The following is a 72,089-nucleotide window of genomic DNA, read 5'->3' on the forward strand; positions in this document are numbered from 1 at the left end:
CCATTATTCTAGGAATGCAGGGATGAAGTGTTGCTATATTTCCTCTATGTTTAGTATTGTGCTAAATTGGTCACCCAAACTTTATTGCTTATTCCACAAGCTATTATATTTCCCTCTTCTTCTTTGGTAGATCTTTAATTAGTTCATTTATTTTCTATTTTAGAATAAGTTTTGGTTCTCTATATATAGTAATTGGATTGATAGTTTAAAAAGGTTGGAAAAGGTTTATGGAAAAACATTGTTGTATCTTGTAGTGAGTTATCTATAGTTTTATGTGTTGTTCTTATGTAAGGATTTTTTGAAATATAATGAAGTAATTCTTGGTTTAAATTATGTGTTACTAGATTATAAGAAGCCAACCAAGGGGGGCCACTTGGGAGGTGGATTAGATTAGAGTAGTGTATATTTATTTCCAACATTTATAGTATTTCAAATAGAAGTTACAATTTCTTCCTACAGCATCTACAAAAGCAGATATAGTGGATGGTATAGATTGAAATATAGGTTAGCATAGAGTTATATTTCCAACATTCATTTTAGTAAGGAGTTAAGTGTGTTACTTTCCTCTAGCACTAGTGTGGGTTCTTTATATGCATTTTACTTTCCTATAGCATAGGCATAATGACTCTTCAAGGAACCTAGTGAACATACTGTGTCGACCATTTCAAGTATACGTCCTTGGGTTGACAAATTAGATGCACCTCATGATGGGAGAAGTAATCCTTAGATTGAATAAACTATTCCTAAGTAAGGCTTTGGGCATGATTATCACACACCTATTGTGAGGCAAACCATTTTTGGTGTCATTATCAGGGATGGTGTCAAGCTAGGAACATCTTTTTGAGTCATAGATTTTTTTTATAGCTAGATTTTTTAAATAGAGATTTTCAGTCCTAAAAATTGCCTCACAAGCCATGAATATGAAGAAGACCCAATAACACACCATCTAGCTTGTTTAGTAATACACTAGAAGAAATCCTTAGGGATTGGTTCAGGTTGACCCATGGAAATGTTCACAAGGAAATAAGAAAACAAATCTTCAAGGTTGAGAATAAAAGTGTATGCAGAGTATGATAGCATGCCTTAGTTTTTCTTTCAAAGAGCCATGGCTAGTGCCAGAAGCAGAAGGAGTAGACTACCTAAGGGATTCAAAAGGTCAGAACCACATAGCCCTATCAACCTTGGGGCATCCCTTCACCATGCACCAAAATACATGTAGTTGGGAAGGAAAATTAGACAAGAACTCTGGTGTCCATTAATGATGCAACCACCCATGCTCCTTTGGCCCTTGTATGACATCAAATCTAAATGATTTGATAGGTTTTAGGAGGATCGTAGGAGGGAAGTCTAGGAAAGAACAAGAGGATTCTACTACACTTTGAGGATTCACAGGTGAGGGAGGACTAAGGTTGGATAATTTCAATCAATTTCCAAAAGATGCAATTCTTGAGGACAAACATTGAACTTACTAGTGGGCAGATGATGAGGCCAATTATTGCCTATATTTTATATTAATTTTAATACTTCCATCACATTTGTCAACTCATAACTAGTTGAACGTATGATAAAGTCCCAATAGAACTATTAAACCATGGGTAGATAGTTATGTCATTTTTTCCAATATTATACATATAGTGAAGTATTTCATATAACCATCAAAATTTGTGTTCTAATATCTAGATTTAATTTGATTATGCTTATTAGTGTAAATATTTCTATATCACAACTAACCTACTAGGAAAGGAAGAAGTTGGAGAGTGGTCAACGAAATTCAAGAAGGAGCATCAAGGCCGAGCTATGGCAGAGGAATCATCATGGCTCTAGAAGACATGATTGCTACAAAAAAGGAGTCATTATTCTAAAAATGTAGGGATGAAGTGTTGCTATATTACCACTATATTTACTATTGTGCTTAATTGGTCGCCCAAACTTTATTGCTTATTCCATGAGATGTTATATTTCCCTCTTCTTCTCTGGAAAATATTTAGTTAGTTTGTTTTCTTTTCTATTTTAGAATAACTGTCAATCCTCTATTTATAGGTATTGGATTGATATTTTAAAAATGTTGGAAAAAGTTTATGGAAAAACATTGTTGTATCTTGCAACAAGTTATCTACAATTTTATGTATTGTTCTTATGTAAGGAGTTTTTGAAATATAATGTAGTAATTCTTGGTTTACATTCTATGTTAGTAGTGTAGACACCTAAAAACCTTTAGAAAATAAAGTATTTTTATTTTTTGAAAAATTTTTGATGACATCATCATTTATTAATTAATTATTTATTTAATTAATTTATTTATTTTTATGCCATTAAATCCCTTTATCTTAGTTAAAAATATTTAATTAAAGAATCCCTCCCAAAAATGTTTAAATCTTATTTAAACATTATTTCCTTATTTATTAATTATTTAATTAATAAATTGACCAAAAAACCCAAAATAAATAAAATTTTTTTTTTTTTTTGCCCAAAACTTGGCCAATTTCCTTAAGACCACTAACCTCTTCCAAAATCTTCTAATCCTTCTTTAATTTTGATTAAAGGCTAATCCCATCATTTCCTACCCCTAATCCCAACTCAAAATATTTAATTAAGATTAAATATTAATCCTCATGTTTATTAAAAAAGTTTTAATAAATATCTCCTCAACCCAAACCCTTGAAATAAATAAAACTTTATTTATTTCCTAAAATCTAATTTATCCTCATCCTAAGAAGTTCTAGACTCTTCTAGAAAGTCTTCATCCTCATCCTAGGAAGTTCTAGACTATTCTAGAAAGTCTTTATCCTCATCCAAAGTCTAGACTCTTCTAGAAGATGTCTTTAAACCTAGTCCTAATCCCTTCCTAACCTTGTCACATTCCCTAAACATGGGTTAAGACTTACTAACCCAAGCCAAAGTTAACAAATATCTCCTCCTTCACCCATCCTCATTAAATGCCATCCATTTGCCTATCCCTAAGCTAATCCTAAACCATCCTAATCCATCCTCTAATCATTTGCACAAGCTTAAGCAAGCTTAAAACCCTCCTAATCAAGCCCAAGTCGAAATTTCTCTCATCTCCCTCAAAATATCTCAACCATAAAACTTTATGAAGCCCACTAGGCCATAAATGACTCTTCCAAGCCCTTTTATTGCTCTTACAAGCCATTATGAGGGTCTTTATGAAGATTTTATCCCTTGAGCCTCCTTTTTTGACTCATCCTTCCCCTTTCCTCCATCCTCTCACCCTGTGACACGTATCACTCTCTGATTGGCTGTAAGGAAGCACAATCCATGTGCTCTCCTCTCATGCAATCTGAGCCCTCCATGAGCTTTTTTCCATCCTTGCATCTTAGCCCTCAATCCCTCAAGCCTCTTGCCTATAAATTGGATCCTTCCCCTTTGCAAAACAACACAATCTATGAAGTAAAGTCATAATGCCATTTTAAGAAGCCATTTTACATCAAAACCATATACTCACACCCAAATTCCAACTCCATTTGAAGCCCTTTTTGAAGCATAAGCTTGAGCATACATCCTATCTATTTAGACAAAGCTACTCAGCAAGAGAGCTTCTCATTGAGAGAGACCATTAATGGCTCATATTTTCAATTGAGAGCTCATCTTATTCTATCTTGAAGTTTATGAATTTTGTTTAGTTTGTAGAAGCTTTATTTAAATTTGGTTTCTATTAGCATACTAACATTGCTCATATACATTTTGGCACGCCCGGTGGGACCCTGCATGGGTCATCTTTATTAGCTTTTTTAGTCAAATTTTGTATGTCATTTGCTAATTTTGGCTAATTTTGCTTGTTTTTGTGATTGGTAGGATTGTATAAATTGGTTTTGTAGGTCCACATGAGCATGAAGAAGACAAAGGAACTCATAGTCAATCTCATAGTGTTTGCAGATTTTTCAAGCTTATAGGTGGACAAAGCACTTGGAATTCTTCTTCCTCTTCTTGTATATATTCTTCTTATTCCATCTACTTCTTCTTCTTCTTCTTGTGGGAGATCTTGGCCATTTTTTTTTAAGGAAGCAAAATCATACACACTTCTTTTTAGTGCTTAAAATGAACCCCTAAATCATACTTAAATCCATTAAAAACTGAAAATTTGCAAAAAAAAAAAAAAAAAAGCATTTTAACAAGTGAAACTAAACCAATCCAATCATTTGCATCCTTGCAACATCAAGGTTTTAGATGCATTCATGCAAAGTTAGTAACACTTCATTTTTGGGAATTTAAAAAGAACTTCAAGTTTCCATTTCAAAAGGTTCAAAATCAACACTAAGTGCACACTAAAATCTAAGTCAAACTCAAAGCATCAATCAAGGATAAAATGAACTTCATTTGCAAATATTTTAAAGTTTTTTTAAAAATCTCATGAAAACTAAGGATCCTAAATGGTTGCCAAAAATTGTCCTTAAAGCTTTGTTATTTGTTCCAAACAAATGTCTTGTTGCAAAATCTTGAATGTTTCTTAGGTTTTTCATGCATCAAAACAATCTAGGAATATCATTTTTGGGCTTAAAGTATGCAAAATAGAACACAAAATCTTGAATGAAAACCAATGTCCAAAGAGTCATTTTCACTTTTGAGTCCAAAACAATCTTGAATTGTCTAAGGTTAAAACAAAGTACTTCAAAGTTCTTAAAACAACACACAAAATCTCAATCTTGAATGCTCAAAGGTAAAAAACTTGAATGTTTAATCACTTGTCTTTGAATGCATGTTGCTAAACACACTCTTGAATGCCATGGATTAAAATCAAATTTTCCTTGAATGCATGATTAAAACAACAAATTCAATCTTGAATGCCAAGGATCAATTAACCATTGCAATATCAAACACTTCATTTGGAGCTTCTAAAATTGAACAAAACAAATCTCTTTTCCACATGCAATCTAGGTAAAGTTTGATTTTTGGACATTTAAGAAACTTTTTTAAGTTAAATAAAAATTTGCAAAAATCAATTTGAGTAGTTCCTTGGACTCACCTCTTTTCTAATCACCCATCAATTCAACCATTGGTTGCAATCTCAGTGCCATTTATGGGGATGGGTCTACTTGAAAAAGGTGTTAAATGTTCCACAATCTAACTCACTCACTTGGTCTTTGAACATTTGCTTTAACTTTATCAAAATTCTTAAATGATCAAAACTCTAGATTAAATCAATCAGACTTCAAGTTTGGGCAATAAAATTGAACAACTATTGATGTGGAGGGCCTCCAGGCATGTGCTTGACAAATCGAGTCTCACACATCTTTGCTTTGGGCTTTAAAACAAAATCACACCAACTCTTGAATGCTTTAAAAGGAAATTAATCAATACTTGATGTGGAGGGCCTCTGGGTGCACGGATTTACTTTTTTGTTGACCCTAACTCTTCTTCTTGTATTCATTCTTCGCTCGATTTTATTTTGTTGGCACTTCAAGTTGGAATTGAACATTGTCTCTTAAACATGAGTGCTTGCAAAGTCTAGATCAGCACACATAAGAGTCAGTTGGTAAAAAAACAAGCATGTTTTTTAGCCCAAGGTCATCCAAGTCTTCTCTCCTCTTGTCATCTTTCGAGGCCATCTTGGGTGCATAAGATTAGGATCCAAAACCTTGTTTCTTTTTAGGAGGCCTGCTTGGGGATTTCATCACCCCTTGGGATGACCTCAACTCTAGCGTTTCGGTGGAGTATAAAGATTGGGAGGTGAATCCAAAGACACCTCTCTTGGAATCAAGATTTTTGTCACTCAGGCTAAGCCTCAAGGAACTTTATACCCTTGAGAAGTGAAAGAGGAGAAGTGGGTTACCGCTCCTCTCGGCTGTGTGACATATTTTTGGTTTCATCTATGGATTTGGGCCTCACGTACCTTTGGGTATATCGAGGACTCCCTAGCGAAACCAACTGTCAGCCTTGTAGAAAACCATCTAGGATGTTAATGTGTTTGAAGTGACTGATTGAAACATTTGTAGAACACACACACTCCTTGGCGCCAGTATCACATTCTGGGAATCAAAACTTCTATCTGGTTGTTTCTATCTATTGCTTGGTCTTTTACTTATTGAATGCATGTTTGCCAAATTTGGTCAATCCTAGCTTAGGGCACACTTAGCATAGTCACTACCTATCTCAGAAGTTGAACAAGTTGAAGCAAAATAATCAAGGTATCTCAAAGCCAAGTAGATTCAAGAATTGATGTCAGAGCAACCCAAACCCAAATAGAAGTTCCACAAAGTTAAACTCAAACCATCTCAGGCATACCAAGAACTTTCAGCCAAGAGAAGGGGACTAACACCAAGTCCTCGAATTGCTAAACTCCACAAAGTAGAGGACAAAGCTGCCAAAAAAGCACTTCAAGAGGCCTGGTTAGAGTGCACCATCAAATTTAGCCAAAATCCAAGAGTTAATCCTACTTATGCCTTACGAACTAGGCATGATTTCTATGATTAGACCCCCTTGTTTCTCCACATCTTCTTGGATAAGCTTCACTTTAGAGTCATCTTTGTAGAAAAGCCAGCCATTTTAGGTTATCCCCTTAAGCATTATTAGCTCATTCATCTCATTTAGAACCAAACCATCTAGCCAGCAATCAAAACTTCACATCCAAGCCTTCAAAATTGTTGTCACTTTTGCCAAAAGTTTGCCACTCCTAAAATCTTCCAAATCCATCAATCTCACCAAGGTTATGCCTTTGACAGAGCTTTGTCTAGGGTAATCCAGCTTTGTCACTTGTTATCACTCATCACCTTGAGCTAAAGGTTGGGATCCATAAGTGGTCAATCTCGTGTTCTTCCTAAAGGATCATCAGTCTATCCTTAAGTTGACACAATCACCACCAAGCTTGCACATAGGAAAGTAGACCTTTCGTGCTTTGGCAACATATCTTTGAAGTTAGAATCTCCAACCCAATCCTCCTTAGGTTTTTTCATATAGCTTTTCCTTAACCTAGGAAATCATTTCCATAGAGAAGCCTTCCCCCTTTTGCATCCATCAGCATTATTGCATCTCATCCCTAGGAGCATTTTTCATGCCACCCATCACTCGCTTAGCCAAGAAGAAAGAAACAATGGAGCCTTATCATTTGGATCGAACAACCTCACCCCCCTTGAGCACTCAGCCATCCTTCAGCCTAGAGAAAGCTATGCCATCATCTACTGACATTGAAGCTTTCATGAACTAACCAGGAAATGCAGTATTGGTAAATGCCATTATAGACAAGAACAAAGAGATAATCATGGCTAATTTTTGAAGGGACAATGTAGGAACCTTTGACTTTGGAAGACCCCCTCCATTATCAGATCCATCTCACCCATTGTTTGGGCAGCTACCACCACCCATAGGCTCTTATGATCCAAATTATCTTCAATATATGCCAAAAGAAGAGCCTCCAGCCAATCCATATGATCCAACAGACCCAAACATACCATCATCCACCCAAGTTGAAATCTCCATGCTGCAAGCCAACCCAGCCACCACCACTCCATCCTTGGTTCATACCTCTCCACTCCAAACCCCCTTTACCCAAAACACGTCACCGTTCACCCCCTTCACTATTGTTGCTGCTGCTCCCCAACCCAGCCTTCCAAATCCACCCATCTCCCAAATTAGTGCTAGCATCTTTAGCCAACCTTAGAAATATACAATAGGGATGCCACCCATGGGGCCAAGTAATCAACCTTTCATCACCCCCAGCTTGTTCACTATAGCCCAAAGCACAATCCCATCATTTCCATTAGGTCTTGGGAGCTTAGTGCCATCAGCCACAAATCCACAAGCTACTACCCTCACTCCACAAATCTATTAAACCCCACAAGCTACTACCAATTTTCTACCAAGCTACCAAGTAACTCCAGCTCCTGCCACCACTCTACCAAGCTTTCAAATCCAGCCACCAAGCTATCAAAACCCATCAGTTCCATTCCCAAGCTTTTAATTCCCACCACCTCCACCACCAACTAATCCATTACCTCCTATTACCAACTACTTTTCAATGCCACTTCTAGGAGGTAATCCACCAATCCAGGCAACCACCAATTATTTGCAAGTACCATCCCAAATGGGGGCACAGCCCACATACCTTGGTCAAACCCCACAAGCCCCCCGATCCTTTCCCCAAGCTTCACAGCCATCTTATACCTTACCTCCACAAAGCCATTCATTTATCCCACAGCCAGCTTATGTTCCTCAATCCCAACCTCAAATCCCATATCAACAGCAAGCCTCACAGCACATGCAGCAATATGCACCACCTCCCCCTCAACAATCTGTCATCCACCATGTAGCTGCCCAAATAATGTACAATCCCTATCAGCAAATCCCTCACAGCCATCCGTATTCAATGGCCCCATCTAGCGTATACCTACCTCAAGGCACTCCTACATTGGGGGCACCCCAGCCATCACCTATCAATTCAGAATGGGAGCAAATGAAGATAGCTCTGAAAGCCATCCAAGAAGGGAATGATTCGAAGACATTCAAGTTTGAGAATGTGTGTCCTTACCCATTTGACAGAGCCATTACCATGACACCATTTCCCAAACACTTTGAGGTACCCAAATTTGACAAATTCAGAGGAAAAGGAGACCCTATCACACATATCAAAGAATTTTACATGCACTGCCAGGACGTAGCATACAATGATGTCTTCCTCTTGCACCTTTTTCCCAAAAGCTTGGTTGGACCAGCTCTTGAATGGTTTTATAGAATCCCCTATGGCACAATTAAAAACTTGGCTGAATTATCTGAGGCATTCGTAGCCCAATATGCCCATCTTGTTGAAACAGAGCTATCAATAGTTGACCTTGTCCACACTAAGCAAAAAGGTGGAGAAAGCCTTACTGAATACTTGCAAAGATGGCAAACCCTTACCACCTGCATATCCTGCACTTTGCCAAAGCGCCATGTGGTGAAAATGTTTATTCATAATGCCCATCCTAGCTTGGCTCACCACATGACCATGAACTGTTTGTAGACCTATAAAGATATCAAAGAGAAAGGAATGATCCTTGAGCAAGGGCTCATTAAAGATGGTGTGGTCAAGATTTACAAGGAAGCCAACCAAAATCAATCACATTCCAATGACAAGTCTAGGTATTGGAACAAAAACAAGCACATTGCAATAGATGGCGTCACTAACACCAGACATGTGAATATTGTTGGTCCTTCTCAAAACTTGTCCAACCCACCATATCAACCAAACAATCAACAAGCTATCAATTACCAATAGCATAATCACCAAAGTTATCAAAACCACAATCCAAGACCCAACTTTCAAGGGTCTAGCAATCAAGCTAATGCCATCAATGTAGTTGTAGGATAAAAGCCTAGATTCCAACCTGCACCTAGAAATTATACACCCCTTGGTGAACCTTTGGATGTCATTTTTGAGAAATTAGTCAAGGAAAACCTCATCAAATTTCCTCCTACCCAAAAAATCAACCCAAGCCAATCTAAAGCTGCATGGTACAAAGATAATGAGTACTGCAAATTTCATAGGGTAAAAGGCCACGCTACCCTCAGATGCATGAAACTGAAAGACTATGTGCAGGACCTCATTTATCGGAAGGAAATCACTGTTGGTGCCCAAACCTCTCCCAATGCAGGCTTACAGATCTATCAAAATGCTTTTCCTCCACACCACAACCAAAATGTTGGAAATGCACCTATCCAAACCAACAACAACAACACCAACAACCATTAGCCAAACCAACAGCATGGGAAGAACAATGACCACACTTCATCCTATATAGACTATGTTAGCCTTATAGGTTGTATATCTGAGAAAGAGCCTTTTGTCAATGTTATCAATATCCAAGGACCAAACAATGAGTGTGCAGTCACCACTCGAAGAGCGCGATTTAACATTGCAGGCCCACCCATTCCACCAGCACCATTAGCTCCATCAAAAAGCCAGTACAATATCTTGGAACACCTTGGGAACATGACAGCCCAAATCTCCATTTTAGACCTTCTTCACACTACTCCTGTGTACAAGAACATCCTTGACAGTGCTCTCATAGAATCTCGTGTCCCTTCAAATACCAATGCTACTAATTTTCATAATCTTGTTGGACACCTATCCTCCTCATGTGCCCTATCTTTCAAACCCACCAACATACCCATGGTCGAGCCAGATCACACCCTTCCACTTCGCATAGCCATCATGGTATCCAATTTTTTTGTGGAAAGAGTAATGATAGATAATGGATCAACCTTGAATATTTGCACCCTAAAATTCATAAAACAAGCTGGGTATACTGAGGTAGATATCATCAGTGAGGTTATCACCATCAAATATTATGACAACTTGGAAAGAACCACAGAAGGAACTATTTTGCTACCAATCAAGGTTGGGCCAGTCATCCAAGAAACACTCTGCCATGTTATTGATCTAAACCTACCATTCAAAATCCTCCTCGGTTGCCCATGGATTCAAGCCATGAAAGCTGTTCCATCCACTTACCATTAGTGCATCAAATTTCTGCATCAAGGCACTGAGGTAACCATCCATGCCAATCCAGAACCCTTTGCTTACTGCAATGCAGTTGAAGCCTCATATATAAACCATTGCCCTAGAATTGATATCAACACATCCATTGTCAGCTCATCCCACACTTGTAATGACCCAGAAACCATCCTTGCCTCTACCTTGTCTATCGTGAAGATCAATAACAAGGGCTGTGGAGAGTATAGTCTGTCGGATGCATTTGTTGTCAGGGCACTCCCACTTGATCCACATGCCCATGGACGACCGACATATCACAAAGCTAAGGAGATTCCACCTCCTCGATACAAACAGTTTGGCCCAACAACCTTTGTATCTTCAAAAATCCCTCTTCATGAGGAGCTCACTCCAGATATCAACAATTGGTTACATAAGGATGCACCTCAAAGGAATCAGGCATGCCTTGATCACTTTAGCCAAAAGTATCCCCAAGAACATAAGCTCATCACTAACAAATGGAACTATCAAGGTGGTGGTCTAGGACCAGAAGAAAGAGGCATGTAGTGCCCCATTGACGCACACAAGTGGGAATCGAATTCAGGTCTTCGCTTTGGCATACCCACAACTGAGGGCACCAATATGAATGGTCACGCTTTTTTGAACATTCACCGCGACCTTGTCAAAATTGAAGACATTCTTGAGGAAGTTGAAAAGAGAGCCTACGACAATATCCTAGACCAAATCTCCCTCAGAGACACTGTTCTCCAAGAACTATCCATCCACCTCATTGACCTACCACTCGCCCATCCATAACTCATAGATTGGGACCAACCAAGCATCATACACATTGATGAGTTCACATCAAAGGAAGCACTTCTGAGATTCATGGGAGACAAAACACCTCACAAGAAAACAAAGCCAGATTTTGCCTATATCTACAAGCTAGATCCCAAGGGGTATTTTGGAGAAAATCCCCAACCTAGTTCCGATACACCCAAAACTGGAACTAAGGTGAATCCAGGACTAGCTAAGGCAGCGAAGAGAACCCCTCAGCAAGAAAATCTAGAGCCACAAGAAGAACATGAGGATTTAGCATTGCCTCCTCAAGATAATCGACCAGTGGTGTCTTCTATTCTAATTGAGGATACTCGAGAAGTCAACATTGGTTCTTCAGAAATCCCCAGACTTGTTCACATTGCTGCATCCCTATCACAAGACCAAGCTGATCTCCTCTTTGAAGTCTTAAGAGAAAACATTGGTCGATTTGCATGGTCATATCAGGACATGCCAGGGCTTGATCCAAAGCTTTTAGTTCATCATCTTGTAGTTGATCCAAAGATCAAGCCCATCAGACAAAAGCTTAGAAAAATGCACCCCAAGGTGGCATTATTGGTCAAAGCTAAATTAGAAAGAGTGTTAGCTGCTAAGGTTATCTGACCTATCACCTATTCAGAGTGGATCTCCAACATGGTCTCCATCACTAAGCCTTCTGGTGACATCAGAATCTGCACTAATTTCAGAGTGTTAGGATAAACCACGGACATAAATAAAAACTACATGCAAATATAACCAATAATAGAAAAAATAATAGAACACACACAAATGAACACAAGGCACCAAGATTTAACATGGTTCACCCAATCCCTGAGCTACATCCACCAAACAGCAAGTCCGATCTTATTACAATCCAGTGATTACAACCTAATTACAATCCGTAATCCCTTACAGCTCAATACCGCCGCAAGAACCAATTTCGTATCACAACATTATGAAAAATACCCAACCCTAAGCCCTTTTATACAAGTATTAAACTGCTTTAGTATTATGAAGTATGTACAGTACTTTCCTAATCAGTCACCACATTCTAACAATCTCCCACTTGGGGACTGATCAAGATCCACACTAAACAACAATCTCCCACTTGGAGACTGATCCTGTAGCAATACCACTACCACATGGGGCTCCCACTGGATCAAACCATCCTGGACTCTACTGTTCTTTTATTCATGTTCAGTCTAAAAGACTAACCGAAGCTGAAGAGGACTTCAGCTTCTCCCTTGTTACAACCTTTGTCAACATATCTACTGGATTGTCATTGGTATGTATCTTCTCCAGCTTTAACTATCCATCATCCAAAACTGACCGAATGAAATGGTACCGCAACTGTATGTGTTTGGTCTTAGAATACAGAGCTGAATTCATAGCAAGATGAATGGCACTCTGACTATCTGTGAACAAATGATTATCCTTCTGAGGATGTCCCAATTCTTCCAAGAAGAACTGCAGCCATATCATCTCCTTGGTTGCCTCTATAGCAGCAACATACTCTGCCTCTATAGTGGAGAGAGCATTAATCTTCTGTAACCTAGAAACCCAGCTCACGGCTGCCCCACCAATAGTAAAGACATAACCTGTAGTACTCCGCCTGGTATCAATATCCCCAACCAAATCTGAGTCAACATAGCCTTGTAAATTAGTAGTAGAGCCCCTAAAGTGTAAACACTTATTGGATGTTCCTCTCAAATATCTGAGAATCCACTTGATAGCATTCCAATGCTCAAATCCTAGATGACTCATAAACCTGCTAAAGACTCCCACTGTATGTGCAATATCTGGCCTAGTGCATACCATGGCATACATCAAACTTCCTACAGCTAAAGCATAGGGTACCTTGGACATCTTATCCTCCTCTTCCTGTGTCTCAGGACACATCTCTTTAGTCAATTTCAAATGACCAGGTAAAGGTGTGCTGACAGCTTTAGCATTCTCCATAGAGAAACGTTGCAACACCTTCTCAACATAATCAGCTTGAGATAGCATCAATGTTTTGTTCTTCCTATCTCTGCAAATCTTCATACCAAAGATTTTTTTTGCTGCCCCCAAATCCTTGATAGCAAATGCATGTGCTAATTGGCATTTCAGCCCCTTAATATGATCCATGTTAGACCCAGCTACAAGCATATCATCAACATATAAACATAAAATAATGTAGCTATCATCATCCAACCTCTTAAAATAAACACAGTAATCTGAATGACACCTATTATATCCATGCTCATGCATAAAACTATCAAATTTCAGATACCATTGCCGAGGTGCTTGCTTCAAGCCATATAAACTTTTCTTCAATTTGCACACTAAGTTCTCCTTACCTTTGACCTCAAAACCCTGTGGCTGAGCCATATATATTTCTTCATCCAAATCACCATGAAGAAAGGCTGTTTTAACATCCATTTTCTCTAAATACAAATCTTCAGTAGCCACAAGACTTAAAACAGTACAAATAGAAGTCATTTTAACAACAGGAGAAAATATCTCATCAAAATCAATTCCCTTTTTCTGTGCAAATCCTTTTACAACTAACCTGGCCTTAAATATTTTCTTACCTCTTTCCTCTTCTTTCAACCTATAAACGCATTTATTCTGTAAAGCCTTTTTACCTACAGGCAACTTGCACAAATCCCATGTCTTATTTTTCAGCAAAGAGTCCATTTCATCTTTCATTGAAGACTCCCACTGAATCTTAGTATCCACCTGCACAGCTTCATCATAACTTTCAGGTTCACCAGCATCGGTAAGTAAAATAGAATACAAAGAGGGAGAAAACCTTTGTGGAGGTCTAATTTGCCTTGTTGATCGTCTAACATTCACTGGTTTCTGTGGTATTTGTTGTTGCAGTTGTTGCACATCATGAGGAATGGCTGGAACATCAAATTTTGGAGTATCATCCAGCACTACATAATCATCTTCTTTCTTCTCATGTTGCTGCAACAGATCTTTGTACAACACTTTTTCATTGAATATGACATCCTGACTTGTTATAATTTTATGATTTTCAAAATCCCAAAGCCTATAACCAAATTCATTAATGCCATATCCAACAAAGACACATTTCTTTGATTTAGCTTCGAGCTTGGTTCTATGTTCAGAGTCTATATGAGCAAAAGCTTCACAACCGAAGGTCTTGAGAAAAGAATAACTCACCTTCTTACCAGTGCATGCTTCCTCTAGAATACCACAACCCAAAGGAGTAGAGGGACCTCTATTAATCAAATATACTACAATATTGATAGCCTCCACCCACGTGTAAGGGCAACCTAGCATGCAACCACATGCTCCTTGCGCGCTCCATTATAGTCCTGTTCATGCGTTCAGCCACTCCATTTTCCTGTGGAGTCCTTGGAATAGTTTTTTGTCTATGAATACCATTAGTGGAGAAATAATCTTCAAATTCATGACTGTAATACTCACCACCATTATCAAATCTAAGACATTTTAATTTCTTACTAGTCTCATTTTCAACCAAGCATTTCCATTTCTTAAAAGTTTGAAATACATTAGATTTTTGTCTAAGGAAATAAACTCATACTTTTCTAGTTGCATCATCAATAAATGTAACATAATAATGAGAGCCACCAAGGGAAGATACCTAGGCTGGTCCCCATACATCTGTATGCACAAGCTCTAATTTCTCCTTTTTGTTTTCCTTCCCTGTCTTTACAAAACTCACTCTCTTTTATTTTCCATACACACAAATTTCATAGAAATCCATATTCACACATTTTAGACCTGGTAAAAATTTCCTTGAATGAAGTACTTTCATACCTTTCTCACTCATGTGCCCAAGTCTATTGTGCCACAACGCTGTATCAGAATCTACAGCAGCTATTTGTTCTCCCTGCTCAACTGCAGTAATTGTTCCTGAATATTCATTTTTCTCTGAAACAATCAAAGTAGAAGGAACAATATGACCTATACAAAGATATAAGGTGCCTACTTTCACACCTTTTGCTACTACAAGGGAACCTTTTGAAACCTTCCAATTTTTATCATTAAAAGTAACTACACAACCCTCATCACCGAGTTGCCCTGCTGAAATTAAATTTCTACTTAGTTTTGGAACATGTCTTACCTCATGTAGTAGCCAATGATTCCCATTCTGCAACTTAATCTTAATTTTTCCCTTTCCAACAATCTAACAGGGTTCATTATCCCCCAAATAAACAAGCCCAAAATCCCCTTGGACATAATCAATGAAATAACCTCTATGAGGTGTAGCATGAAATGAAGCACCAGAATCTAAAACCCATGAATCATCAATACTCTCTAAAGATAGAAGCAAAGCATCCTCTTTGAATTTGTTACTTACCACATTTTCCTCCTTGTCTCCATCTGATTTATCTCCTTCATTTTTCTTTCAATTCCAGAAATCTTTCTTTTTGTGCCCTAGTTTCCCACAGTACCAGCAATCATTTGGTCCTCTCAATTGAGACCTCCTCCCCTTTGACTTTCCTCTTGATCTCCCATGATTTCCAGAGTTACTTCCTCTTTCAGTCGTTCTACCCCTGCTTTGTGCATTTAAAGCACTTCCTGATGTAGATCCACCTGAGGATTTTCTACGAGTTTCCTCACTTAAAATAACACCAATCACATCATCATATTTTAGGGTACTAGATCCAGGAACAGAATTGCTCACCGCCATTACCAAGCCATTCCAGCTTTCAGACAAAGAACACAAAATCAAGAGAGCCCTAATTTCTTCATCAAAATTGATACCCACAGAAGATAATTGACTAGTAATAATATTAAACTCATTTAAATGATCTGCAACAGATCCACCTTCTACCATTTTCATATTAAATAAACGCTTCATGAGAAATACCTTATTTGAAGCGGAGGGCTTTTCATACAATGTCACTAGGGTTTTCATCAAATCTTCTGTCGTCTTTGCTTTTGTAATATTAAATGCCATCGATGGTGCCAAGCATAACCAAATTCTTTTGAGTGCCTTTCTTTCCAAAAGATCCCATTCAGCCTCTGACATAGTTCCCTGATTCTTGGCTTTTCCTTCCAACAGCTTCCATAAATCCTTCTGATATAAATAGTCTTCCATTTGCATCTTCCATAACTGGAAGTTCTGCCCATTAAACCTATCAACCCTCATCTGCCATCGCTCCCACTCAACTGTGAGACTCCCACTTAACCGTGAGACTTTCTTGCAGAGGATAACTAAAAGACAACCTTGCTCTGATACCACTTGTTAGGATAAACCATGGACAGAAATAAAAACTACATGCAAATATAACCAATAATAGAAAAAATAATAGAACACACACAAATGAACACAAGGCACCAAGATTTAACGTGGTTCACCCAATCCCTGGGCTATGTCCACCAAACAACAAGTTCGATCTTATTACAATCCAGTGATTACAACCTGATTACAATCCGTAATCCCTTACAGCTCAATACCGCCACAAGAACCAATTTTGTATCACAACATTATGAAAAATACCCAACCCTAAGCCCTTTTATACAAGTATTAAACCACTTTAGGGTTACTATTTATGAAGTATGTACAGCACTTTCCTGATCAGTCACCACATTCTAACACAAAGATCTTAACAAAGCTTGTCCAAAAGATGATTTTCCCTTGCCCAACATAGATATGATTGTAGATCTTACAGCTGGACATGAAATTTTGTCCCTCATGGATGGATTTTCTGGGTATAATCAAATCAAGATTGCAGAAGAGGATCAACATAAGATAGCATTCACTACCCCTTGGGGAACCTTTTGCTACAACATGATGCCTTTTGGCCTAAAGAATGCTGGGGCTACCTATCAAAGAGCTATGACAACCATTTTTCATGATCTCATCCATAGCATTTTGGAGGATAATGTGGATGATATCTTGGTCAAGTCTCATACCTTCATGGATCATCTTGCTGACCTGGAGAAAGTCTTTGATAGGTTAGCCAAATATCATCACATGCTGAATCCCAAGAAATGTGTCTTTGGGGTCACATCTGGCAAGCTTCTAGGCTTCATAGTTTCTAAACGAGGTATAGAGATCGACCCCAATAAGGTCAAGGCTATCTTAGACATTCCTCCTCCCCAGACACTGCGACAACTTTGCTCTCTTCAAGGAAAGCTCCAATCTGTTCGGCACTTCATCTCCCAACTTGGAGATAAGTGTACACCATTTTCACATTTACTGAAGAAGGATGAGAACTTCAAGTTGGATCTTTTATGTCAGCGCAACTTCGACCATCTCAAGCAGTATCTCATCAATCCCCCTATCTTGGTTCCACCAGTTCCTGGTCCTCCCCTGATTTTGTACATATCAGCAACACCTATGGCTCTAGGGGCACTTCTAACACAGCTTGATGACTACAACAGAGAAAGAGCCATCTACTACATTAGTAGAACCCTAGTTGGTTATGAACTCAATTACACTCCTATGGAAAAAGCTTGTTTAGTAGTTGTTTTCTCAACTCCAAAGCTTCGCCACTACATGCTAAGTCATACCATCCAACTAGTCTCCAAGATTGACCCTCTCAAGTATATGCTCTCCAGAATAGCACTTACAGGCCATTTGGCCAAATGGGTTATGCTCTTTAGTGAATTTGACATCCACTATGTGGACAGAAAGGCAATCAAAGGGCAAGCTATAGTAGATCACCTAGCTGATGCACCTCTAGTAGATGCATATCCTTTGCTCATCGAATTTCCAGATGAGCATATCTGTCTAATTGAAGAACAACCCCCATGGAAACTTTATTTTGATGGCTCATATTTTCAATTGAGAGCTCATCTTAGTCTATCTTGAATTTTATGAATTTTTTTTAGTTTGTAGAAGCTTTATTTAAATTTGGTTTCTATTAGCATACTAACATTGCTCATATACATTTTGGCACACCCATAATCCAAAAGAGCTTCAATCCTATCACATCCATCTCCTCTGCTTCATGATCATACATCTCCCATAATCCATGATGATAGATCCATCAAAGAAGAACTAATTATCATATCCGAAGCTCCAACTCCTTCAGCTAGTAATGGACTCACATCTTGTGTTCCAAATAATGAACATCATATTGAAAAAAGAAATGAAAATGTATTTCTAGATGTTGGTATCCCTGCTATTCCTGCATGGTCCCAAGTCCTTCCATCTCCACCCCAAAGTTCCCATCCATCTTATTTCGCATCTATTTTGGGCCCTCATCCTACTTCTTATCTCCAACCCTCCATTTTGGGTCCATATATCCCTTATCTAAATCCCACACCCTTTCCATCCATTTTGGGTCCTTACATACCTAATATGAATCCTTTATCCCCTCCATCTATTTTGGGACCTACACCTTCCCCATTTCCATCTATTTTGGGCCCATATCCTTCCTTCCCTCCATCCATTTTGGGCAATTATATCCATCCATATCCTATGTTCCAATCTATCCTTCCATCCCCTCAAATCCACCAGCTAGATCATCAAAGGCACTCACCCTTGAATCCCTTACAACCTTTAAACCCTATCACTCCATCAATTATCCCTCCATCTCCTCCATGCTCTTTTTCCCATCCCATGGCTAATAGAAGCATATTGGATGCCAAAATACAAAAGCATAAATCCAAAAATCCACAAAAATCCAAGTCTCAACATGTCCCTTCTAAAATAGATGTTCAAAACAAGAAACATTTAATCCCAATCAAAGAAAAAGTCAAGAGGCCACAAAAGCCCAAGCTAAAAAAGTCAAAGATCATGTGGATACCCAAGATGCTCATAAAAGAAATGCATATCAAAGAAAAATCTCAATTGGCATCCATTCATGCTACTCAAAAAGCCTCATCCATCCATCCATCCTTCATCCAAATCCCCATATAAGCATCCTTCATCCCCCCAATCCACTTTTAGTCCATATGCTTCTTATCCTAAATTTCCCATCCTCCATCTTCCAACTCTACTTTTAGTCCTTATCTTTCTGTTCCTCCATTTTCTCCTCAACCTCACTCAAAACCATCTTTCCCACTACTTTATCACCTCTCAAGGTGTTTGCCAATGATGATCTTTCCATTTTCCTCATCCATTTACCCACAAGCCTTATGTCTTTGTATCCATTATCTGTCAAACTCCCACCCACCATTCCACTTGTTCAATCCAATCCTTTTTCATCCATCCTACCAACATCTATGAGCCAACAATAGCTGAAGAAAGCCAAAATCATTCCAGCTAAGTCAAAAAGTCAAAAAGTCAAAAAAATAAGTAAAGAAAAATAAAGCGTCCATTGGTAAAAACTTGGCAATTCAAGCACCTTGGACAAGTACCATGATGAAAACTTGGCAAACAAGCGTCATGCATAATCTTGCCATCCCCAACTTAGCCTATTACCCTCATGCTTTTGGTCATCTCTTGACATCCAACTCCATCTTCCAATCTATCCACCTATCCTCCACCCTCCATCTTCCATCTCACACCATCCATTTATCTCCTGCAGCTTCAGCCAACCATCTCGGCTATCATCCATCTCGCTAGCCCCTTCAGATTTTTCCATCCTAGCTTCAATCCTATCACATCCATCATAAGACCTCCTTCCACATGTTATCTTCTGATTGGGGGCACTATATTCCTTAGAGATCTTGTCTTGTCCATCCTCCCTTGTCATTGGTATCTAGCTCTAGGCTATCCTCATGCAAACCCAATGTCATCTCTTTATATCCATCATAATCCTAGCTATCTACCATCCTATCCAGCCATCTCATCTTGCTCCTCTAGCTATCCTTGGTCACAAAATCTCTCATCATCATTGGATGCATCCTGCCAAATCCATATCTTTCGCTATCACCCCACCCTTAGCTTTCGCATCTTGCACAACATCGAACCATCCTGATATCCTATCATCCTGAGCTTTTTCCTACTTGTAACTATCTTGGTCAACTTTAGCTTGTAAATATCTTGGTCCGTCAGCTTGTACATCCTCTTTAGCTTAGTACCATTGTATCTATCTAGTGTTCATGTCAGTTCGTCCTTGATCAGCATCTTGCACCCATCACAACCCTTGGTTAGCTATTCCAATACATCCTTTAGCTAGATCTCCTGTCACCAAAGTGTTATCCTTCTTAGTTCAGCTTGCCAGACGCATCATCTGGATCCATCAGCTTAGGTGCTCTCCGATAGATCCTTGTAGGATATAGCTTTCCTCATGTCTGATCTTGGTCCGTTAGTACCTCATCCTACCCATCTCGTTGGCAAATAGTTCTCTTTTGGATTTTCACTTTCTTTTGATTTGGAATCTTCCCTTTTGGGTCTTGAAATATCTTTTCCAAGAAATCTCCTTGTTCCCTCCTCAAGGTTGCCATGATCTTCCATATCATGGTATACTGCAAATGGGGCAATTAGAGCGCAAGGTCTTGATCAGGTCTTTCGTTTGTTTTTCTTTTTTGCTTGTGGGTTCTCCAGTGTCATTTCCACGCTGCTTCCTCTAGGATTCATGTGTGATGTTGGGGCAATCCTTGCATGTTTGTTTTGAGTCAGTTCGTCAATCCTCTGGAAGGTTGGTGAAAAGGCCTTGATGTTCTTGGTAACCTTGGCAATTAACCAACAGTCCTATAGCAAATCTAGTGCTCAACTACATGGTGGTACTTCTCTTTGAAGTATCCCCCCCGCTCAAAAAGCTTCAATGGTTTTCCTTCATCTCCATTATCCCCCATCCATATCCAGCATTCATCTCTCCTACCCCAGCTTATGCATCAGTATCTCTTTGAATCACTCCTCACCTTTAGCTTTAGGGATCCACAATCCTAGTCTTAGGGATACACCAATCCAAATCAATCCACCAAGCCTCATCTTTTGAGATCCACAATCCTAGTCCTAGGGATCTCTGAAACCCATATTTCGCCAATTTGACTCTTTGAAATCCTATTGCATCAGCTTTATAATCCCCTCATCCATCTCCCTATCCTAGATTCTTTTTTATAGCGCTCCGCTCCTTCATCCTCCACCTTCCCTAAATTCTTAAGCTTGCTTCCTCTTGTGCATCTGATTCTCCCTTATCATTCTCCCATAGTGAGAGTTTGAGCTAATTCAGCCCCTTCTCTTTGCCAATCTGAGTCTTCTTGCTCATCTCAGATTCTTTTACTTTTCAAGAAGTCGTCAAGCCTCACTTTCTCTCCCCGCCGCCTTCTTGAGGGGGCATCTTGCAGTCCATTCTCTCCTCTTCTGCTCTAGCCTTGGGCATCTTATTTTCATATCTTTGATGCCATGCCACTTGTGGCATCACATCAAAGAGGGGCAAAATGTAGACACCTAAAAACCTTTAGAAAATAAAGTATTTTTATTTTCTAAAAAATTCCTGATGACATCATCATTTATTAATTATTTATTTATTTAATTAATTAATTTATTTTTATGCCATTAAATCCCTTTATCTTAGTTAAAAATATTTAATTAAGGAATCCCTCCCAAAAATGTTTAAATCTTATTTAAACATTATTTCCTTATTTATTAATTATTTAATTAATAAATTGACCAAAAAACCCAAAATAAATAAATAAATTTTTTTTTTTGCCCAAAACTTGGCCAATTTCCTTAAGACCACTAACCTCTTCCAAAATCTTCTAATCCTTCTTTAATTTTGATTAAAGGCTAATCCCATCATTTCCTACCCCTAATCCCAACTCAAAATATTTAATTAAGATTAAATATTAATCCTCATGTTTATTAATTTTTTTTTAATAAATATCTCCTCAACCCAAACCCTTGAAATAAATAAAACTTTATTTATTTCCTAAAATCTAATTTATCCTCATCCTAAGAAGTTCTAGACTCTTCTAGAAAGTCTTCATCCTCATCCTAGGAAGTTCTAGACTATTCTAGAAAGTCTTTATCCTCATCCAAAGTCTAGACTCTTCTAGAAGATGTCTTTAAACCTAATCCTAATCCCCTCCTAACCTTGTCACATTCCCTAAACATGGGTTAAGACTTACTAACCCAAGCCAAAGTTAACAAATATCTCCTCCTTCACCCACCCTCATTAAATGCCATCCATTTGCCTATCCCTAAGCTAATCCTAAACCATCCTAATCCATACTCTAATCAGTTGCCAAAGCTTAAGCAAGATTAAAATCCTCCTAATCAATCCCAAGTCAAAATTGCTCTCATCTCCCTCAAAATATCTCAACCATAAAACTTTATGAAGCCCACTAGGCCATAAATGACTCTTCCAAGCCCTTTTATTGCTCTTACAAGCCATTATGAGGGACTTTATGAAGATTTTATCCCTTGAGCCTCCTTTGTTGACTCATCTTTCCCCTTTCCTTCATCCTCTCACCCTGTGACATGTATCACTCCCTGATTGGCTGTAAGGAAGCACAATCCATGTGCTCTCCTCTCATGCAATCTGAGCCCTCCATGAGCTTTTTTCCATCCTTTCATATTAGCCCTCAATCCCTCAATTCTCTTGCCTATAAATTGGATCCTTCCCCTCTACAAAAAAACACAATCCATGAAGTAAAGTCATAATGCCATTTTAAGAAGCCATTTTACATCAAAACCATACACTCACACCCAAATTCCAACTCCATTTGAAGCCCTTTTTGAAGCATAAGCTTGAGCATACATCCTATCTATTTAGACAAAGCTACTCAACAAGAGAGCTTCTCATTGAGAGAGCCCATTAATGGCTCATATTTTCAATTGAGAGCTCATCTTAGTCTATCTTGAAGTTTATGAATTTTGTTTAGTTTGTAGAAGCTTTATTTAAATTTGGTTTCTATTAGCATACTAACATTTCTCATATACAAGTAGATTAGTAGAAGCCAACAAGTGGGGGGCCACTTGGGAGGTGGATTAGATAAGATTAGTGTAGATTTATTTCCAGCATTTCCAGTATTCTAGATAGAAGTTATAATTTCTTCTTGTAGCATCTACAAGAGAAATTATAGTGGATGGTCTAGGTTGAAATATAGGTTAGCATAGAGTTGCATTTCCAACATTCATTTCAGTAAGGAGTTAAGTGTGTTACTTTCCTACATCACTAGTGTAGGTTCTTTATATGCATTTTACTTTTCTACAACATAAGCATAATGACTTTTCAAGGAACTTAATGCACATACCGTGCTGATAATTTCAAGCATACATCCCTAGGTTGACAAATTAAATGCATCTCATGGTGGGAGAAGTAATCCTTAGATTGAATAAACTATTCCTAACTAAGGCTTTGGGCATAATTATCACACACCTATTATGAGATGGATCACTTGCCTTGTTTATTACAATTTTTCCTTGTTCATTCATCTTCTTCCTAAATACCCATTTAGTTCCTATGACATTCTTATCTATTGGTCTGGGGACCAATTCCCATGTTTCATTCTTTAGTATCTAATCCAATTCCTCTTTCATAGCTTGTTTCCAATAGTCATCTTTACATGCTTCATCTACATTCTTAGGTTCAACTTGAGATATGAAACATAGTTCTTCATTGATTTTGCTTCTTGTCATCACACTTTTATCTATGCTTTTAGTGATCTACCTGGGTGGATGATTCTTTGTCATATTATTACCTGAAGTAGGAGTTGGTATCTTAGCTCTTAGATTCGTGAAGGTTCCAAGCTTTGTTCTTGTCTTAGCTCTCCTTCATTCTATAAATCATTCTTAGTCTCAAAGAATACTTCATCATTCCTTGGTTTAGTAACAACATCATTGTCTGAATTGTAATCAACTACTCTTTCTTGTATCTTGAATTTCTTATCAACTCTTACCTTTTCACTTTCCATAATAATCTTAGTTCTTAGATTATAACATTTATAAGCCTTCCTTTTCAATAGATAACCAAGAAACATACCTTCATCACTTCTAGCATCAAACTTACCAATAAGATCATCTCTTTTGATATAACACTTACTAACAAAAACTCTAAAATACTTAATTGTAGGTGAGTGACCAAACCACTGTAGGGCCCATTTGCCATTGCACCAAAAGCCATGACTGTTAGTGAACATGGAACACCACATAATTAACCACATGTGGGTAGGGGAGCGCGTATTGTAGGGCCCACTTGTCGTTGCACCAAAAGCCATGACTATTAGTGAACATGGAACACCACATAATTAACCACCTGTGGGCAGGGGAGCGCATCGCATCACCCAACAATCTCCCCCTCGATGCACATACCAGGTGCTTACGCGGGTCGAAAAGGCACCGGGGAGATTTGAACCCATGACCAGGCCAAAACCAAGCTCTGATACCAATTGTAGGGTGCATTTACCGTTGCACCAAAAGCCATGACTGTTAGTGAACATGGAACACTACATAATTAACCACCTGTGGGCAGGGGAGCACATCGCATCACCCAACAATCTCCCCCTCGACGTGCATACCAGGTGCTTACGCGGGTCGGAAAGGCACCGGGGAGATTTGAACCTATGACCAAGCCAAAAACCAAGCTCTGATACCAATTATAGGGCCCATTTGCCATTGCACCAAAAGCCATGACTAAGCCAAAACTAGGCTCTGATACCAATTGTAGGGCCCATTTGCCGTTGCACCAAAAGCCATGACTGTTAGTGAACATGGCACACCACATAATTAACCACCTATGGGTAGGGGAGCGCGTCGCATCACCCAACAACCACAATTCATAAAAAGTCTTATTTGTGTCTTTCTTGACTTGCACTTTGTTCATAGTGTATATTGTTTTATTCACATTTTCTCTCCAAAACATCTTGGATGCATCCTTCTTATCTAACATAGCTCTTGTTGCTTTTGTTACTAACTTGTTTCTTCTCTCTATTATAGCATTCTATTTAGGGTTCTTAAAGCTAATAACTATTTTTTTATTCCATTAGCTTCACAAAAGATGTTAAACTCATTTAAAGTAAACTCTCCTACTCTATCTAATCTTAATGCCTAATTCATTCTCAAATCTATTCTTGAATATCTAGAACTTATCAAATGCCTCATATTTTTTCTTTAAGAAATGCAACCCATATCATTCTAAAAAGGTCATCAACTAAAATCATGAAATACCTTTCACCATAGAATCCTTTAGTCTTCATAGCACCATTGAAATTTGTATGTATAATCTCCAATTTTGTTGTAGTAGTAAAGTTCTTGCTAGGAAAAGAATTTTTCTTATGCTTTTCCAAAACACACTCCTTACAAATTGTATTAGTAGGATTTACAATCTTAGGCAAATCTCTAACTGCAAACATACTACTATTCTTCACAATACTGTCAAAGTTTATATGAAAAAATCTCTTATGCCACAACCAACTAACATTTATTTTTGCAACCAAACATGTCATTTCAATAGGATTCAACTTAAATACATTACCTCTAGATCTAGTTCCTATTCTAATTACCTTTTCATCTTTGTCTCTGATCATGCATATCTTTTTTGTGAACTATAACTCATAATCTTTATCCACTAGTTGTCCAACACTCAGAAGATTGTGCTTCAAATAATCAACAAAATATACATCCTCAATGTTAGTTTTACCATCAAGAGTTATATATCCAATATGTTTAACATGGTAGGCTGCATTGTTTCCAACTCTGAAAATGCCTCTATCGTGACTTTTGAAGTCAACAAACTTGTTCATATCACCAGTCATATGATGTAAACAACCACTATCAACTATCCAATTAGATTTTTTTTCAACCTATGATACCAAAGCTATTTTCTCTAGAATTTCTTCTTTAATTGCTACAAATCTTATTTCATCATCACTAGTACTTACTGCTTGTTCATCAGAACCATCTTCTTCATTTGCATATAGACACTCACTATCTATTCTAGGTTTGAAATTTCATTTCTACTTTTTATCTCTTTTAGGACACTTAGATGCATAATGACCAAATCCATTTCAAATCCAAAATTTAAAGATTTTCTTACCATCATTTTCTCTTCTTACTAGAAGGGCTACTCCTTCTTCAATCTTTCTATCCTCGTCAAATCTATTGTTGGAATATTCAAATGTGGAAAGAGTACTTATGAGAGGGGGGGGGTGAATCAGAAGTACTAAAATTTTTCCTATAAAACTTTTATGTGGAAATAAATTGCATGCATGTAAATACATTAAGTAAACATGAAACTAACACATGCATCAATAACACATAACACCTGAAATTGGTAACCCAGAAACCCTCCAAGAATAAGAAGGTAAAACTGGGGTGGGGATGATACCCACAAAAATTACTGCAGCAATATTGTTTAACCACTTCTGATGGTTTTCCCTGTTAAAGGCCTGCCCTGTTAAAGGCTTTACACTGTGTCAATAGTGACCTGGTTAGAGGATTTACAAACACTTAACATGAAGTGTCACCCTGTTAAAGGATTTAATCACCGATCTCTAGGATCAATGAAATAGCTGTTAAGCTAACCTATCACCATAGGATTTCCATGCTAATACAATGGCTAGAAAGTATTAGGTAAAATGAACCTGATAATTTACAATCTTTGATTGTTGAATGCTGGCTCTATTCTGCTTTGTCTGATCTTGATCCTTTGTGATCTGATATCTTTCGCTTCTGAAAATAGTATATCAACCACTCTATATCTTCTCCCTTATATCATCATCTTCATCATCTCCTTCTCTATCATATATTCTCTATGAGATATCGTCTTCCTTATAAAGACATTCGAGGATTTAGGGTTAGGTCTGGATCTATGATCCATATTCAATCTTCATTTTCGCTTAATACTTATCTTTTGCTGATTGGTTGCATGCCTTTATCATTTTTCTTATTGGTTGCATGCAAATTACATAGGAAATATAAAAGATTCGATCTGATCATTAAATCCTTCAAGATTTCCTTATGTCGGCTATAAAGACTATTTTCATCATAGTTTGTGCGATTCCAAACCCTTATGCTGATATCCTGGATTAGTCAGCTCCTGAAATATTTCTGTTGCTCGGCACATGTTGTTCTACTGAGTTACTCGGCACTTACACAAAACTGTGTTACTCGACATCTAAACTTTTACTCGGCACCTAATCTTCACTCGACATTTACACTTTACTCGGCACCTGAAGGTTACTCGGCATCTATTGCACTCGGCACCTATTCTTGATCTTGGTTAAGTGTATTGACACTCAGTTGTCAAATTTATTCTTTAAGCTAACAATCTCCCCCTTTGACATGAGTGGCAAAAACACTTAACCCATGTGACTCATTAATTAATCCTTCATTCAAACTTTGCTTCCCAAAATTTTCTTTCTCCCCCAAAATTCCAAAATTTGCTTATCTCTGCTATCTCCCTGTCAAAATTTCAAAATTGGCTATCTTTGCTATCTCCCCCTTTTATTATACTTACTCCCCCTTTTTTGACACTTATGTTGAGGGTCTTTACAATGAAATGCCATATTTGGCCAAAAATGTGATATTTACTTCAAGGAGTATCTTCAGAGCTACATCCCAATTTGCTAATGCGACATCTAATGTCTTATGCTAGATGGAAATCTCTGCTGCTAGATGTACAAGTCCATCAAATGAAGAAAGATTGGGGTCTTTCCTAAGGACTGTCTCTGAATTTATTTTCTCCTTATGAAGTAATCCCAAATGAGGAGTAATTGATGATTGCATTGGTATCAATTTGGCTTTTGTAGTCGCCTCCTCTGCTACCAAAATGGCTAGCTCTCTTTGTGTGTGAAGTGATTGGACAAAATGCTTCTCACTCTGAGCTGGATCTATAGGGAGTTGCATACTAGAAGTTTTCAGATTGCTTTCCAAACTCAGTATTTTCTAGCTAGTGTCTTGTGTGAATTTTGAAAAATCACACAACTTGTTGTACAGGGAAAAGATGTTTCCTAGTACAATTTTAACTATTGTAACTTTCTTTGCCAGTTCTTCTTGTGCTAGTGCTATATCACTGGATATTTTACTGTTTACTTTTCCTTGGAACTTCTTTTCTGACCATTCAAGTAATTTTAAATTTGTTTCCTGGTCTTCATTAGTCACCTGGTCAACTATATCAGAAATTTGTTCCATGATTGGTCTTGACTCATCTGGAGATTGTAAGCAAAAAGCTTTCGTGAATATGTCCTTAATTTCATTCAATGTACGCTTATGCTTGTATTCCTTTCTTAGTGCTTCTTGTCTCCTTCTTTTGTCTAGTGCACTCTGAATTTCATTAATCTTTTCTTCTGTAAGAGTGCTAGATTCATAATATGGGATTTTAATTTCTTCATCAAGCTCAGGAACTCCATAGTGAAGTCTCCTGACTGCTTTTGATGAACTCGAGCCTGGTGTTCTGATTTTTAGCTGTAATCCATCTATGCTCGGCTGCTGAAGAGTTTGTGTTGGAGTCCCAGAGTTGGGTAATGCAACCAGTGTTTGTATTGCAGTCTCCTCCTTTTTCTGTGTCTCTTTTTCTTCAGCTTGAGTATCCCCTTTTTGAATGCTAGATGGGGTTGAACTTGGTGGTTGTTCAGATTTTTCTTTTGTTTCCCCTGCTACTGTACTTGGCACTTGGAGTGTATCAGTACTTATACTTGGTGAAGGTGGTGGTGAAAGGAATATAATACTAGTAGTTTTTGTGATCAAAGGTGGCATTTGTGCTTTTACCCTTGCTTTTGCTTTGACTTCTGGATTTTGTAATTCATCAACACTGACCAATATAGGATTTGAACTTAATTTTGCTACTAAAAATGATTGGTCAAGGATTTCCAAATCCTCTGTAGTTAATGGATTGATGTTTTGAACTGAAATTTCTGTAACATCCTTTATTTTTATGAAATCTGCAGGTGTGATGGTGGCATGAGGAGGACTAGGAGGAGACACCTATATGTCTTGCATACTTTGATCTTGTGGCTCAGCTGTATCTTTCTCTTCCTCTTTCTCCTCATTGAGTGACTCTCCTTCCTTTTCTCCTTTACTCTCCTTCTCCACTAGTTTCTTCTCTTTTATTTCTGATGCTCCTTTTTCTTTTATCTTGGCAATTGCTTCTGCCTTATATTCCTCATTATATACATCTTCAATCTTCTTCTAAACTATTTTCCACAATCTTATGGATTTGGAAATTACCTCTTCAATTTTATTCTGTAGAATACTGAATGCTCTATACTTGGGAGTGAATCTGTTATTATGCCTTTTTATGGCATTTATTATTTTATCTCTAGTCAAATCAGGCAAAAATCTTGCCAATGTTGACTCCCTTATTTCTTTTTCCATTTGTAAAAAAAAATGCCATTTATCCTCTATGATTGTATATAGTTCTCTCAGCATAGAGTCATCTAATTCTAGAGGTGTGTGCTTATATTCAGCCATCATAGCATACACAGACTCCTCTAATTTATTTTGCTCTCCTTTGATGAGCTTAGAAAAATTCAGATTCTTTAATCCTTTCAAATCATTATTTCTAATTTCTGTACATAATTTATCAACATCAATCTGGGGTATTTGTCTTACCTCTTGAGATTGACTGTTGTCTTCTGACTTTGTTTACTCCTCATCTATTTTAGGCTGGGGAATGAACTTCCTCTTCTTTGACTTAGCAACAGTCTTCTTTGAGTCTTTCTTCTTCCCTTTAGCCTCTTCTTTTTCTTTTTGAGTTGTGGCCCTTGTGGTTGGTCTTTTTGGTGCTGGGGCAGCTACTTTCCTCCCCTTGGATTTAGGAGCAGATGGAGTTGTGGTCTTTTTCTTGACTGGTGCTTCCTTCGCTACTTCAACCTCAACACTTTCCTCTTTGTCTCCTTCTGACCCTTGAGTCGAATCCTGAAGTTTGTCATCTTCTTCTTCAATGACTTCTTCTTTTTTAATGTCATCTCCTTCTTCTTCTGCTGTCCCTTCTTCTTCTACACCAAACTTTCTTTTGATTTGTCTTACCATTTTCTCTTTCTTCTTTACTGCTGAAGCAGTCTTCAACTCTGTTATTATCTTTGATTTGACAACATCATAAGTTCCAAAGATTTTTGCATTTTTGTCTACTTCTTCTGCAAATAAGGCTGTTATTGCTGCAGAGGCTTGATCACCATCAAGTTCATATCTTAGTGGCCTAAGCCATCTTATTCTAGGTATAACTGCTTGCACATAAGTATAATCTATATCTACAAGAAAGCAAATATCTTTTTCATATTTCTCAGTCATTGAAACTGGAATTCTCATTCTTTGTTTCATGGACTTTTTGAAGACCTCAAAATAACCAGTCATTTGGGCATCAAAATTTTCACCCATCTGTTCAATGTATCCATTAATTTGTTCAACAATTGTTTTGTCTGGATTTCATTTGAATTTCCCTATAGAAGGAAATTCTTTCATCAGATAGAAAAGCATACATATCAAAACTGATCTAAATTTACATTGAGCTCCTTTGCTCTTCCTTATAGCTCCCAAATTTTCATTAATCTGTTGAAACATGAGCTCTGCCAGATCATAAGTGTGATCCCTTTTTATTATCTTGTATGCAACATCAACTACTATACAAGGTACACTATTTAATCTGCTTGATTGATAGAATTTGTGTGAAATAATTCTTATAGCAAAGTCTAGTAGAGGATCAGTGACTGTGTCGATAGTCATCCCTCTATTGTTCCATTTTGCACCTGTATTTCTCTCAATTACTTCCCTTTTGTCACTTCGCAAGGTCTTTGGCCAATCTAGGGTTGGAATACCAGTAACCCTATGAACGATTTTCTTGGTGAATTTTACTAGCCCTGACTCTAACCAAAAAGCTCTATTATGTATTCGGCTCAAAACTATCCGTACCCATTCTATTTTGAAGACAGTCAAAAATGCTAGGGTTTTGGTTAATCCTTTTCTTTCTACAATGGAAAACTCATTTTTCAGTACTTTGTTTTCACATAATTTATCATATGCATTATGAATTTCTAAGTCTCCTATGGCACCAATTTTACAATTGTAGCATCTGCGAACATCTTGTACCATAACAACTTTATCCGGAATAACTGATAATGCACCTGCAGGATCATTCTTGTATGCTACTTCAGGTATGGGCTTAAATTCAGGTTGTTTTACTTTGTTGCTGACCAACTAAACTTCATGGCTTTCTAAACCCTTGGTGGTTCCTGACCCGGATGCCATTGTTTTCCAAACTAGGGTTTTATAATTCAAACAAGTTTGTGAGACCTACGTAGCTCGACACTTAAGAGAAATACCTTGAATCGACGAGATCATTGTTGGAATCTTTCACGATTTCCTTCTAAACTTTTCTTGATCTTCTCCGCTCCTTTTTTGGCTTTGCTTCTTGATCGCGATGCAAAAAACTAATTGAAATCGCGATAATATACCCTGATTTAATCGCATTAAATGCTCAACTGCCAACTCGGCTTCTGAAGAAATTTCAACCTAACTCGGCGTCTACTAAATTTCCTTTCTACTCAGCTTCCATTGGAGTTTTTCAACTTGGCATCGGTTATCAGCTCGGTCGCTGTTGGGAGCTCGACATTTGTTTTGAGTTTTGACTTGATATCCAAAGGTAGCTCGGCATCAACATTTAGTTTTCATCTTGACATCTTATTTCATGTAGATTTATACTTTGAATTGCTTCTTTGTCTTGGGACTGATGTCTGATATAACTTTGTATATCAGTCCCATACACTTCTCATGCTTAGTTTGATGAAGTGTGATCACTTGACCCATTGGGTGAAGTGATCCCTTCACTTGATGTATTGCACTCATCTCTCTTTTTCCAAGTCTTGTTCATTTGCCCCCTTATCTTTTCAATATCAATATTTTCTTTGCCTTTATTTTCTTCAGACTTGGGTGCCTTTGATCTTGTAGGACAGTTTTTGCTGATATGACCAGTTTTCAGACAATTAAAACATGTGGTTTGGTTCAACCATCTTTTGTAGTTCCCTCTGAAATGTGTTCTTATGTAGTTCTGTGGTGTATGTCCATATTCTTGACAATAATGACAACTGTACCTAGTATTGTAATCCCAATGATGATGACTTTCTTTTCCTTCTGTTTTTGCTAGTTGATTTGATGTCCACATAGGTTTTGATCTGCATTCAAATGCCCTATGTCCATACTTATTGCAATTATAACAATGTCCATCAAATCTCTAAGTCCTTGTGAAATTGGATCTGCAATCTTGTGTCATATGTCCTTGCATGTTGCACTTGCGACAGAAACTCTTACTCTTGGGTGTGTTTGGTTGATTGAATCTTCTGCTCCTGCACACATTAGCAGTATGTCCCTTCTTATTACAATAATGACAAGTGGGTTTAGTATTCTTACCTTTGTCACTTCTTTGTTTAGCACTTTTTGATGATTCTCCAACTTTAGTGCTATTGTAACCAAGTCTTGATGTATCATGGGCAGATCTTGGAGTTTTCAGCAACTGTTCAAAATACTAGATGGCTTCACTTGACTTATTGAGATTTTCTGCTACCTCTTTTTCTCTGTTCAATTCATTCTACATTTGTTCATTCTGCATCTTCAGAGTAGAGATCTCAATGTCCTTCACATTGAGTTCATGATGAAGGTTCATCATTTGAGCAAGTGTATCCATCTGCATGTTTGAGATCCTTGTCAGTTCAGTACATTTTTCTTCAAATCTATTTGCAAGATTCCTTTTTTCATTTTCCATCATGACCTTATCATCAACTGCTCTTTTCTTTTGTTCTATAATTTCACATATCATTATGGCCTGTGATTCATGTTCCATCTTGAGATATCTAATCTCTTCTGCTTGATTTTGTTTTTCTCCATCAGTTCTGCTATTGCTGCATCAAACTCTTTGGTATCTCCATTGGAAAATATGTTGGTGGTATCAATTTCCTTGTAGTGTATATCATTCTCAGCTATGGCTAGATCTTTCCTTTTTTTTAATGAGTTTCTCAAATTGATTCTAAATTCCTCCAAGCTATGCAGAGCAAGTTGCACATCTATCACCTGATTTTCAATGATCTTTCCAAGTTTGAAAGCTTCCATCTCTAGATCTTTTCCTCCAAGCTGTTAAACTTTTCCTTATGAGAACCTGGTAATGCTCTGATACCAATCGTTGGAATATTCAAATGTGGAAAGAGTACTTATGAGAGGGGGGGGTGAATCAAAAGTACTAAAATTTTTCCTATAAAACTTTTATGTGGAAATAAATTGCATGCATGTAAATACATTAAGTAAACATGAAACTAACACATGCATCAATAACACATAACACCTGAAATTGGTAACCCAGAAACCTTCCAGGAATAAGAAGGTAAAACTGGGGTGGGGATGATACTCACAAAAATTACTGCAGCAATATTGTTTAACCACTTCTGATGGTTTGCCCTGTTAAAGGCCTGCCCTATTAAAGGCTTTACACTGTGTCAATAGTGACCTGGTTAGAGGATTTACAAACACTTAACATGAAGTGTCACCCTGTTAAAGGATTTAATCACCTATCTCTAGGATCAATGAAATAGCTGTTAAGCTAACCTATCACCATAGGATTTCCATGCTAATACAATGGCTAGAAAGTATTAGGTAAAATGAACCTGATAATTTACAATCTTTGATTGCTGAATGCTGGCTCTGTTCTGCTTCGTTTGATCTTGATCCTTTGTGATCTGATATCTTTCGCTTCTAAAAATAGTATATCAACCACTCTATATCTTCTCCTCTATATCATCATCTTCATCATCTCCTTCTCTATCATATATTCTCTATGAGATATCGTCTTCCTTATAAAGACATTCGAGGATTTAGGGTTAGGTCTGGATCTACGATCCATATTCAATCTTCATTTCCACTTAATACTTATCTTTTGCTGATTGGTTGCATGCCTTTATCATTTTTCTTATTGGTTGCATGCAAATTACATAGGAAATATAAAAGATTCGATCTGATCATTAAATCCTTCGAGATTTCCTTATGTCGGCTGTAAAGACTGTTTTCATCATAGTTTGTGCAATTCCAAACTCTTATGATGATATCCTAGATTAGTCGGCTCCTAAAATATTTCTGTTGCTCGAAACATGCTGTTCTACTGAGTTACTCGGCACTTACACAAAACTGTGTTACTCGGCATCTAAACTTTTACTCGATACCTGATCTTCACTTGGCATTTACACTTTACTCGGCACCTGAAAATTACTCGGCATCTATTGCACTCGGAACCTATTCTTGATCTTGGTTAAGTGTATTGACACTCAGTTGTCAAATTTATTCTTTAAGCTAACACTATTGCTACTAGCAAAGTCTTCTCTAGCACTTGTGCTCCTTGATAAACTAGGTCAAAAATTCAAGGTGCCAAAAGTTGTTTCTATTCTGGTTAATTCTTTGGACTCTCTAAGTTCATTATAAACTACTTCAAGTCTTCTAAGCAATGTCTCCTTTGTGAAATCTTTGGTACAAGATATTAACAACTATATCATTTGAATTGCTAACTTAAACAATGGTGTTAAGCTCTTCAAAATCTTCCATATAACCTCATCATATTCTTTTTTTCCTCCTTGATATCTAATACCTATAGTAATTTATTATATTTTTCCTACATATGTCATTATAGATTCATCTTCCATTATTTTAGCATCTTGAAATGCACAAATCCAACTTTGTAGCCTGAATTTCTTAAAATGTTCATCTCCTTCAAAACTATTATCCAAAGCTTTCCAAATTAAATGAGAAGTATTAATGGATTTTACCTAGTTGTATAAACTTCAAGAAGTGTAGACAATAGTGCTTCTCTAGTTCTCATGTTGCACATGAAAAGATCTCTCTCTTCCTCGATACAAGTTTCCAAGTTACTTTCAGCAATGATTGTCTTTGATGATTTTGTTAAGATCCAATATCTTGGACCCATAAACAATAGATGTGTCTTCATATTTTACTTCCAGATATCATAATTTGTTCCATTTAACTTTGGACTATCTTTCCTAAACATGTTTTCCATGGATCTCTTAAAGTTTTTAAACTTTATCTTCAAGGATATGATGCTCTAATACTAGTTATTAGAAACAATAGATCACTAAGATAACTAAGAGGGGGGGAGGGTGGGGGTTAATTAGTTATCTAATAATTACAACATTTATCAAATTTTAAAAAAATTATATATTCAACCAAAGTAAATAGAAAACATAACAAGATGCACATAGACAATTACACTAGATATGTTAACTAGGGAAACCCTTGATCAAAGAAAAACTCATGGTGGGAATGATGCCCACAATATGATGTACTAATATAAATATTCCTTGTTAGAGGATGGACCCTATTAGGAGTCTATTACAACATTTAGTTCATATGAGTCCCTGTTAGGAGACTTTGAATCCTTGTTAGAAGATTCCAACCCTGTTAGGAGTTGTAGAAGACAGAAGGACCCATTGTCCAAATAGCTTCTGAAGCAAGATCATCAAACTCACTATCCAACTAATATTTCAACTATTCCTTGTAGAATAATTGTATGTACTAAAATTTAACTTCTTTCATCTATCCTACCAACTAGACCAATCATTGTCAGACCTTGTAGACTAGGTCATGAACCTAGGATCCAAGAATCAAACTTTGGATCACACAATAAAACCGCAACAATGAAGCTTCCTTCACTTTTTCTCTACTCTGCTTATCTTTGCATTATGCTCTTTTTGTTTCTTACAATCATTTTCATTACTCCATTAATCTATCATACATGATAAAATAAAATTTCTTTCCTTTATATTGAATCCATAAAACAATTCCTTGAGTTAGTTGTTACACCTTCTCAACTAATTATTATAAGACCACATTAAGAACACATTACATTTAGTGATAACATTAATCTTTTTTCCTTGCAACTTGAGTAACTTTTCGTACACATAACATTATGATGAGAAAGCTTTTCCATGTCATTTCCAACATGTCTTCTTCACATTTTTGACTTCAGCTTCTCATAATAACAACTCTACTAAGAGATATAACAAGTTTACCGGAACATGCCTCTGTAACCTCCATCTCAAAATAGTCTTCACCGAAACTTTCATAACTTCTTCTATGTAATGCCCCGCCAAAGGATCCAAAAGAATTAACCTAAAGTTTTACTAATTTTTCCAAACATTCTTTATTTTAAACAAGAAAGATAACATATGCCTCAAACACATAGTAGCAGAAGCAATACCATACAATCAATTGTAAGCATACATAACAGGTTACATTCCTTATGGATCCCGAGACATTGAGTCACATTTATATTTAATTAATTCCAAGTCTAACAACTACCACATCCACATGAAAGAATAATTAGAAACTCCAATGTCCATGTTATACATTTATTCTGAATGCCTCTTGGAAAATTAATTTGGAATTCTCAATCATCCACTATATATGTCAAAGGGTATGAAAGGCTAAAATAATATACATATGTAAAAATAGAAATACATCATCCTCCTCGAATCCATTATACAAAGTACACTAAAAATAAATGAAACCATCTACCATACATGATACATCCATCCATCATAAAAGATATAAACATCCAACATAAAACAAAACTAACTAAATGTGCGATTCCTCCCAATCATCAATAGCATCATTAGATCATCATGGGCCCTAGCCATGCCCCACACGTAACATCCCAAGTCACCAATAATATCGTTGGTACAATAGTAATAGGGACATCACTACTAAACATACTACAACATAATCATAAGAAAATCTAACATACAAGAAAATAACATAAGATGATCCTACAAGTAGATAACATCACCTATCACATACTAATCATCAATATAAGGAAATGCATTAGTAAATAACATCAACTAAACATGAAAAAAAAACATCCCAAGAAGCTCCAGCCATGGTGACTACGGACATATCTCAATGGTAAGAGTAAAAAGCACTACCACTTGACCATGTGGAACCTAAATGGCCCACTCCCACCACACTGAGGAGATAGTCTCAAATCCCAAATAAGATATAAAATCACATAACACAAATACTCTCTAAGTCTAGGAAATCCTGAAAGTATACTAACTCAAAGTTTCCAACACATAGATTGACATCTAGACCCAAAGGCAAACAAGACATGTAGGAAACCTACTATGTAACTAGGCAAGTGTCATCACACAAATCATGTAGGAGTTACCCTGGTAGTTAGCTTAGAACTCCAGGGTCCCTAGTGATCCCTATGAGGCCACTAGTATCCTCTTGTACTAACAAGGAATACTATAGAATGCAAGGTCATAACCAAGTGTTCTCTCTACTCCCATCCTAGTCTGCACTAGCACTCGAGGCATGAGAGAGAACATAAAATTAATCTTATTAGGTTCATTTAAATTATTATTTAGTGTAATATTTTCACTTATTAAAAAAACTTACAATGAGTTCCCTTAGCAGCCACTTAGGGCCCCGTCCCCCATTGCAAGCCACTTCCTGACACTACATATAGATAACCTACCCTAGGCTCAATAAAAGTACAAATCAATAATCACATAAGATCACCTCAGTCCTATACAAGCGAGTGAAAAGAAATATCAAAAGATAATCCACAATAATCATACAAGTTCTCCACGAGCAACTAGAAAGCAACAAAAGATAATCATAATGATCACAATAGTTCTCAATGAGTAACTAAAAGACATCAAATAATAAATCACAATATCCATCGGTTCTCAACAAGCAACCGAAAAGTATCCCAAAGTAAATCACAATATCCATTGGTTCTCAACAAGCAACCAGAAAGCATCCCAAAATAATACTGATCAAAGACTCCAAAATGGTCAAGTCAAACATGTCACAACATGAAATCATCAAGAATAAATCATTCAAAACATCTCAATCCTCTCAAAGTGACTAGACAACAAATAAAATATAACTAATCAATGACTCAAAAATGGTTAAGTCAGGTATCTCATAAACATACACCTCAACTTCACACAAGAAGACTGGAAAGTAATAACAATCAATAATCCACACACATCATAGAGCATGCCATCACATTACCATGGTTGGGTTTAAAAAAAGATTGAGAAAAAATTATCATAACATCACAATCGCACAACCCCCGAGCCTCTGGTAACAACCTAGGACTGGTCAATGCTAGGACAAACCCAAAAATCCCAAAACACAGATAACACATAGATAATAGAAAATAGTCTCACAATTTGATTTAATCTTGAATACACATAGTGTCAGTTCACAATAAGGTTTCAATCTTCATTTCAGTGTAAGTTTTCAAATTTAAAGGGTGTATCTTAATCGCTATAGTTTAACCCATGTCTCATATCTGAATAGAAGTCCAATTATCCAACTTCGTTTAAACCAATTTTCTAAAATGATCTAAAGGCAAGTTATTTATTTAACTTATTGAAATAAATAAGTAATTCCGATCTAAACAATATTATTAAAATTAATAGTACAATAGATCTACAATTTTCATTCAAACTAAATTTATCATTAATTAAATTTAATTAATAATTATAAAACAAACTAATTACTTATATTTATATCTCAGCAATGATTAGTTATAATTAATTAATAAAATTATTAATAATTTTATTAATTAAAATTAACTATATTAAATGCATTACTATTTAAACAATAACAAAACTTTATTAATAATTACTATTTAATTAATAATAAAGAATTATTAAAATCTTATTAATAATATTATTTCATAATAATTAATAATAACATTAAATTTTTTAATAAATATTATTAATTAAAATAATAATTAAATAAAATTAATATAATTAAAAACTATTAAAAAATATATTAATTTAAAACTTTATAAAAAAAAATTATGCACATCCTTTAATATTTACATAGGCCATTGACCTTTTAAAACAAGCCGCAATTGTAGACTTACTTGCTGCAGCCGATGAGAGTTGGTACTGTTACTGCGTGCAACAGCTCAGTCTATGCACACAACAGGTATGCCACCGATTTAATAAGGTAAGTTGGGGGTGGGTAAAACCCCCTCCCCAATTTATTTTTTTTGATAAATTTGTTTTAATATATGATTTTGTTTAATTAAAACAAACCCCTCTTCATATATATATATATATATCATTTGTAAATATAATCTAATAGAAATATTACAACCAACCGCTCGAATTTTCAACTTAGAATTTCCATTTTTAATTTCAAATCTTTCCCAAAATATCTAATAGGAAAATTCGATTAACATTCTAGTTTGTAAAGTAGATTTTCTTTTAAATCTCAAACTCTTCCCATTTAAATACAATTTCCTTTTTACCTATGGATGAGGTTTTTAAATGGATTTATTTTCCTTTCAATCTTATTATACAGATGAGATACAATACAAGCATCATAAGATTCAAACAAGAGAACGAAATCCAAAGAATTCAATCTCAACAATCACGAAGAAGATAAGATTATCTAAATAACATAATTTTAACTAGTTGCATAAAACTCAAGAACCTACCTAGTCCTGATGCTAAATCATGATGCCTAGAAGATTTGCGAGAGAATTCGCTTCTATCCAAGAACTTTTCTCTGACAGTTTTCCCAAAATTTCCTTTTCAAAATTCGCTTCCAAATTTGCTCCTAAAATTCGTGTCCAAATTCATCTCCCCCGAAAATGAACCTTCAATTGGTGATAAGGATTTCTCTCCTCAAATCGAGGCACTAATTGTGTGTTCATCTGAGAAGACTCCTTGCTCACAAGACTCAACTTACAATTAACTTTTATTAATCTTTTCTTAATCTTTTCAATGCATGTGGAATGAATTGTTAAATAACTTTATTTAGTTTCCACTTGACTTCACTTTTTAATTAATTAATTAACTTTAATCTCATGCACACACTTTATTAAGATATCTTTATTAAGTTCACATGTTTTAGCTTTTTAATTAATTTCTCATATTTTAACCTCATGCACACATCATGCGAACTTAAAACTTTAACAAATTAATATATTTTCACTTTTAATTGATTTTCGAACATTTAATTTGATAAATAGTATTTAACTTAAATATCAATAGTATTTAGCATTTATTTAAAAATGAACTCTAAATATATTATTATTAAATTAAATAAAAATTATCTTGTTCTAAAATTATCCTCATAACTTTTATCTTCAAATTTAATTCTTTTTAATTAATTAATTTCTCAATTAATTAAATATAATTAAATATAAAAATATTATAATAATTTTTCATTAAATTAAATCATTAGTTTAATCTTTTAATTAGACTTAATTAATAGAAAATACACCAAGTACCCATAAAAATAAAAATACGAAAACCCATCATAGCAAAACACATACTAAATCAAACAAAAGGGTTATAATCATGAATTAACATCATTTGAAGCATTTAGAGGGTACTAGACTCAGATACTTGTTGGCTTAAGGGTTTAGGATTTGGACTTAAGGATTTATCTCCCCTCTCTTACCATTGAGATAATGCAATAGGGTACACTCATCCTAGTAATTTAGGGAAGTCGATACCTGATACCTGCAACCTGCATAAAATCCATGCATGTACATACACAACATATACTAAACTAAATAGGTAATGGTAGTATGTGGTGCATTGTGTAGATCCTGACTAGCAGGTGACTACGACTCCCTTCCTTAACCACATCAAAAATGACATACATAAAGAAAACAAACACACACACCATACACATGTAGTATGGGGTAAGTATCCATAAGAAAAAATGTAATAATTCATCTAACTAATCATCATCAATAACTGAAAATATTGTAATAATCATCATGCATACATGAAGTATAGTGTACCAAATAATCTCCTCATAAAATCAACTGAATCTAAAGCAATATCTGATAATCTTAAAACAATGTAACTAATCATAAGAATAAAACTAGCCTAAAAGAGTTCGGCAATGATAAAAAAAAATGTGAACTTGGGGCAAGCACTACATTCTAGACTTAATATCTTATGCTTCTAAGGTTAGTTGTGCATACTAGACACATAGCATAATCTCCCCTTAACCTCACTACTAAAAGTATTGAATGATCTAGCTGTACCAACTTGATCTTTACTATTGTTCTTCTATTAGATACTACAAAAAACTACTATGTTGACATCAATAACAAATATAGTCATGAATATAACATATCATCATGATAATGATCTAATCATGTTTCTACAATTTTCCCCCATAGGAATATCATCATCATTCATGCTTCCAACACCAAAATCATCGTGTTATGTGTTCATGATTTTCATGGATGTTATGCTTAGATATATTTTATTACAACATTACATGTTTATGGTTATATGGTATAAGAATTGAGATATGAGATGGATTAGGTGTGAATTATTTTATCAGTTAAAAACTATTATAGATCTTGATTCACCCACCCCCGCCCCCCATCCCAATATCTTGTTTCACATTAAGATTTCCAAAAATTGGTACCAAAGCATAATTCTCTTGAAAAATTCTAATAACTTGAGAGGATCATATCTTGAACATGGAGGAATACAAGATGGGAAAAATCATTGAGAACTAGATGATTAAAATCTAGATCATATTGTAACAACTTGAAGGATATAAAGAAGATTTGAGGAAATCCTTAAAGAAATGAAATGAAATGGTCATTCAGCAAAATGATACACTATACAAGGAAGTTGATACATGAGGAATGCTTAACAATGGGAATACTAATGATAGTGATTCAACAATAGAAGATCTACTAGAGAAGAATAGCATTCTAAAAAAAGAAGTCAAAGAACTCAAGAGAGAACAAGAAATTAAATTAGTAAGATTATGTAAAGTGATTGAACAAAAGAAGAAAGAAGAAGAATAAAAAGTCATGGATTAAGCAGACAAAAGACAAATGGTTACCAAACTTGAAGAAAGATCATTTGAGGTGCAGAAGCTCATGACAAATTAAGTGGACATGATGAACTAGTTGTTAATTGAAAATAAGGAGTTTAATAGAAAGGACATGTAGATCACAAATCTAAGATTACAAAGTGGTCAACTAAGATATGTGTTAAGATCTAAGAAAGAAATACTGAAAAAGAATGAAAAATCAAGTGAGGTTATCAAATACTTTGAAGAATTGATGAGATTGCCAAGGTCATCTAGTGATACTTTTGGTCTAGGACATGAAAATTACTCTTCATCTACTGAGGTAGGCGAGTCATTAAATAATGGAGAGAAAAGAAATGCAAAATCTAAAGGTAAACCTACTTGTCATTTTTGTGATAAACCTGGACACACTGCTAACATATGTAGGAGCAAAATTGGTATGCAAAACCCTAAGCCTAAGTTTATTGGTAACTATTTTAATTGAAATAAGTAAGGAGACCAATCACATGAATTCAAATCAAAGAAAAGTGATGCACCCACTACACCTAGGTTTGAAAAGCATTATTAGAACTGTCATAAATATGGACATAGAGCTCATAAATGTAGATCCAAGGTAAAATCTAACTAGACATCTGAAAAGAAAACACATCACCTAAGAAAGGTAACTCTTACAATTGGGATTACAACACATGGGACAATTATCATTATTGTGGAGAGTATGGGTACAATCCAAAAAATTCCATAAAGACACATTTTAGAGGTAACTATACAAAATGGTTGAATGAAAACCTAGTCTATTTTAGTTGTCTTAAGGTTGGACATATTAGTGAGAACTGCAAGACCCAAGCACCAACACCACATAGTGGAAATAATAAAGGATAGGGAATGTTGAGCTAAAGAAAACATGGAAAGAGATAGTCGAAGTTAGAAGTAGTGGAGAAAGAAAATCTGAGATCACCAAATCCAATGGATCGAGTGATCTCACCTCATCTAACTGAGCAAAAGAAGTTATGTAAGGGAGTATATACTTAATGAAATATAATACATCAGCTCCTAATAGTAGACACCTAAATCTGATTACATCCCTAAGTAATCTTATTTAGTCATCTTCTAGGACATCATTGATTAAATATTTTATATTGAATCAATTAATAATCATCCCCTACTTAATCAATTTATTTAATTAACTATAGTCCAATTGATAAAATCAAATGATAACCCAAAATTAATTTATCAATTAAATCCTCATTCATCAATTAAATTAAATAAATGTAAAAATCTATTTGAATTTAATCCCACATCCACCTTTTATTAAATAAATCATTTAATAAATAAATCCCAATTCCCTAACCATCTCTAAACCCTATCATTACCTTAATCCAACCCACTCGCCCATACTAACCTCACTTAGCCAACTAACTAACCCATCCCATCAAAGCTAAGCCACTTATCTCCTAACCCCCTCCTAAGCTAAGCCTAATCCCCCTCCTAATCATGTGCACAACTTTAAGCAAGAGTTAAGACTTTCTAACCCAAGCCAAATTCAATAGTCTCACCTATCCTTTTACATTCCTATCCAAGAGCATTAATGGCTCTTACATTCCATAAATATCCTTAAACACCTCTTATATTCCTCCTCCATCATAACTACCTTTGACCCCCCATTTTGACCACCCAATCCCCTTATGACAGTTGTCACAAGGCTAGAGTTTTGAAGAAGCACAATCCATGTGCTCCCCTCTCCTTGTATCATATCCCTCCCTCACTATTCTTTCATCCCTGCATCTTGACTCTTCATCATACTATCCCTTAGCCTATAAATGAAACCATCTTCCATCACAATTCATATCAACTTTTATTCAAATTTATAATGCCCCATTAACCACTATAGCACAACCATTTTACATCATCACCATGTCAAAATCCATACACAACTCCATTGTTGAATCCTTCACCCACCTCCATGCTTGAACCCCACACTCACTAGTTGAAGCTTGAAGTGCTCTTGAGCATACATCCATCTACATCCAAACAAATCAAAGTCATCAAGGTTGCACTTAAGGAGCATACCATTCTTGGTTTTCTTGTCTCCATAGTGTTCCCTTCGTCCTCTCGTAAGTGTTAGTCTAGTTGGTATTTTGAGTGCTTTGTAGATCTTAGTATTCTATTAACAATTACTAATATAGGTGATACATTTTGGCACACCTAGTTGGACCCTACATTTGGGTCATTTTAATCAATTTTGTACCTACTTTATCAACTAACTAAAATTTGTAGACACCTAAATTTGATTACACCGCTTTGGTAATATAATTTAGCCATCTCTAAAGGCATCATTAATTAAATTCCTATTTAATTAATCCTTTGCCATCCCCTAGCTGATTAATTTAATTAATCATCTATAGTCCTAATTGATAAATCAAATAACCTATTATTTATCAATTAATCCTATTCTTCTATCTAATTCCAAAATCCCCATTTACTAAATAAATCTATTTGATAAATAAAACCCTAAAATCTAATAGCCCCTAACCTATCCTAAACCCCCTTTTTAGCCTAATCCACCCCATCCACCCATACTAACCAAGCTTAGCCACTAACTCACCCACCCTCATGAATGCCATCCACTTGCAAATCTCTAACATCCCTAATCTAATCCTAAATCCAAGCCTAATCCACCCCCTAATGTTGTCACATTCCCTAAGAAATCTTAAGACTTTCCTAAGCCAAGGACAGTCAACAATCTCAACTCCCTCCAAAATATCTCAACCACCAAGTCTTCAATGCTCTTACAAAAGCCATAAAGACTCTTACAAGCTCTTACAAGCCATAATGAAGGGTCTTAATGAAGATATTATCCCTTGAGCCTCCTTTGTTGACTCATCCATCCCCTTTCCTCCATCCACTCACCCTATGACATGTGTCACTCCCTGATTGGTGCTAAACAAGCACAATCCATGTGCCCCCCTTTGAGTGCATCCTAGCCCTCCTTAAGCTTTCATCTTTCCTTCCATCTTAACCCTCCATCCCTCAAGCCCTTAGCCTATAAATTGAATCCCCTCCCAAGCTATTTTATCACAATCTTGAAGCTAAAGTTATAATGCTAGTTTGAGAAACCAAAGCCCTTAACCATACCCTTATGATACCAAATTGAGAGCTCACAAAGCTATCAATTTGCCATATTTCATCTCCATTGAAGCTAGTTTTGAGAACCTTGAGCATACATACCAAACTAATCCATTAGACTCATCTCTAAATCAAGTGACCATTCTCATTGGGAGAGCCATTCCATGGCTCATATTCTCATTTGAGGGTTTTCACTTTGTCTCTCATATATGTTATGGTTTTTATGCTAGTTAATGCTTTGTTATTTTGATAGACTAGTATTACTTGCTAACATATTTCTCATATACAAAATTAACCTATTGTGCTTGTTTTTTATGTATTAATTTTTTTAACATTTTTTATGGGTGCCCAAATCTCAACCAAGGAAATACACTCCCATCCATGTAATTAGTTTTTTGATAAACAACATTCAAAAAACCAAACATTCGTGAACTTGTGGCTATGAGTTTGCAGTGACAAACTGATGGGATTGCAAACCATGAAGGTAGGAACACATTCAAAATGAATTCTTATTACAATGTGGGACTAAAAAACCTTCCCATCATTCCCACTAACCAATCCTCCTGGAACACAAGTTTTTACTAATGAGATTTGTGTAAAAACCTATGAGAACACTTGACCAAAACAATTGATCCCAGAAATCTAATTTATAATTTTTACCCTCAAACTCATGGATACACCTATCAGTGAAAACCCCTTCCACAAGCATGTGAGATCACTCTATCCTGAGTTTGCACTATAAGTTATTTCTCGTAGCCCACTTTTTCTCTATTTTTTCACTAGATTTTATAACATGATCTTGCACTTTTTAAGTCCATTCCCATGCTGTAGGGTCACAGTTTAACTCCTACAAGTTTTCTATTTTTATTTTTTTTAATTTATTTGCATAGCTTTCATTTAAGTTTTTTTATTTTAAAAAATTTTGTATAAAACAAAAATTGACTTTCAGTGGTTTCGTAGGATATGGCCTATTTTAAATTGATTTACGCATATAAAAAATAACTATAAAAGTTAAAATACTTTTTTCCATAGTTAAGCATTCATTTTTTGGGATTTTGTTGATGCTAATCAAGTTGTTGTTTGCAGCATTGTAGATTGGAACATCCTTGAAATAACCTACCATTTGTCTTGCATGTTTTCCCTAAATTTTATTGTTCTTGAAAATGAACTTGAATGCTTGAACACTTGTCTTCAAATGCATGTTGTGCTTAATTTGATAAATCAAACACACTCTTGAATGACCAAAGTTACAATAAGAAAATCTAATCTTGAATGCATATCCAATTGAACACAATCTTTCATTTGAATGAATGTTGATTGAACACATTCTTGAGTGAATAATAAATCTACATGCTTTCATTGGAATATATGATTAAAAAAATGCAATCTTGAATTTCATATATCATTGAACCATTGCTATGGTTAACACTTCAATTTGGGCATAAAACACTTTAAATCAATCTTGAAGCCTAAAAATCAATGAACATTTTGGACAAACACTTCAAATTATGGATCTTAAAACAATCTTTCATACAATCTTGAGTGCTTTAAAGTAAAATTTCTCTTATTCCTATCCTTCTCAAAGCTTTTCACTTGATTAATTTCTTATGTTGATCCAATCTTATTATGTTGGCCATCACTATAAATTGGAAAAGAACTTTGCATGCTAAACATGAGTGTCTTCAAGAGTAGACTAAAAAACGTAAAACTCCATTGGGAAAGAACAAAGTCTCTTTTAAACCCAAGGCCACTTACTTATTCTCTCCTTTTGTGCCTTTGGGTGATTTTGACTATGTAAGAAATATGTGGTCTTGTATTTTTAGTTTTTTAGGAGGCCTGCTTGGGGATTTCATCACCTCAGTTGATGACCTCAACTTCCATGTTTTGGTGGAGTATAATAATAGGAAGTGAATCTAAAGACACCTCTCTTGTAAGAAAAATATTTTCACTCTTGGCTATTCCCCCAAATAACTTTATTCCTTTGGGAATTGAAGGTGGAGATTTGGGTTACCATCTCCTCCTGACTATGTGGGATTATTCTCTTTCATCTACAAATTTGGGCCTCACATACCTTGTGTATATCGACACCCCTTGCTAACTTTGTATATCCTAGTAAAAACATTATAATATTTTTGGTGTGTTTGAAATGCTTGAAGTTTCTTTATTGTTGCTAACCATGTGAAAAATATTTCTTGAACATACATATATTTCAAAGTCAATTATCAATGTCCTTTTACCAAAAAGAGATTCATTATGTTGAAAATAGATTGAAAATACCATTGTTGAAAGAGATTGTTGAAACTAGAATGAAAGAGGGAGATTATTGAAGAAGACTGTGTTTCAATCATTGTGGTTGTCACTGATGTTAAACCTATTATTTTTTATTCAATGCAAGGTAGGAGAGTCCCCAAAGGAGATGTCCTAGCCCCCAACAAATAACCACACAGTAGAAACACAACAACAAAGCAACAAGAATGCAAGATCGGATACCAAATCACAACTCTTTATTCATCAATATAACTCATTACATATAATATGCCTTTCTATAAGGCCTTTTGAGTTAGGGCCAAATACAATTGCAATTAAAAAATCAATTCTACAAGATCCAACAAGATCCACTTACAAACTCAATCCTAGCTAGTCTAGATACACAACTAGATAAGAACACCAAGAAAATACACACTTCTACCCTCAAGCCCACCAAGAAATCTTCTGGTTCCTAAGCCATAGCCATAGCTCTTCAAAATTTGTATCTACACTTCATCCCCTTCTCCGAGCTAGAATGAATAATTACTACCTAAAGACTCCACAAAACCCCTTGTTTATACCCAACTAAGCCACAAGTTGGCCCAACTCTTTAAAAACTAAATTAAATCCCTTACATTAAATATAGTTCTAGCCACAAGTCAGCGATGACACTAAATTAAAATATCCATACATAAATTATATGCCAAAAGTTAGCTCACAAACAACTTGGCATAAACAAAACAAAAACCAATACTAGCACTTGGCACCAATAGGTTCACTTGGCATCCACTAAGAGCTATAGTAACTTTGCACCCACTAGGAGCTACAATAACTCGACATCCATTAGAGCTATAGTAACTCAACATCCACTAGAGCTACAGTAACTCAACATGCACTAGAGCTACATCAACTTGATATCCATTAGAACTACCATAACTTGGCATCCACAAGAGCTACAATAACTCAACATCCATTAAATAGCTTGATAGTAATAGAAAATTAGAAACCACTAGCACTCAGCTCCAATATGTAGGATTGTAAGAAAGCCTAGGATGCTCTGCATCAGACACCCTAGGTTTGAAAAGATGTTGTAGTAGCTGGAAGAACATTTTCTAGGATTCAACACATAAATCCCAAACTCTTTTCACATACATATCCTCCAAATCTTCAACTTGTACACTCTTTCCCTTAGTCTTCTTCTACTTCTTCACATCCATTTGTGGCATACTATAGGTCTACTTTCCATACTGATCTCCAACCTTCTTAGAATTTTCCAACATAACTCGACTACCAATAATCAGGTTTTTCCTACTGAGCTCTTCATTCTGCAAAGGAATCAGGAAAAACCTCCTATCACCTGTCTCAATAGTAAACACATTCTTGTCATAATTATGCATAGCCCTATAATCATACTACCAAGGTCTACCAACTAACACATGACAACTCTTCATGTCCACAATATCACACAACACTTGATCCTTAAACTACCCAATCTGAAAATCAACAAGGAATTGATCCCTCACTTCCAAAGCATGTTCACCTTGCAACCAACCGATCCTTTAAGGATCCTACTCTCTTCAAAAAAAGTTTCTAAATTATCTCCTGAACAACAAGGTTATCAATACTACCACAATCCACAATCACTTTGTAGACTTTACCACCAAACTTACAAAAAGTCCTAAACAAACTAGTCCTTTGACAAGAATACAATGTCCTCTCACCAACTAGTACTCATCGGGCCAACAAATTTTCTCCTTGCTCAAACTAACTATCTTAAACTAAAACCTCATTCACAACAGCAATTTACCTACCAAATGAATGTTCAAAAGATCTATTCCCTTCTTTCCAACATCTGAAAAAATTACCTCTAAACACACCTCTACCTATCCTCCTTTTTTGATCATTAGGTTTTGGTTCACTTTCAACACTTAGTTTAGCTTGTCCCAAGCTATCCTGCTTCTCCTTCCCTCTTGCATTACCTTGACTTTTCCTTTTCAACTTATCCTTTGCCTTTAAGGCATATTGATAAGCATTCTCAACTAAATAAATATTCAGCATAATAACCTCATCCTAAATATTAAATCTCAAACCATTAACACACTGAGCTACCTTCTCCTTTGACAATTCTCTATGACTAGACTGAATATTCAACTTGTATAACTTCTTGGTATAACCATTTATAGACATATCTTTCTATTTCAAGTTATTTAATCTCTTAAATGGCTCAAGTTCATAATCAATAGGAATGAACTTAGCCTTCAACTTAGTCACCATCAATCTCCATCTAGTGATCTTCATTTCACCTTCCTCTTCTCTGTCTCTTTACAATTCTTTCCAGCAAAGAGCAGTAGGACCTTTCAACTTACTTTGTGACAACATCACTTTGAGTGGACCCTTAATATCCTCAAGCTCAAAGTAGTGTTCTAATTCACTAATCCAATAAATCAAGTCTTAAAGAGTCAAAGTACCTGAGAAATTAGAAACCTCCATCTTATGCTTTAGCTTCAACTGAGATCTAGGTCTAGCAAACTGATCCTAGTTCCAATAGGTCTCTCCACATGATTATTTATTTCCTCACTACTAGATCCAACAACTTCAAAGTCTTTAGTGACCTCCTCATAACTTCCTTAAGTATCCACATGCCTAGATACACCATCTAAAGTACTTACAATTTTAGCAATCATGTCACTCTTCATCAATGCAATCTTAGATCTGAACTCTGCTCTAATCTTTTCTAAGATCCTTTCTTCTACAACATCACTATGATCATTAGTTTACCTAGGGTTCAATCTTCTTGGATTCATCTTCCAAAATTTTAGCAAAACCTAAGAAATAGATCCACCAATCCAGAAGATCAATCAGCCACAAAATCAACCTTCTCTACAAGTTTTAGTGTCCTAGCCCCAATCAAATAACTACATAATGGAAACACAATAAAAAAGAAACAAGAATGCAAGATCAAAAACCAAATCACAACTCTTTATTCATAGATATAATTGATTACATGCAATATGCTCGATTGTAAGGCCTTTTGGGTTAGGGCAAAATATAATAGCAATTGCAAAATCAATTCTGGAAGATCCAACAAGATCCACTTACAAACTCAACCCTAGCTAGTCTAGATATACAACTAAATAAGAATACCAAGAAAATCCACACTTGTATCCTCAAGTCCACCAGGAAATCTTCTAGTTCCTAAACCATAGCCCTAGCTCTTTAAAATTTGTATCTACACTTCATCACCTTCTTCAAGATAGAATGGATAATTGCTGCCTAAAGATTCCATGAGACTGCTTATTTATCCCCAACTAAACCACAAATCAGCCTAGCTCATTAGAAACTAAATTAAATCCCTTACATTAAATATAGGTTGAGCCGTAAGTCAGCTACGACACTAAATTAAATACCCATACATAAATTAAATACCAAAATTTACCTCACAGACAACTCAACAAGAATAGAACAAAAACCAATACTAAGACTCAGCACCAATAGGTTCACTTAGAATCCACTAAGAGCTATAGTAACTTAGCACCCACTGGGAGCTACACTAACTTGGAATCCATTAGAGCTACACTAACTTGGAATCCACAAGAGCTACAACAACTTGGCATGCACTAGAACTATGGTAACTTAGCATCCTTTAGAACTACAGTAACTTGGCATCCACTAGATTTATAGTAACTCAACATCCACTAAACAGTTCAATAGAAATAGAAAAATGGAAACCACTAGCACTTAACTCCAATATGCAAGATTTAAAGAAAGCCTATGATGCTCCTACATTAATTTGTTGGTAAGAAAACTACTTATAAGATTCAAGTACTATCACTTATTTGATTGATGAATAGGATTTGATTAAAAGATGTACCAATAGCACCTAGAGGAAAGGTTGAGTTATGATTATGTAATGAAGTACAAGGATCACTTAAGATAGTGATGACACGATGTATTGATAACCTACTTAAGGTTACAAAGGTTGGTTACACTAAGAAAGATTAGAAGAACAAGGTACACAAAGTTTGTTTTCCAAGCTTGACTGCGTGGATAGTAGGTGTCAAGCAAAGTCAATGCAAGCCAAGAAAAAAATTAGTTGCAACCAAGTAAAAGTTCATTCTAGTGTTTGTCAAGCAGAATAGTGGATGTTGAGTAAAGTTTTGTTGATGCTAAGCACTAGTAAACTTTAGTTTGTGTCAAGTAATTTCATAATGGATGGCAACTAACACAGTATGTACTAAGCATTAGAACCTTGATAATGCTGAGCTACTTCATTATTTTAAAGATCATGGATTTGATGAATTTGAGTCAACAAGTTTGTTTTCTTGGATTATGTGCACTAGTTAGAAGATAATGTTGATGAGCTAGTTGCACAAATTTCAAGGTAAACCATTTTTAGGCAAAATCAAAATGGATTCTAGGAGGAGTTTCTATAAGAGATATGAGATATGGGGTAGATACATTATATCCTACCTAGTCCATCGAAGCTCTAATTTAGATGATGGAGAATGAGTGGTGAAAGATCTTAATTTCCTATTTATAGGGATGGCTAGTCATGAAGCAAGGTTGTCATGTGCGAGAATCTAAGGAAGACAAGGAGTCAAGGGTTTTACTTCATTGAGTGACGTAAGAGAAGAGTCTGCAATGGCATGTTAAGCAAGAAGGCTTAAGGCCATGAATGCTTAAAGGGTGAACAAGCTATCAGAGCTACAAAGTATGAAGGCCAAGAAGAATTGAGCACTAAATAGAGATCTATAACCTGCAAATGAAGTTGTAAGTTGTATTGGATCAAAGCCTTATTGTTACTCTCTAACAATTTTATCTATCTAGGGTAAATCCTTTGGACTAAGGTTTACTTAACAAACATTTGTAAATCCTTTAACTAGGTGACATTCCAAGTGAATGGTTTAATGTCCTCTTATAAGTCTCACTCCTCATAGGGTGATTGAAATCCTTTAACAAGGTCACATTTAATAATGTGTATTGTAACCTTTAACAAGGTTGGCCTTTTACAGGGCATTACTTTAGAAGAGTGAAATGAGTATCATGTTACTGGTCATTTTTCCCAAATTGTGTTCCCACAAAAATCATTGTGTCAGGTATGTTGATGAATTTTTTATGTTTCATCCTTTACATTTCTACATGTTGATAGTAACCTAAAATTTTTAGGTGATTAAATAATCTTATGGATGCATGCATGAGTATAAATATTTTATGGGTTCACTAAGCTATGAAAAATTTTATTTATACATTTAGACCTTCGATAACTGATTCACACCCCCCTCCTAAAGTTATTCTAAAGTATTCCAATAATTGGTATCAGATCCATCTGCTTGAGAGATCCAATTTAAAGGTAATAAAAGCACAAAGATCAAGATGTCTAAAAGAGAAGTACTAAAGCTCAATAGAGATAACTTTCCTACATGGAAAAGTTTGATGAAGTTACACCCTGGAGGACTTGGAGATCACGAACAATATACTATTTCTATGGAGCATGTTGATCCTACTAGTGCCCCAACTACTAAAGATATGAAGAAGAAGAAAGAACACAACTACGCAATGTTGGAGATTGCCTCTGCCCTAAGTTATGCCAAATTTGATGATATCAAAGGTCTTGATAGTGCAAAGAAAATGTGGGATGCCTTAACCACTATCTATGGAGGAGATGCAATTGTTCTAAGAGCCAAAGCTGAAAGTCTTAGAGGTAATTTTGATGATATGAGAACGGAAGAAGGTGAGAATATTTCTCAATATGTTGAAAGGATGAAAGAAGTTGTCAATGCAATGAGAGGAGCTACTAGTAATATAGATGATGATAATTCTTTAAGAAAAGTTTAGAGAACATTGTTTAGAGTTTCTGCAATTCAAGAACTGAGATGTATTACAGGGAATAAACTATCACTTGAAGGTTTGGTAGATAGACTCAATGCTTTTGAGCTATCTAACTTTGATAATTACAAGCTTGAAAAGATTGAATTTTCTTTCAAAGCTAAGGTTTCATTAAAGGAACCTGATGACAAGAAGAAGAAAAATAAGATACATATGTCCAATGATAGTGATATAGATGAGGAGGATGTCAAACAACTTGAAGCACTACAGTCAAGAAGATTCCATAAAGGTAAAGCCAAGTTCAAAGGTAAGTTAACTATCATTTGTTTCAATTGCAATGAGGTTGTTCATATTGTTTTTAGATGTCCTAAAAAGAAGAACTATAGAGGTGGTGACAAGTAAAAGAGTAGAAGAAATGAAGACAACAAAGATTACAAAGACAAAGGCAAGAAGTCTTGCTACATTGCTGAAGATGAAACAAAGGATGATTTTGGTGAACATGATGATGAGGTGGTGTATATTGCAATGAAGGATGAAACTGATGAAGATGAGGCAACTACACTTGTGACTTGTGTGAACAAGAATAATATCTATGGATCATTGACACTGTGTATTCACATCACATGACTGGAGACAAAAGTAAGTTCATCACTTTGAATTGTTATGATGAAAATAGTGTAAGATTTGGTAATGATGCACCATGTTTGATAAAAGGAAGGTTCTATCAAACTCACAAATTAAATTTTATGTGACAATGCTTGCAATGTTGAAGACTTAACTATAATTTGTTGTGTGTGTCACAACTAAATAATTTGGGATGTAAGGTTGAGTTTGAAAACAAGATTGCTAAGATACATGACACAAATAGGAAATTGATTAGAAAGGGTGATAAAACTAGAAGTAATCTATTCTATCTTGACATAGAGGATGCTACTTGTCTTGTTGTAAAATTTGATGATGTATGGCTATAGCACATGAGGTTATGTCATGTTAATTTTGATAACTTGGTTAGTAGTAGTAACATGAAGAAAGTTAGAAGTTTTCCTAAGTTGAAGAAGCTTGATAATGTAATGTGCAAACAATGTCAATTAGGCAAAATGACAAAGTCATGTTTTAAGGGTAAAACTTATACATCTAAAGGAATACTAGAAATTGTTCATACTAAAATGTGTGGACCACTTGATGTGCAAAGCTCTATGGGAGATAAGTACATAATATTGTTTGTTGATGACTATTCTAGGATGAAGGCAGTTACGTTTCTAAAATAGAAATTTGATGCCTTTTAAATGTTTAAGTGGTACTTAACAAGAGTTGAAAAGGAAACAGGTAAAAGTTTGAGGTGTTTGAGATCTTATAGAGGAGGAGAATTCACATCAAATGAGTTTGAGATGTTTTGTAATGATAGAGGAATCAAAAGATAGACATCTACCCCTAGGACACCTCCACAAAATCTATACCTTAAACCATGTGTAAATCAAGAAAGGTACTCATTCAACACCTTTTGACCTATGGTATGGATACTCACCCAATATAAAATACTTTAAGGTATTTGGAATTAAATGTTACATTCTTAAATATTTGAGGAATGGAAACCTTGATGGAAAAAGTGAAGAAGGTATACCATAAGAAGTAAAGCTTATAAGTGTTTGAATACTAACACTAACAAAATTGTGGAAAGTGAAAATGTGAATTTTGATGAATATATAGAAGTATATGAGTCAAAACCTATGAAACAACTAGAAGAATAAAAATTATTTGTATACTTTTATGAAGGTATACCTACTGAAGAAGATGCTATAAATCAACTTACAAATCAAAAACAAGTTTTAGTGATTGCCAAATTACACCCCATGAATGTTGAGTTGCATTTAGGAACTAAGCTACATTCAAACACCAAGTTACAAAATGAAGTGGATGCACATTCTAATTCTAAGATTAGTGAACATGAAAGAGATGCTAAGATACCTAAAAGAGATATAAATAGTGATTTTGAAGCTGAAAGACAAAATGAAGAAACAAGAGTTGTTCCTAAGATTGTGTAAATATGTCAAAAGATATCATCAAGTTGCTTGAATCATTAGAGATAAAGATGCTAGGCCAATGATAAGAAAAAAATTGAGAAGTGAAACATGTTTTCTGAGCATGAAGTAACCCAAATCAATAAGAGATACATTAAAGGATGTTGACTGGAATAAAGCCATGGAAGAAGAGATTGAACAAATAGAGAAGAACAAAACATGGAGTCTAGTTCCTAGACCAGAAGACAAAAATGCCATTGGTACCGAGTATTTAGAAACAAGCTAGAAGAAAATGGTGAAATCACGAGGGAAAAAGCAAGATTAGTTTACAAGGGATATGCACAAGAAGAAGGAATTTACTATGGAGAGACATTTGTTGCTTTGCTAGATTGGAAGGAGTAAGAACTCTACCTATTTATTCTACATACAAAGGTTTCAAAGTTTATTAGATGGATGTTAAATCTCCATTTCTAAATGGTATATTAGAGGAAGAAATTTACATAGAATAGAAAAAAGGTTTTGTTGATTTTAATAATAAGAACATGGTATATAGACTACACAAGGATTTATATAGTTTGAAACAAGCACCAAAAGCATGGTATAAGGGGCTTCATAATTATCTTATGAAGATTGGATTTCAAAGGACTAATGATAAAAACAATCTATACATGAAGATAGATAAACAAAAAGGTATTTTCTTATCTTAAATATTTGTTGATGATATCATATTTTGAGGTCAAGATGTTTTATGTAAAGATTTTGCAAATCACGTGAAGCAAGAATTTGAGATGTCTATGTTTGGAGAGGTAAATTTTTTTGTGGGCTTGCAAGTATATTAGATGAAATATGGTATATACATCACTCGGTAAAAATATGTCAAGGAAATATTGAAAACTTTTGGATTGGAGGATTCCAAACTAGTAAGTACACCTATGCTGAGAAGACACAAGTTGTTAAAGAATGATGATTCAGCTAAGGTAAATCAAACATTGTATAGGTTTATGATTGAAAAATTTCAATATGTAGTACATAGAAAACCTAACATAGAATTATCTATAGGGATAGTTGCAAGATTCTCTATTGATCCCAAGGAGAATCATTTAATCGTTGTGAAGAGAATAATGAGATATCTGAAAAGAATAGAAGAGTTTGGTCTATAATACAAGAAGAATGAAAAAATTTAATTGAGAGCCCTCACTAATGTTGATTGGGTTGCGAAAATTGATGAGAGAAAAAGCACCAGTGGAGGAGAATTTTTTTAGGAAAAAGACTAGTTACATGGACTAGCAACAAACAAAATTGTACTTCAAAATCTACTATAGAAGTTGAATATGTTGTTGTTGTTGTAAATTGCACAAACATTGTATGGATCAAATAGCTACTCAAATGAATGAAAGAAAAAATCATAAAACCAATGATACTTTATTGTGATAATACTAGTTCTATCAATATATCAAAGAATCTAGTGATACACACAAAGACAAAGCACATTGCAATCAAATATCATTACTTGAGAGAGTTAGTTCAAGATAAAAAGGTGAAGATGGAATATGTCAACACAAAGGAACAAATTGCTAATTTCTTCACAAAAGAATTACCTTAGGATGCTCATGAGTATCTAAGAGGTGAACTAAGTGTGATACCCCTACCAAAGGCTATCTAAGTAACAAGAGGACTACGCTACATTAAACAAGCTAATATTCATATGTTACACATTGGTGCAGAGGATCTTACTTTAGGAGCTACCTAAAGTAATCAAAGAGCTAAAACTTCAAATCAGTCAAAAGCAAGGTGACAAAGGGATAAGCTAAAGAAACTAAAAAGTTTATATCTGTCATGTGAAGATGATAAAAGTTTTTGACACATCTTTGGAATTGTTGTAAAAGAGGGAGATATTCTTTTGATCAAGCTAGTATAAATATTGAGGGAGAAGTTTACTAATCAAGAAAGTTTTGCTAATCAAGAGATTGTTGTTAAAAAGGGAGATATAAGTAGGAGACATCAAGAGATAATTAAGGAGACAGTTGTTGATCAAGAGAGAGAACAACTATTTACCTAGTTAGAGGGAGATATAGTAAGGAGTTATAAGATACAATTTTGTAACCTATTTAGAAGATGGAAGTTGTTGATAGAGGGAAAGATTTCAATACAAGTTTTCTTTTTGGTATTGTCTTACTATTTTAACCTAATCAGTTTGGTTGAACAAAAGTGTTTACCATTTGGATGATTTGGTTGATCAATTTGGTTTTCCATCAATGCTAAAGAGGAAGATTGTTGAAAATAGATTGAAAAGATCATTATTGAAAGAGATTGTTGAAACTAGATTAAAAGAGGGAAATTTTCAAAGAAGACTATGTGTTTCAATCATTGCTATGTCATTGATGTCAAACTTGCTATTTTCTAGTAAGACAACTACATATAAGATTCAAGTACTATCAATTATTTGATTGATGAACATGATTTGATCAAAAAATGTAACAATAGCACCTAGAGGAAAGGTTGAGTTATGATTATGTAACGAAGTACAAGGATCAGTTAAGATAGTGATGACATGATGTATTGATAACCTAATTAAGGTCATAAATTCTAGTTACACTAAGAAATATTATAAGAACAAGTTACACAAAGTTTGTCTGCCAAGCTTGACTAAGTGGATAGTAGGTGTCGAGAAAAGTCAGTGCAAGCCAAGTAAAAAATTAGTTGGAGCTAAGTAAAACTTACTTGTAGTGTATGTCAAGCAGAATAGTGGATGTTAAGTAAATTTTATTTGATATTGAGCACCCGTAAGCTTTAGTTAATGCTAACTAATTTCAAAATGCATGCCAAGCAACACAGTATGTACCAAGCATCATAAGCTTGATAATTCCAAGCTATTGTATTATTTAAAAGATTATGGATTTGATGAGTCTAAGTTGACAAGTTTATTTTCTTGAATTGTGTGAACTAGGTGGAAAATAAGGTTGATGAATTAGTGGCACAATTTCAAGGTAAACCATTTTTAGGTGAATTCAAAATGGATTCTAAGAGAAGTTTGTAGAAGAGATATGAGATATGGGGTAGATACATTGTATCCTACCTAATCAATCCAAACCCTAATTTGGAATATGGAGAATAAGCAGAAAAAGATCTTAATTTCCTATTTATAAGGATGTCTAGTCATGAAGCAAGGTTGTCATGTGCAAGAATCTAAGGGAGACAAGGAGTCAAGGTTTTTGTCTCATGAAGTGATCTAATAAAAGAGTCTATAATGGCATGTTACGCAAGAATGCTTAATTAAGGAGATGAATGCTTGAAGGGTGAACAGGCTATTAGAGCTGCAAAGTATGAAGGCCAAGTAGAATTAAGGACTAAAAAAAGATCTATAATCTAAAAATGAAATTGTAATTTGTATCAGATCAAAGCCTTACTATTACTCTCTAAAAATTGTATCTGTCTAGGGTAAATCCTTTGGATTAAGGTTGACCTAACAGTCATTTGTAAATCCTTTAACTAAGTGACATTCCAAGTGAATGGTCTATAGTATTTTAATAAGGCTCATCCTAATAAGGTGATTAAAATCCTTTAACAAGGTCACATTTAATAGTGTGTATTGTAATCTTTAATGGGGTTGGCCTTTCATAAGGCATCACTTTAGAATAGTGAAAAGAGTAGCATGTTACTGGTGATTTTTTCCAAATTGGTTTTCCATGTAAATCATTGTGTCAAGCATGTTGATGAATCTATTATGTTTCATGTTTTACATTTTTTACAAGTTGATTTGATAGTAACGTACAAGTTTCAAGTGATTGCATAATCTTATGGATGCATCCATGAGTATAAATTTTGAATGGGTTCAGTAATCTATGAAAAGTTTTATTTATACATCTAGACATTGGATAACTAATTCCCCCCCTGCTCCCAGTTATTCTAAAGTATTCCAACACATTACCTATCTACCTAAAAATTGTTTTATCCTTTGAAGGATTTCTTGTCCACTTGATCCAAACAAATTTTCTCAAATTCAAACTAGGGCATACTTAGCCTAGTCACTACCTCATTAGAGATTCATCCAAACTTCCACAATATTCATCCTAATCACATCCTTTCTTACATTATTTTAGTGTTCCATCAAGTCTTCCTTATCCTAAGCTAATTAAGTCTTCTTAGTCATTCCCCACCCCATTTCCATATCCTTTGGAGTTAGTCTTTCCTCCTATCACAAGATTAATCCAAATCCAAATTTGAGCTTACCTACTTATCTAATATGTATTTCCATATTCATCAGTACTCATCCTTCATCCCCATCTAACTCTTGGAAATATTATGACAAGCTAAGTTACTAAGAGGGGAGGGGTGAATCAGTAACTTCTAAAAAATTTATCCCAATTAGCAATTAATCCTTTATGTGAATTCTAATCTAACCACATGAATCAAAAACTGAAAACATGAAAGTATACATAACACTTTAACACAAGATTTGGTAACCCAAAAATCTTCCAAATAGAAAGTAAAACTTGGGTGGAGATGATACAGTCAAGCTTTAGTACTATAGTATAAATTTGGCCTATTAAGGCTTACAATGATCACTTCTAATGATCTATCTTTTTAGGAGCAATAAGGACTACTAGGTCCACCTTGCAAAAGGATTTACAAACATACAATGAAGTAAGCACTTGGCAAAGAGATTTACATAAGACTGTTAGGTCTACCTTATTAAAGTATTTGACTAATCCACCTATTAGGATGAAGTAGTGGTTGATCTCTGATTTACAACTTTGTTTGTAAAATGAGATTCCTCTAAGTGAACAAATCATGTTGATGTGATAGACAAGTCTTTGTTGCTCCTTATACTATTTTAGTCTTTGTAATTTTCTCTTCTACTCTTCTTTGATGATTACATTACTTCTCTATGATACATTTGGATGTGATACAATACATTACATATATATCAATCAAATTACATAATTACAAAGTCGGCCACAATACAAGTTTACACAAATGTTAAAAAGTTGGCCAAAGTGTAGAAACTTGGGTTCTGTAGACTAACTTAGATGAGGTTTTGATACTCAACATCCACTATCAATGCTTGGCATCATCATGAACTTGGTAGAAGTAAAAGCTCAGTCCATACTAATCACTTCCAAGTAATCTTGAACTCAATCTACACTAGTGACTTGGCAAATAATGTAAAACTTGGCATATAAATAAACTGAATCATTTGATTCACACTACATAGCCTACTCATGTATATTATTTGTAGTTTGCATTTCATATTCCCATCTTGGCTTTATTTTTTTCATTAATGTATCTAGAATTTGTTGAGTGAACTGATCAGGTGAATATTTCCATTTACCCATCTTAGTTATCAATATGTCTTCAATCTACTTCTACTCATCACCTATTGTGGTCTCATATTTTAATGCCTTGAAGTTTTTTTTTCTTGAACCTAATTCCAATTCCTTCATTCTCTCCTATAATGTGGGTAGAGACCTCTTGAAAATTATGTCTCCCCCTTCTTTTTCTTCTATCTTCTTGGAGGATCACCTGGTGAATAGTGTAGTGGATGTTTTGGAAGGCTTAGTAATTATTACCTTGCCTTTTTTCTTCAATGGCTCCCCTTGCTTTGATTCTTCATCCTCTACTTCTTCATCTTCACCTTTTCCATCAGTGAACAAGAGAGCAAAACTTGTTTTCAACTTGGCAATTCTCTACTTGTCTTTGTTAACTACCTGAGGAAGATTAATCTCTATTTCTATCCTAGACTTAGCCTCATCACATGTGAAAAAATATGCAGCCTTGGGATCAACTAGCTCATTTTTTAGTGCATCAATTATATCCTTTTTTTCATCAATATTTACCTCATATCCTAGAGATTTCACCCATGCAATTCTAGGTCTAACTGCCTGAATGTATACTTTGTCACTATCCACCATAAAACAAAGATCATCTTTATAATCCTCAACTAGTTTCTTGGGGATTCAAAATCTATTATTAATTTTCTCCTTGAATGAATCAAAATAATTATCCATGATACTAGTATAATGTTCTTCCATCTCAGCAATGTATTCATTAATCTGATAAAGTACTAGCACATCTTTCCTCCAAACAACAATACCTTTTGATGGAAAGAATTTCTAAACATAGAAGAATAAAAATGTCAAAAGTGAGCCAAACTTACATGGATTGTTCTTTGGTATCCCAATGCTCTCCATGTTCTTGTTGAGTTGATTCAACAATAGCTTAGCATGGTCAAGAGAAAGGTTATTCTTGACTACCTTGTATGCCAGGTCCACGGCTTCACACGACACACTATTCAACTTTCTCAAACTATAGATTTTATGTGAAATGACATGAATACCAAACTTTAGTTCCATGTCAATGACACTACTTATTTTCATTCCCCTACCATCTCACCTTGCTAGGGTTTTCTTTTCCAGTTTCACCCGACCTAAGGTTTTAGACATTTTAGCTTTTGCCAACATTGGGAGACTAGTGATCCTATGGATCATCTTCTTTGTGATCAAAATTGGTTGCTCCAACCAAAACTAACCATTGTGCACATGAATAAGGATAAACCTAATCCATTTAACTTGGAAATCTCATGGCATATAAGGAATATGTGCTAAACCTTTAGCCTCAAGATGTTGATGCTCAGGTTTCAATACACCATCAGCACATAACTCCTTTAAAAATTCATCAATTTCTATTGTACCAATATCCTAAATTGTATATTTGAAATGAGAGAAGATATTGTTAATTAATAGTACCTGAGGAGGGTTTTGAAAGTGTGCTCAACTCAGATCTAGGGTTTTCACAACTATAGGAGTGAGCTTTAAATTTGGTGCCTTCTATTCTACACCATGAACCAATATGTTTGAACCTCATTTTGCTTTGTTGTTGGTAACTACCATCTCTTATTAGTAGGGTTTTGAGAGAATTCAAATATTTTTGGTAACAATTTTCTCAAATCACTTGAATTCTCTTAAAGATCACTTTTATTTCATTCCTTTTATCAATTTTTTCCATAAATGCCTAGTACGAATGTTAGATCAAATTGATAGACTGTCATCCACTTCTCTTGCATTGATTATTTGGTAGGGTCTTCAATGATTCAGTAACTATGTAGCACTTAATTACTACCAACCTTATCAGGTATAGTCTATAACCTAACCTCACTCGATAAGGAAGGTAACTCAGTTGTAACTGATACTTCTTAATCAATGATTCCTTTGCATCTTGAATGTTGATATGGATCTTTTTTCCTATCAACTAGAACTTATTTAGATGTCTTCTTTAGTATCCTAGTTCTAGTTCTCCTCTTTGAGAAGTCAAGTGGAAATGGTGGAGCCACCCAATTCTTGAGTGATTTGATCATCATTTCTCAGACTTGCATTCTCGGTAGATTTTGGAACCCATTGTTGTCTCATTTGTTTTCTGATGTTATCAGCTTTTGGCTTCTTTTCATCTTCAATTCTTTCAATATGCATATAATTCTTGGGAAGATGACCAAGTTCTATACAAATGAAACATTTTTTGGTGAAATCTCTTTTCCACATGTGATAATTTACACAATTCATTCCAATGTATCTAAATTCTCCACTATAATGACATCTACACCAAGTGTTATAGTCCCAACCAAATATAGCTTTCATAATTTGTTCTACAAGATTCAATATCTTAGTTTAGCTTAAACTACAACCTCATTCACAACAATAGTTTTCCTACCAATTGAACATTCAAAAGATCTATGCCCTTCTTTCCCACATTTAAAACAATTACCTCTAAACTCACCTCTACCTATCCTCCTTTTTTGAACAATTGGTTTTGGTTCACTTTCAACACTTAATTTAGCTTGTGCCAAGCTATCCTACTTCTCCTTCCCTATAGCATTACCTTGACTTTTCCTTTTCATCTTATCCTTTTCCTTAAGGGTATTCTGATAAGCATTCTCAACTAAAGAAATATTTAGCATACCAACCTCATCTTGAATATTAAGTCTTAAACCATTAATGTACCGAGCTACCTTTTCCTTTGACAATTCTCTATAACCAGACCGAATAGTCAACTTGTAGAACTCTTCGGTATAACCGTTTATAGACATATCTTTTTGTTTTAGATTTTGAAATCTTTTAAACAACCCAAGTTCATAATCAATAGGAATGAACTTAGCCTTCAACTTAGTCACCATCAATTTCCATCTAGCAATATTCATTTCACCTTCCTCTTCTTTGTCTCTTTGCAATTCTTTCCAACAAAGAGCAACATGTCCTTTCAACTTAGTTTGTGTCAACCTCACTCTAAGTGGATCCTTAATATCCTTAAGCTTAAAGTAGTCTTATAATTCACTAATCCAATCAATTAAGTCTTCAAGAGTCAAATTACTTGAGAAATTAGAAACATCCATCTTATGCTTCAGCTTCAATTGAGATCCAAGTCTAGCAAACTGACTAGGACTATTCCAATAGGTCTCTCCACATGATCAGTTATTTCCTAACCACTAGATCCTATAACTTCAAAGTCTTCAACAACCTCCTAATAGCTTACTTTAGTACCCACATGTGTACCTAAAGCACTTACAATTTCAATAATCATGTCACTCTTCATCAATGCAATCTTAGATTTAAACTCTGTTATAATATTTTCTAAGATCCTTTCTTCTACAACATCACTATGATCATTAATTTCCTTAGAGTCCAATATTCTTGGAGGCATCTTCTAAAATTTTAGCAAACTCTAAGAAAGAGATCCACCAATCAAGAAGATCAATTAGCCACAAGATCAACCTTCTCTGCAAGTCTCGGTGTCCTAGCCCCCAGAAAATAACTACACAGTGGAAACACAACAACAAAGAAACAAGAATGAAAGATTAAAAACCAAATCACAACTCTTTATTCATAGATATAATTTATTACATGCAATATGCCCAATTGTAAGGCCTTCCAGGGTAGGACCAAATACAAGAGCAATTACAAAGTAAGTTCTATAAGATCCAACAAGATCCACTTACAAACTCAATCCCAGCTAGTCTAGACATATAACTAAATAAGAACACCAAGAAAATTCACACTTGTACCCTCAAGTCCACCAAGAAATCTTCTAGTTCCTAAGCCATAGCCCTAGCTCTTTAAAATTTATATCTACACTTCATCCCCTTCTTCAAGCTTAAATGAATAATTACTGCTTAAAGACTCCACAACACCCATTATTTATACCCAACTAAGCCACAAATCAGCCTAGATCATTAGAAACTAAATTAAATCCCTTAGATTAAATATGGGTTGAGCCACAAGTCAGCTATGACACTAAATAAAATACCCATACATAAATTAAATACCAAAATTTAGCTTACAGATAACTCAGTATGAAAAGAACAAAAACCAATACTGACACTCATCACCAACATGTTCATTTGACATCCACTAAGAGCTATAGTAACTTGGCACCCACTAGGAGCTACATTAACTCATCATCCATTAGAGCTACACTGGCTTTGCATCCACTAGAGCTACAGTAACTTTGCATAGACTAGAGCTACAGTAACTCAACATCTACTAGAGCTACAGTAACTCAACACCCACTAGAGCTACAATAACTTGGTATCCACTAAATAGCTTGACAAAAATAGAAAAATGGAAACCATTAGCACTCAACTCCAATATGCAAGATTTCAAGAAAGCTTATGATGCTCCTACATCAATTTTCTAGTAAGAAAACTTCTTATAAGATTCAAGTACTATCACTTATTTGATTGATGAATAGGATTTGATCAAAATATGTAACAATAGCACCTAGAGGAAAGGTTGAGTTATGATTATGTAATTAAGTACAAGGATCACTTAAGACAATGATGACATTATGTATTGATAACCTACTTAAGGTTAAAAAGGCTGGTTACACTAAAAAAGATTAGAAGAACAAGTTACACAAAGTTTCTCTACCAAGCTTGATCGAGTGGATAGTAGGTGCCAAGAAAAGTCAATGCAAGCCATAAAAAAAATTAGCTAGAGTCGAGTAAAAGTTCATTCTAGTGTTTGTGGAGCAGAATAGTGGATGTTGAGTAAAGTTTAGTTGATGCCAAGCACTAGAAAACTTTAGTTTGTGTCGAGTAATTTCATAGTGGATGGGGAGTAACATAGTATGTACTAAGCATTAGAAGCTTGATAATGCAAAGCTGTTGCATTATTTTAAAGATCATGGATTGGATGAATTTGAGCTGACAAGTTTGTTTTCTTGGATTGTGTGAACTAGGTTGAAGATAAGGTTGATGAGCTGGTTGCACAGATTTCAAGGTAAACCATTTTTAGTTAAATCAAAATGGATTCTAGGAGAAGTTTCTATAAGAGATATGAGATATGGGGTTGATACATTGTAACCTACCTAATCCATCGAAGCCCTAATTTGGATGATGGAGAATGAGTGGTGAAAGATCTTAATTTCCTATTTATAGGGATGGTTGATCATGAAGAAAGTTTGTCATGTGCGAGAATCTAAGGGAGACAAGAAGTCAAGGGTTTGGCTTCATCGAGTGATGTAAGAGAAGAGTCTGTAATAACATGTTAAGCAAGAAGCCTTGAGGAGATGAATGTTTGAAGGGTGCACAAGCTATCAAAGCTACAAAGTATGAAGGCCAAGAATAATTGAGGACTAAAAAGAGATTTATAAGCTACAAATGAAGTTGTAAGTTGTATTAGATCAAATCCTTATTGTTACTCTATAACAATTGTATCAATCTAGGGTAAATCCTTTGGACTAAGGTTTAATTAACAATCATTCGTAAATCCTTTAACTAGGTGATATTCAAAGTGAATGTTCTAAAGTCCTCTAACAAGTCTCACCCCTAATAGGGTGATTGAAATTCTTTAATAGGGTCACATTTGATAGCATGTATTGTAACCTTTAACAAAGTTAGCCTTTTATAGGGCATCACTTCAGAAGAGTCAAAAGAGTAGCATGTTGCTGGTGGTTTTTCCCAAATTGGGTTTCTACATAAATCATTGTGTCAACTATTTTGATGAATTTTTTATGTTTCATTCTTTACATTTTTGCATGTTGATTTGACAATAACCTATATGTTTTGAGTGATTGCATAATCTTATGGATGCATGCATGAGTATAAATATTTTATGGGTTCACCAAGATGTGAAAAGATTTATTTATACATCTAAACCTTGGATAACTGATTTACCCCCCTCATTTATTCCAAATTATTCCAATAATTGGTATCAGAGCCATTTTCTTGAGAGAACTAGTTTAAAAGTACTAAAAGCACAAAGATCAAGATATCTAAAAGAGAAGTACCAAAGCTCAATAAAGATAACTTTCTTGCATGAAAATGTTTGATGAAGCTACACCTTGGAGGACTTGGAGATCATGCACAATCTACCATTTCTATGGAGTATGTTGATCCTACTGGTGCCCCAACTACTAAAGATATGAAGAAGAAGAAAGAACACAACTAGGCAATGTTGGAGATTGCCTCTGCCCTAAGTTATGCCAAATTTAATGATATCAAAGGTCTTGACTATGCAAAGAAAATGTTTGATGCCCTAACCACTATCTATGGAGAAGTTTCATGCCCAAACTATGAGGGCAAGAACACAATTTTTTTTTTTAAATTAATAATTAAAAAGCTCTAAGTTTTAAACTATTCTCTTGCAAGGGAAGCGAAGGTTCATTACGATTCATCTTAAGTTAAAAATTATAGTGGAAGAATACATCATTTTGAAGCTCTTGTTATAAGATTGATATTGACGTCAAAACTGATTCATATTAATCTTAAAATAATAGATTTAAATTTCCTCTAAAACAATATATGAAAATTTATTTAAATAACATTTTTAAATGTGTTCGTTTTAGATCAATTTGAGTATATCAAATCAAGACTAGTTAAAGAATTTAAACATCTATCCAAGCATAAATATAAATACTTATTTAGTTTTACTCAAATTTCAATTTTAAACTTAATCCATAATACTCTTAGAATGACACGTTTATGAAGGTATAACAATGTAAATTACACTAAGATCTAACTAGTTGATAAAGAAATCGGTTTTAACAATTTTCCATTAATCTATCATATACTCACATAATCAAATAGGATAATAGACCACCAACATTTTACGAAAAATTTTAAATGAATAAAAACAAATTTACTACTAAATATATAATAATTTTTTTTAAAAATAATTTCTTAAAAAAATGGACAATAAAACCAAACCTCTTTAACGATTAACTAAAAAATATTAATAATTAACAATTAACAAAACATTATCTAACTTAAAGCTTTAATAAATTAAACTAACCTAAATACTATCTTGCTAAATCTAAAACAATTTACAATTTAAATTAAATAAAACTAACTACTAAAACAACTTTTAAAACATACTAATTTAATTTTAACAAACAACTAACTAAACACTGTAACTAACATCCTAAACTTAACCTAACTTTCAAATAAAACAACTAACCCTAACCCCCTACACACCTACACCCCCACTAACCCTTGGGCAAGTGCTTCCCAAGGAGTGCTTCCCAAGTGCTATCCTTGGGACAGCGCTCTGCCCGAGGGTATGCTAGCAGAGCTGCCCCCTCCCTCAAAACCTGTGGCCAAACATGAAGGTGAAGCCAAATTTGCAAATTGCAACTTAAATGAAGTTGAGAACCCATTTTCAAAGATGGGGATGGGACATGGGGTGACGTCATCCCATGTGATGACCTGCCAAAACTTAACATAAAACTTTCTTCTTTTGCCTTCAGATGTGATGTCCAAGGAGAAAGGCAATCCAAAAAAAATAGTCATAAGATATTTGATAAAGCCTTCTCCAAAGACAAGAGGATGCACGTGCTAAACAAGGTGATTAGATGTGTTTTGGTGATATGTGACATCACCCTCCCACCAATACAAATTTGATTTGTTACAATTTAAAATACTTTTAAAAGCCTAACCCAAAACTGACATTCACCATGGGTAGATGGGTATGCAATAACCCATAAAGTTTAATAGGTGAGAAAGATGTTAAAAAGGTAAGATAAGTATAGATATATATATATATTTTTAATTACTTTTGATATTTTAAACATTAATATCTATATTTATTTATTTTTAATTTGTTTTAGTTCAAATTTTAAAAATAAGAATATGCTAGAGAATATTCTCTGTTGCAAGGAGGCATTTAAATTTTCTCCCATACAAAAGGCAGAGAGTTTTACTCTCTTGCAACACACATTTTTTTGATGAAAATTTTTCTAAGTATAGTAATTACAAAGCAAGTATATTTTTTTTTGGTCTAAAATTTTCTAAGTATAACATTTTTAGTTGATTAATAACCAAAGGGGAATTAAAAAAAAAATTCTTTTCAAAGCAATCTATAAGGACTTATTACAACTTAATATACCAAGAATATGGATTATCCATTTTGTTCAATAATGCAATAATTTATCATTTGATTCTAATAATCATAAAAACTGAATCTACATCCATGATTTTAATTTTTATTTTCAACATAAAAGAAAACTTGAAATTTTACCAAATTGAACATCATCAATTCCATCCTATTTTTGAGATCCATCCATCTAAATTTAAATCACGATTAAATCACCTGATGACCAATTATACTCAAAACACCAATTTTATTGGCAAACCTGATTCAAAGGCTCAGCCGAGAAAGAACCAGGAAGAAAACCCAGCTTCGTTGCCATTTACAACAAAGTTTAAAATATAATTTACAATAGGATATCAATCCCAAATTTTCACAATTTAATTGAATTTTCTTCATGACCCTCATCAAGGGATTTATAATGTTTTTTGCAACACATTTCTAGAACCATGGAGGGAACAAAATCTAATCAGGTGACCAAAAACATGACCAAGAACAATTCAAACATGCATATTCATACAAGGTTTTCACAATGAGATCCACAATGAATCAACACTAGGGAAAGATGGATTCTTCCAACAAGAGAAGTCAAGCACAACACTAAATCAGATGCCCAATCAGGGCTATTAACCAAGAATTTTCATTCTTCCATTTAACTATGCCATACTCATACGAGGTTTGTGCTAATGGGTAGCGGCCCATAACACCCTACCCTCTCTCCCTCTTCTCATCCTGAGAAGAGACTCTACACTGGTTGGAGTCCAACTAAATAGACCTTTCCCAAAATTGGTCACTTCTGCCCTCTCCAAGGGTGAGTAATACCAAAACACCCATGCAAGAAAAAATCTCAAAATTGCAAACATAAACATGAAAGGAAATCATCCAAAATAACATGGTTTTCAAATCTTCCCAACATACCCACAATCATACAAACATTCACTTGACGACAACGTAGCATAAGCATGAAACAAACATAAAAATCTGTACAAGAGAGATGAGAAATTCCTATTGTAGGACTAGAAAAAATGGGCTAAAAGCATAACATACTATGAGAAAATCACAAACTCAATAATCATACGTTAGCACCCACTAGTCTACCATGAAAGCCAAACTAATCAAAAGAAAGCAAACATAATCAAAAACTCCCTTTTCCGTTTGTAGCTCCCATGTCCTTCTTTCTTCTCCAAATGATTGTAGCTCCAAAGTTGCCTATAGTGCACACAAAATTGAAGCAAAAGCCTATGATAGTGATAATGCCATGAGAATACTTGAAGTGTGATTTTATTGTGAGAGTGAGAATGAAAAAATGAAAATTAGTAGAGACTCAAAAACTCAAAGATTCAAGGACTCAAGACTTAATCATTCTCCTCCAAGAGACAAAATGAGAGAAAGAGTGTTCATTTTATAATTTTCAAGTAGGGTGAGAGCATTGGATTTGTCACCTACAGACATGCGATGTGGCAAGAGATTCCTATGACACATATGACAGAATATGCCAAAAGTAAGATTCTATGACACATGCAAGTCAAATTTGGAAGAGAATCTATGACGCATCATAAGATTCCTCAACCCACTTAAAGCAAAGAATCTATGATGAATAAGCCAAATAGGGACATGTGTAAGAGGTAATAATAATTCCTATGACACATATGATAGAATATGCCAAAATTAAGATTCTATGACACACGAGAGTCAAATTTGGAAGAGAATCTATGACGCGTCATAAGATTCCTCAACCCACTTAAAGCCAAGAATCTATGACGAATAAGCCAAATAGGGACATGCGTAAGAGATAAGAATATTTGATTATGACAAATCTCAGCCAAGTGTCAAAGGAGAATCCACGAGGTGTCATATCCAAGTGTCATGATGATGGAATATTTTATGGAATATTTGAATTAAAAATTCTCTTATTCCACAAAATAAGAATTAGTAGAAAATGGATTTAATGATGAAAAATGGAACTTAGGAAATTAAGAATTTCCATGGTTTGCAGATAATGAATCAATTAATTAATTGAAGATGATAAACTAATTAATTAATAAAATTAATTAATTGAAAATGATAATTAGGAAGAATAATTAGAGAGAATAGGATTAAATTATGGGTTATTTAATCCTATAGAGAAAATTAGCAGATGATTGGCCAAATTGATTAAATGAATGCGACTATATCCTTTGATGAAAATGTGACAATGATGGATATCGAATAAGATGATGAAAAGGTAGACCAAAGCCATGGTCAAATTAATTGATAGATCAAAATTGATAACATGCCAAGGACACATGACATAAATTAATTGATATGTAACATTTAACCGACATTGTAAATGCTACAGGATTGAAATTGATTGATAAGGTTCGATCATAATAACACTGACGAACATTGTCAATATTATTAAAATGGTTGATGATTCCATGATCATACATTGAAAGCCTCAACAATGTCAAAGATTGAATGACATGAATGATATTTTGACCTAGCACTGAGAGCCATGACAGTACTAAGGTCAGATTGATAAGATTGATAAGTTGATAGGTTTCCAAGGCACTGAAAGCCACAACAATTCCTAGGAATGGATAATTGATGATTGATTTGGGATGTTTGATATGTTTTGGGTTGATTAGGACTGATTTTGAGTGATTTTGAGTTGATTTGAAATGGTTTTGAGTTGATATGAAATTGATGTGAAAGGGGATACAAATGACAAATATGGTCAATCTGGCCAAAAGATAAAAGTTAGTAGAATGAGAAAATGGGACAAATTAGTATGAAGAAGTGATGAAATTGTAGATGCGAACCATTTTTGAGCATCTAAACCTACCTTCACAAAGAGGTAATGGAAATGAACAAGTTTGAGTAGAGTTTCCACTTCCTTCCTTCAATCTTCAAAAAAATCCTCTCTAAATGTAGACATTGGGTAACAACCTCCACAAGTCCAAGAAGGGCCTCTAAATAAGCTTCCAACTCAACCACCCAATGGATCAATAACTTTTCCCACCCACTTGCAATTCTAGAAACTCCTAACTCTACCCTCACTATGGTTAAACACTAAGTGGAGATGAGGTGAGGTAACTCAAGATAACCATGGTCAATTTTCGTACAAAGGCAAAAAGAGACTTTTTGAGTGACCTCAAAAGTCAATAAAAGGGGCTTAGGGGTTGGAAAAGACCCCTAACCCATACCCATACCCTTTGGGTATAATTATTTCATGTTTTAAGCCTTAGGAAAAAGGTTTAGAGCCAAACAAAAGCTAGAAATAAAATAGGACCATCTAACTATTCTAACATTGCATATTAAGCACTAATCAAGATTAAGGGATGACTAACCTTGATTAAGAACCCAATTAGCAACTGACACTAACTTAAACCAACTTGGGTCCAAAGGTTACACAACTAACCCTAATCAGCATACTAAAGAATATAACCAATTTACAAGTGTCAAGCGACACTAAAAGAACATAATTATGAACACTAACATTCACTGAACATAGAAAGATACATACATAAATCTCACAATACAAATCTGTGAATTATGAACAACAAGGTTTCCAAAATTAGCACATAGAGATCAATTATGTTCCTCCGTAGGGTTTCTCAGCTAAATATCTGCACACTCAATGCACACATCATTAGTCCCATAAAATCACA

This window comes from Cupressus sempervirens, chromosome 1, assembly GCF_028749045.1.
Source record: "Cupressus sempervirens isolate cs-2001-9-10 chromosome 1, ASM2874904v1, whole genome shotgun sequence".
In the NCBI taxonomy this organism is placed as follows: Eukaryota; Viridiplantae; Streptophyta; class Pinopsida; order Cupressales; family Cupressaceae; genus Cupressus; species Cupressus sempervirens.